At 41.6% G+C, this 72089-nt stretch overlaps 1 long non-coding RNA gene across 1 annotated transcript; it reads right to left on the reverse strand.

The window, feature by feature from the left end:
* Positions 1 to 25683: 25683 nt before the first annotated feature.
* Positions 25684 to 37607, reverse strand: LOC126067976 (uncharacterized). The gene is made up of 5 exons (XR_007515507.1): positions 37537 to 37607; positions 27836 to 27968; positions 26917 to 27062; positions 26527 to 26624; positions 25684 to 25848 (listed from the first exon to the last, which is right to left on the reverse strand). It is a non-coding gene; the product is annotated as an uncharacterized LOC126067976 (long non-coding RNA).
* Between the last annotated feature and the right edge of the window lie 34482 nt (positions 37608 to 72089).

Below are 72089 nucleotides of genomic sequence, written 5' to 3' on the forward strand. Positions count from 1 at the left end.
TGGCTTTTTCATGCATATGAGGTGATTGAAAATACCGTGATTTTGGTCAGACACACATTAGCCCTCAAGGTGACATCTTTGTCACCTTTGAAAAATACCCACTGGTATATTTTCCTTTGGAGCCCTGGTAGCACAGTGGTTAAGAGCTCAGCTGCTAACCAAAAGGTCCGCAGTTTGAATCTACCAGCCACTCCTTGGAAACCCCTTTGGGGCAATTCTACTCTGTCCTATAGGGTCCTTGTTTATTCATTCACCTAGCTCCTAAATTCTAAGACCTGGGAACCATTACCAATGTCAATGGGAGCTTAAATTAGTGACAAATTATCCATATAAGTGTACATATTTTCTCTCCCCTCCCCCAATATTTCCCCTACATTTTTGTTTTCCGTTAGTGTGCTAATTGTAGAGTAGCTATGTTCACAATCACCTTGCTCATGTACGTATTTGACAGTCCTAGTGGGAACACCGGGCACTAATAATGACACTGAACCAATAATATGTGAAACTGCGCGCTAAAAATTCCTTTTTATTGTCCACCTTTCATCCTCGGCCTACTTTCCTTTCTAACTGACCCTACTCACCCAACCCAAACTTCAGAAGATGAGCTCTTGTGAAGCCCAGAATTTCTAAATTTCCCCTTGCATTCACTTCCACCAATTGGTTTTTATTAAAACTCCTAACATAAGCTTGCTTATGTTGACATGAGCTCTTTGTTTGTGAAAATCACTTTAGGAATTGAAATTACTTCTCCTGCTGCACTTGCAGCACGCTCATGGTGTCACGCCCAAGCTGACTCAGTCTCGGGGGGATGACGGAAAGTTTCTGAAGAGAGTCGTCTCTGAGCTGGGGGCGTCCGTGGGAGCACATGCTCCAATTTTGAGGCGACTGCCCCAGTTTTAACATGCTGTCTCCCTGGCGTTCCCGAGAGCAAATCTAATGTTCTCTTTCTCCAGGTCCCTGTTGATTCCTGAACTGTGATAGTGCTGCCTGAAATGACAAGGGAAAGGGGGCAGAACTGGAGTTAGCCAACTCAAAACATGTTGGATGAGACCCACAATCCAATAACAGACACTCCATGGGGCCTCTCAGGAGGGACGTCAGGTTTCCAGCAAAACATTTGTTGGTGACTTAGCATACTCTCTTCTCCTCACTTAAAAGCTTTAAATCAGGAAGCTTTGCTCGATTTTACTAAGACGCCTAGAAAATGAATTCCTTTTACCCTCAATCCATCTGATGAGGGGAGAGCTTTCTCTTTAATCAACGTTCCTCCCGTACTAGAAGAAAGCGTTGCTTCCTGAATGATGGCATCTGTCTTGCTTATTAAAGTGTCCCTAGAATCATTTCATGTAGCTACTGTTTCTTTTGGGTTTTTTAATGGAGAGATGCCAGAGACAGGTCTTTTGTTTTTGTTTTAATTTTTGATGACTCTCTAAGATGCAACATTTTGGATATGAGGCATCTAAGGAAAAGACAAAAATATCAGGAGGGTCTTTGCTTAAAGTTACGTTGGTTTTTAAATGGGCTTAGAAAAGACACTATTCAAAACAGGATTAACATCTCTCTGGTTCATCTTCCGCAAACACAATTTGGTTGGGCTGTGGCACGCAGTAAGAAAAAAATGTTAGGTGTCGAATTTATCAAAAATGATATGCTCTGAAAACAGCAATGCTTCCAATTGTTGTAGATTGAATTGTGTTCCCCAAAAATGCATGTCACGATTTCCAGTGTTGTATGGTTGTCCTCCATTTTGTGATCTGATGTGATTATCCTACCTGTTTTAAATCCTAACCTCTATGGTGTCAATGAAGCAGGATTAAAGGCAGTTGTGTTAATGAGGCAGGACTCAATCTACAGGATTAGATTGTATTCTGAGTCAATCTCTTTCGAGATACAAAATGGCAAAGCAAGCAGAGAAAAGAGGGGACCTCATACCACCAAGAAAGAAGCACTGGGAGTGGAGCACATCCTTTGGGCCTGGGGTCCCTGAGCTGAGAAGCTCCTAGACTGGGGGAAGATTGATGACAAGTACCTTCCCCCAGAGCCAAAAGAGACAGCCTTTCCCTGGAGCTGGTGCACTGAATTCAGACTTCTAGCCTCATAAACCGTGAGAAAATAAATCTGTTTTTTAAAGCCATCCACTTCTGGTATTTCTGTTATGGCAGCACTAAATAACTAAGACACTAATAATATATTCTTAGTAATAGAAACAAAGCGATTGAGTAACGTTACTCCGATGGCTTTCCTCCACCAGCTAGCACACCTGCTCCGGTATTGTTTTCATTCAGGTTTGTTTTCTTTGCTTGGCAAAGCTACTTATTGTGTGAACAACCTACACAAAGTTATCTACCAAGGTGACTGAACTGTCTTGTGTTAGGCTGTCAAACTGCCCCACGCCGGAAACCAAATGAGACTCGAATACTCCACCTAGGTATGGGAGTGAACACACAATGTGACACACTGAGAATTGTTCACATCTTCACTATACCTGCTCCTAGCAAGGGGCCTACATTGCATTTGAGGAATTCTCATTTTTTTTTCACCAAGGCCTGATGGTCATCGTATGCATTACCTTTCCCAGTTTTACAGTGAGCAGCTCAGACTGGAATATGGGTAGAAGACTCTTAGGCAGCCCTTTCTCTCTCTGCTTCTCATGATTGATACAAAGAAGTTTCCTGTCATTCTTCCTGCTCTGAATTATCTTTTGAATTATGGCAAATATCACCCGTTTCTGGGACCCCATGTACATTTATCACACGGGAACAGGTTCTCTTCCCTTGTCATAAGGACCAAATGTAGGCCAACGATATAAATATTGTTGAAAAAATTATAAGTGCATGTTGATCAATATTAATAGATATGTTTGTATTATTTGATAAACATCATTATTACTAAGCATATAAGTAAATAGAGTTAAGTATTAGTAAGTATGCAAGGGTTGGAAGCTGGAAACACAGTCTGTGTGCTAGATTTACCCTAATTTTTATGCCATAATCATAGGCAGCTATCTTGGTGCCATACATCCTTGAAGCACTGACATCTGGTATTCTAAAAACAGCCATTCTGAATGTTTCTCTGTTACAGGACCTGAAATTCTGTTCCCTAGTGGATGCAGTGGATAAGCGCTCAGCTGCTAACCAAAAGGTCGGCATTTTGAAACCACCAGCCGCTCCTTGGAAACCCTATGCGGCAGTTCTACTGTGTCCTATAGCGTTGCTATGAGTTGGCAACAACTTGATGGCAATGGGCTTGTTTTTTTTGTTTGCTTGTTTGTTTGTTTTCGGGTTTTAATGGCCGCATAGGATTTCTCAAAGAGTAGAAAAAAATAACACACATTTTCACTTTTGCATGTCTTTAAAGCCAAGATCTAGGGATGATTGCATCAAGTCAATTTCGACTCTCAGCTGCCCTGGTGGCGTCATGTTAGAAGGATTCTTTCCAATCTGCCCATCCTTCTCATCACCAGTGCCACTGACTGGATTCATAGGACACTGGGTTTATATGTAGCCTAAATTGTGACAGTATCTTCATTGCTAATATATCTTGATTGGTAAATCAAGTGTCCATTTGGAGGCAAGACCTGAACCCTGTATTTATTTTGTGTCCTATAATTCGAGTTCTGCTGTCTCAGTGGTTAAGAGCTACGGCTGCTAACCACAATGTCAGAAATTTGAATCTACCAGCCACTCCCTGGAAACCCTATGAGGCAGTTGTCCAATAGGGTCTATGAGTCAGAATTGACTCAATGGCAACCAGTATCACTGTCATAAGAAAAAATAAGTCCCAGTCACTATCCCTTTAGTCTAAGACCCAGAATAAACAGAGATGTCCCAGTTACCCCATAACCTGAAGCAGAGCCACCCTAGCTGACCCCTGAATGCTGAAATTCTTCTGAAAAACAAACACTTGTTGTATGATATTGAATTTGAAAGTGATTCCATGTATATCATTTTTGTGGCAATGGCTAACTGACAATGTAAGCATAAATTATTACTTCCCTTTAGTTTGTGACACACCCAAACCTCTAGAGAGCAAATAATGTACAAGTTACTTACTTACACGTTCTTGTGAAACTGTTCACCGCAGATTAGCAAGTAAACACAAGTAAGCCGGTGTACTAGCAGTGATGTGGAACAAGAACCAGGGAGACACGCCAGAACTGTTTTGAGCCCAGTAAAATATGATGAAAAGCTCAATTAGAACTGTGGGTGTAGAGACAGAGGATGGAAGACAAAGTTGAGGGAGTTATAGGATGCAGAATTAACAAGAAGTAGTGACGAGTTAGATGTAGGTTCTGAAAGAAAGAGAGACAGGTTTTCCTTCCTACCCTTCACGTAGCTTTATTGGCATCTCAGCACAGGGTTTTGCTGAGAGTGTTATGTGCTTTATGCCATATTTTAAAAAACTCCATAGCTATAAAGACTGCCTATGGATAGTGTAGAAATGCACCACTCACTCTTGCTTTCAGAAAAAAAAAAATGTTTATTCCATCTCTCATAAAACAGCTTAGGTTGACAAGTTAGACAAAAGTGAAACTATGAAGATGTATGTCAGAACTTCACTCTTTCATCAATGATGTGAGCAATTTCTCCGCTGGATGGATAATAGTTTTCAAATACTGGAAGAATATTTTCTCAACTTTTTGTGTTATTTACAGTGTAATAGCCGCAGACCTGACAAACCTTTGATCTGCATTAACATTTTATCCTTTACTATCAAGTTTAGAAAATCAACAAAGCAATTAGCTAAGCTCTGATTTATAACATATGCTGATTTCCATGGTGTAAATACTCTCACGATGGCTGAGTTTAAGCTACCAATGAGACAGACACCACTGAACACAGGGTCGGGGAGAGATGTGCAGTATCACTCCATCCTGTGGTATTTCTACCACCGAGGTACAACACACCTAAGTGGCCTCAAGAACAGAGACGACTGCAGTAAAATCATCAAGAAGAGATCATTGTTGAGTATGTATTGCCTTTATTTGCATTATAATTTATTTAATTTCGAGTTTATCTTATTAAATGTTGTATTAATTTAATGGGTTGTAAGCTATGTGGCGTAGTGGTTAAGTGCTATGGCTGCTAACCAAAGGGTCGGCAGTTCGAATTCACCAGGCGCTCCTTGGAAACTCTGTGGGGCAGTTCTACTCTGTCCTATAGGGTTGCTATGAGTCGGAATCGACTCGACGGCACTGGGTCAAGGAAGAACTTTGTCAGGGCAGTCACTCCAAGAGCCAGGATAAAGAGGCTCCACCCTTGTAGCTGCACCACCTGGCTCTCTTCAAAGTCACTACAGATGAATGGAGAAATGGAACAGTCAAGTGACTTGAACAGGAAGTGGTGTGTTATTTCTCCTTAAAATCTCATTTTCTAGAACTTGGTCACATGATCCCAGTTAACTACAAGGGATGTTAGGATTTTTTTCTTTTCTTCCTGTACCCAGGAATTGGATACATTGAGTTAATCCATAGCATTGTCTCCGCCATGGTCACACAACAAATATTCTATCAGGAATCCAGAAATCTTAATCTTTTTCCCCAAACATGTTCTTTCCCTGGTCTTTCCATCAGTAAATAGAACCACATTCAACCAGTTACTCATGTTTGACATTGTGGAGATACGCTCCCTCCAGCTCTTCAAATTTAGAAATCACCAGATAAGGTCAACTCTTCCTCCAAATATGATTGAATTTCTCCATTCCTTTCCATCCCCACTGCGAGGCCTCTGCTCCAAGCCTATATCGTCTCTCAGTAGAACTACGTGAAGAGCCCAATTGGTGCCTTCTTTTCCACCATTCTTCACTTCAATCCACTTTCCACACAGCACCCAAAATAAACTTTTAAGAATGTAGATCAGGTCATGCCATTCTACTGCTTAAATTTTTCTCTGATTTTCAATTAAGCTTAGAATAAACACCAAACTTTTTGACCTGGCTGATAAGGCCCTGTGGGCTCTGGTCCTGCCCAGTTCTCCAGCTATATCTTATTTCATTTTCCCCCTTTCTATGCATTTCAATTATATGAGTGGAGCCCTGGTGATGCAGTGGTTAAGTGCTTGGCTACTAACCAAAAGGCTGGTAGTTCAAATCCACCAGCCGCTCCCTGGAAACTTTGTGGGGTAGCTCTACTCTGTCCTGTGGAGCCGTTATGAGTCGGAATTGAGTTGACCGCAAGAGGTAAACATGCCAGGTGTTTGTGTAAGTCATTACCTCTACCTGGAAGCCCTATCTTTTTCTATGTCTATAGTGTCTCTATGAGCCGGAACTGACACCATGGTGATGGGTTGGATACTCCCCTTAGCGTTCTCAGCTCAAATGTCTATTCCTCAGAAAGATTTCTCTGACTGCCGAATTTCAATTAGGTCCTCCTTAATTCTCTCTCATAGCACAAATACTACTGACTGTGATTTAAATCATGAGTCGATCTGTGCCCTTGTTCATCTCTCCTGCTCTACTGCCAGCTCATGAGTGCAGGGATTATGTTTATTTTGTTTAGCGTTGCATACCGAGTTGTTGTTAGCTGTGGTTGAGACAGTCCGTGACTCATAGCAACCCCATATACTACAGAACGATAAGCTGCCTGATCCTGCACCAAGCCCATTATCAGTTGTAGATCAGACAGTTGTAACCACACGGTTTTCATTGGCTGATTTTTGGAAGTAGATTGCTAGGCCTTTCTTCCTAATTGCGTACCGAGTACCAATATAATGCCTGGCAGATAATAAGTCCTCAATAAATAGTTATTGAATGATAGAGAAAGAAAGAAAACAATAGAGAAAAAGAGGGGAGCAGGGAGAGAGGAAAGAAGGAAAAAGACAGTCTAAAACATTTTTATTTTTACTCATTTAGCCACTGATAATCTGTGTGACTTGAATAAGCATTGTAACCTCTCCATGTCATTTTTTCTACCTACACAGCATTTCTGCTTTATGGGGAATGGAAGAAGATTTCCCCTGATGCAAGACTACAATCTCCTACCCTCAAAAACAGAGGTGGTTTTCTGCATTTGGGGAGAGTAGGAAAGTTGGAGGAGAAGGGATGAGACTCCAGAAAAGGGAAGGTTCTACTTTGGAGCTGGGTCTCTGGGAAGGGAGGGTGGGGTGACATAAAAAAAAAAAAAAAGTCACTTTTTTTTTTTTTTTACATAATCCCAGATAATTCTGTTTTCTGAGAAGAAGGAAGGCCCATAGCTGTCCCCCCAGTAGAACTCCGGGAAGATGGCAAGTCTATCGAGAAGATGATCCAGTCCACGTAGATGGATGATTTCATGGACTTCCACACACCAAGCATTGCAGAGACACCATCTTTTTCCAGGGAAGGAGAGGAGCATAGAAAAAGGCAGAGGGAGACTGGTATGCCTCACAGGGAAGAACAGAGAGTGCCAACCTAGGTCAGCCACCAGCTACCTCCATTACCTTGGTACCACTGAAGGCTACAGAAGTGAGAGACAACCTCAGGGATTTGAAGGGAGGAAGACGAAGTGACTGAGATTCCATTTCTGCCCCCTGCAGAATGAGACCTTGAAATAGAAGAAGAATAAGTTACACAAGAATAGTTGCATTTTCTTGCACACCTGAATTTGTGGATTGAAGTCTAAACCCATCATGTTACAATTTTGATTAATTTTCTGTGTCTTCCACCTCATTGACCAAGTGCTCTTTGTTCCTCTCATCTCTCACTCTTGTCTGGTTCTCTGTCTCCATCTATCTTCTCCCCACTTCTTCCATTTATCCTTCTTCTGCCTTTCGTACTCCAGACTTCTTTTTTTTTTTTTTTTTTGTACCCCACACTACCTTCCAGCCCCCAATATCTACAGCAAGATAAGCTGAACCTTGAAATCAGGTTCAGTCTTGGCCTTTATTGTGGACTTTGGGGAAAGCCTAAAAATCTTTTAGTCTCTCTGGTTTCAAGTCCTCTAACGGCTCCTTCACAGCCTGCTTTTCTTTTCTGTACTTGTTCCTAGGACTTCTCTGTGGTTGTACTAATAAAATCATTTCCATTAAGCAAAACGCCTTAAATATAGATAGAGAGAGAGGCTTTCTGTGCCTATGACATGAAGACCAAAATCATTCACTAGACTTTCAATGCCTCTTCAGAGTAGAATACTCTACACCGTCAGTGCTCCCACTGGTCTCCCAGGGAAGCCTTTCTGTCAAGCTCAGCCTGAATTTTTACTGAACTTGCACAACTCTTGCTTTTTCTCAATTCACTCCTCTTTCTCATACTGTTCTCCTGCCTAAAGTCACCTCTGTCCTCCTCACCACCTGTGCTGGTACCATCATGTTTCAAGACCTTCTTGAACCCTTCCATCCACCCAGCTCACACAATGACTGTAGCCATTCCAACTCTTATGGCCTTTCTCCCTCCCTTATACCTTAATCTTGCACTATCACGTAGAGTTATTTATCTTTTTAAACATGTACTTTCCAACCCCAATGAGATTATCAGCTCTTTATAGTCAGGGGCTGTGATGTGACGGACCACTTTTGTGTGGCCTTCCTAGCCACGGTCTTGTAATTGGGCAGAACTGAGCAAATATGGTAATTGTGGCCCACTAATGGGATTGGTTAGTTTTGCCATTCCACTGGGCTTGAAATAAGGCACTCCAGAGTCAGGAAAGAGAAGAGCCCACCATCACCAAGGAAAGAGAGACTGACAGGAGAGGACTGCAACAAGAGATGGTGTGGTGGTCTTCCCAGCCCATGGAGAGAGAAAACCATGGGTCTTCCCAGCCCACTGGGCAGAGGCTTAGGGCCAGGGAGAGGTGTGTTTGGGAGCATGGCTGGGAAGAGGTTGTCCTGATGGAAGAACTGTATCCTTGAGTGTTTCTGAGCCTGAATTGTAACCTGTTACTTCCCTAATAAACTCATTAATCATGAGTATGATCTGTGAGCTCTGTGTGGCCGTTGCAATGAATTACCAAACCCAGCAGAGAAGTAGAGAGTGCGGTCAGAGGGACGGTAGGTGTCAGCATTGGCAACGATGGCGGAGAGGGGAGGCATGTCTGACCACCTCCTCACAGAAATCATCCTTCAGCTGCTGATCTTGAGTCTCCCTCCCCTTGTGAAGTTAAAGGAGGTCAGACACCGCCCTCATGCCATTTTTACAGGGCCCTATGGTTTCAATGACATTTTTAACCACGAAGACAGTATTATGTACATGGTAGTTTCCTCCTTAAAGATGCATTGAATAAACTGTTTATTGAATGAACCAATAGCTTCAACTTAATACATGTTTACTAATTGAATAATGGTAGAGGGTCACCAGAAAAGAGGAAGATCCTCAAAGAGATGGATTGACATAATGGCTGCAACAATGGGCTCAAACATAAGAGCAATTGTGGGGATAGATCCGGACCAGGGTGTTTCATTCTGTTGTACGTAGGGTCCCTATGAGTTGGAACTGACTCAACGGCACCTAACAACAACAATTGAATAATGAGGTATGGAAGGAACAAATAAGTGAATGCCTGAAATCAAGCTAACAGACCTCCCAGATGTTCTTACCCATGGGGAAAGTTCTGTCATGCCAAGTCACAGCTGGATGATATTTACAAGGCTTAATACCATCTTTACTGACTTATCTCAAGTTTTCACTGATGTCAGAAATAAATGCTTTTGTCATGCAGCCTAATTTATAATTCTTGGCATATATGAGCATTTTATTCATGATATGACTATTTATAATCATTTGTTCTGTTTTAATCCAATTTAATTTAGAGTTACAATATACAGGCCATTAGATTTGTTTGATGGCCAAGTAAAGGCAATCATTTTTCAGAACCAAATCTGGACCTCTAAAGGTTCTTGCTTTATCATTGGAGACATGGAGATCCAGAGAGTTTAAACGATATGCCCTGAGGACACACAGCAAATTAGTGAAAAGATTTGGTCTAGAATACAGATATTCTTTTCTATACCCTTCTGCCTTTATGAGTGAATGAAATGAAAGGAAAATCTGCACTATGTCCATTTCTCCCCCTCCCCCACCCCCGGCAAAAAAAATTCACAGCCACTACCTCACTATCCTATTATGAGTAGGAGAAACTCAATTTCCAGCACCTTGAGCAAGTCCCTCTGGATACAAATGGGTGCAAACACATGAACCAGGACCCTCCAGCCGCAAGACACTCAGGTTGAGCTGACCTCAACCATGCAAGTTCAAGAGCGACCAAATTGAAATGGATCACAACCACCCCACATTCATTTTAGGATTTGATATCCTCAAGTAGCCACCATTCTTAGTCAAGAGCTTTTGCTCACTCCATCCAACACACCTTCAATTCAACCCATTCTAAACTCACTTGATAAGCTCATCTAAGGTCTATGCTAAGAGAAGGACTAATGGGCTGGCCCTCCAGTGTAATGTAACCAGCTGTCGAGTGAATTCCAACTCGTGGTGACCTCATATACTTCAGGTAGAACTGTGCTCCATAGGATTTTCATGGCTATGACCTTTTGTATCTGTCAGTTTGTCCTACTGTAGGGGCTTCTGTGTTGCTGTGATGCTGGAAGCTATGCCACCGGTATTCAGATACCAGCAGGGTCACCCATGGAGGACAGGTTTCAGCTGAGCTTCCACACTAAGACAGACTAGGAAGAAGGACCCGGCAGTCTACTTCTGAAAAGCATTAGCCAGTGAAAACCTTATGAATAGCAGTGGAACATTGTCTGATATAGTGCTGGAAGATAAGCCCTCCAGGTTGGAAGTCACTCAAAAGATGACTGGGGAAGAGCTGCCTCCTCAAAGTGAGTCGACCTTAATGACGTGGATGGAGTAAAGCTTTCAGGACCTTCATTTTCTGATGTGGCACAACTCAAAATGAGAAGAAACAGCTGCAAACATCCATTAATAATCAGAACCTGGAATGTACGAAGTATGAATCTAGGAAAATTGGAAATCGTCAAAAATGAAATGGCATTAGTGAGCTGAAATGGACTGGTATTGGCTATTTTGAATAGGACAATCATATAGTCTACTACGCTGGGAATGACAACTCAAAGAGGAATGGTGTTGCGTTCATCATCAAAAAGAACGTTTCAAGATCTATCCTGAAGTACAACGCTGTCAGTGAAAGGAAAATATCCATACACCTACAAGGAAGACCAGTTAGTACGACTATTATTCAAATTTACACAGCAACCACTGGGGCCAAAGATGAAAAAATAGAAGATATTTATCAGCTGTTACAGTCTGAAATTGACCAAACATGCAATTGAGATCCATTGATAATTACTGGCCATTGGAATGCAAAAGTTGGAAACAAAGAAGACGGATCAGTAGTTGGAAAATATGGCCTTGGTGATAGAAACAATGTTGGAGATCAAATGATAAAATTTTGCGAGACCAACAACTTCTTCATTGCAAATACCTTCTTTCACCAACATAAACAGGGACCTCACCAGATGGCACACACAGGAATCAAATTGACTACATCTGTGGAAAGAGATGATGGAAAAGCTCAATATCATCACTCAGAACAAGGCCAGGGGCCGACTGTGGGAGAGACCATCAATTGCTCATATGCAAGTTCAAGCTGAAACTGAAGAAAACCAGAGCAAGTCCATGAGAGCCAAAATTGAGTGTATCCCACCTGAATTTAGAGACCATCTGAAGAATAGATTTTATGCATTGAACACTAGTGACCACAGACCAGACAAATTGTGGAATGACATCAAGGACATCATCCATGAAGAAAGCAAGAGGTCACTGAAAAGACAGGAAAGAAAGGAAAGACCAAGATGGATGTCAGAGGAGACTCTGAAACTTGCTCTTGAGCATCAAGCAGCTAAAGCCAAAGGAAAAATTGATGAAGTAAAAGAACTGAACAGAAGATTTCAAAGGACCTCTCGAGAAGACAAAGTAAAGTATTATAATGACATGTGCAAAGAGCTGGAGATGGAAAACCAAAAGGGAAGAACACACTCGGCGTTTCTCAAGCTGAAAGAACTGAAGAAAAAATTCAAGCCTCGAGTTGCAATAGTGAAGGATTCCATGGGGAAAACATTAAACGATGCAGGAAGCATCAAAAGAAGATGGAAGGAATACACAGAGTCATTATACCAAAAAGAATTAGTCGATATTCAACCATTTCAAGAGGTGGCATATGATCAGGAACCAATGGTGCTGAAGGAAGAAGTCCAAGCTGCTCTGAAAAAAAAAAAAAATTTTTTTTTTTTTTTTGAAGGCATTGGCGAAAAACAAGGCTCCAGGAATTGATGGAATATCAATTGAGATGTTTCAACAAACAGATGCAGCACTGGAGGTGCTCACTCGTCTACACCAAGAAATATGGAAGAAAGCTTCCTGGCCAACTGACTGGGAGAGATCCATATTTACGCCTATTCCCAAGAAAGGTGATCCAACCAAATATGGAAATTATAGAACAATTTCATTAATATCACGTGCAAGCAAAATTTTGCTGAAGATCTTTCAAAAACAGCTGCAGCAGTATATCGACAGGGAACTGCCAGAAATTCAGGCTGGTTTCAGAAGAGGACGTGGAACCAGGGATATCATTGCTGATGTCAGATGGATCCTGGATGAAAGCAGAGAATACCAGAAGGATGTTTACCTGTGTTTTATTGACTATGCAAAGGCATTCGACTGTGTGGATCATAACAAACTATGGATAACATTGAGAAGAATGGGAATTCCAGAACACTTAATTGTGCTCATGAGGAACCTTTACATAGATCTAAAGGCAGTTGTTCAGACAGAAACGGGGGATACTGATTGGTTTAAAGTCAGGAAAGGTATGCGTCAGGGTTGTATTCTTTCACCATACCTATTTAATCTGTATGCTGAACAAATATGAGAAGCTGGACTACATGAAGAAGAACAGGGCATCAGGATTGGAGGAAGGCTCATTAACAACCTGTGTTATGCAGATGACACAACCTTGTTTGCTGAAAGTGAAGAGGAATTGAAGCACTTACTAATGAAGGTAAAAGACCACAGCCTTCAGTATGGATTACACCTTAACATAAAGAAAAAAATCCTCACAACTGGACCAAGGAGCACCATCATGATAAACGGAGAAAAGATTGAAGTTGTCAAGGATTTCATTTTACTTGGATCCACAATCAACAGCCATGGAAGCAGCAGTCAAGAAATCAAAAGACACATTGCATTGGGTAAATCTGCTGCAAAGGACCTCTTCAAAGTGTTGAAGAGCAAGGACATCACCCTGAAGACTAAGGTGCGCCTGAACCAAGCCATGGTTTTTTCAATCACATCATATGAATGTGAAAGCTGGAGAATGCATAAGGAAGACCGACAAAGAGTTGACGCCTTTGAATTGTGGTGTTGGTGAAGAATATTGAATATACCATGAACTGCCAAAAGAACGAACAAATCTGTCTTGGAAGAGGTGCAGCCAGAATGTTCCTTAGAGGCAAGGATGGCGAGACTGCATCTTACATACTTTGGACATGTTGTCGGGAGGGATCAGTCCCTGGAGAAGGACATCATGCTTGGCAGAGTACAGGGTCAGCGGAAAAGAGGAAGACCCTCAATGAGGTGGATTGACACAGTGGCTGCAACAATGAGCTCAAGCATAACAACGATTGTAAGGATGGCGCAGGACTGGGCAGTGTTTCGTTCTGTCGTGCATAGGGTCGCTATGAGTTGGAACTGACTCAAGGGCACCTAACAACAGCAACAACAACATGACCTTTCAGGAGCAGATCACCAGGCCTTTCTTCCAAGGTGCCTCTCAGTTGATTTGAATGGCCAAACTTTCAGTTAGCAGCTGAGTACTTAACCCTTTGTGCCACCCAGGGGTTCCTCTAGTATGACACAGGTATCTATTAACAGTGGTTTTCTGGGGACGGGGAATTAATCCATCAGCAGAATTAGACAATATACAAAAAAAGCTTGGCTAACTAATTAAAAGACTGGATTCCAGAAAGTGTTCTATATCCTACTTTGGTGAGTAGAGTCTGGGGTCTTAAAAGCTTGTGAGTAGCCATCTAAGATATTCCACCGATCCCACCCTGTCTGGAGCAAGGAAGAATGAAGAAAACCAAATACACAATGGAAAGATTAGTCCTAATGGGCCACAACTATCACAGCTTCCAACAGACTGAGTCCAGTACAACTAGATGGTGCCCAGGTACCACTACTGACTGCTCTGACAAAGATCATAATAGAGGGCCCCAGACAGAGCTGGAGAAAAATGTGGAACAAAATTGAAATTCTCAAAAAAAAAGACCAGACTTACTAGTCTGACAAACTGGAGAAACCCAGAGTATGGCCCTCAGAAACACCCTTTTAACTCAGTACTGAAGTCACTCTAAAACTCACCCTTTAGCCAAAGATTAGACAGGCCCATAAAACAATAAAAAAAGAAAAGATTGGATTCCAGGAACAACTATCCTATTAGCTAACTGCGTGGATTTGAGATTATGCATGCAGTATACATTTGTTTATCAAAAAGGGGTTGGACTAGGGAAATCTTTTCCATGTAGCGCTCCCAGAAGGTGCCTCCACACGTTTATGCACTGTTTTATCCAGTTAGGCATCCACGCCTCTCAACCCAACTTCAACCAGCGCTGTTCTGTTTCAGAACACTTTATACGCCAGTATCCCGGATAATGCTTAACTTGGGGAAAAAAGTAATAATAATTCTGCTTTAAAAGAAATAACAATAAAAATAAACAAATCAATAATGTTGGAAATCCACTGGGGTAGCTATTTTCTGAGGTGCCTGTCAGTTCTTTTAACGTATGAGCTATCTCAAGCAGGCTGGGCCTTATGGTGCCTTTTAAATCACATCAGATAGACCTGACTCTGCCTGGGATCCGCCTGTTTTTTTGAAAGCATCCTGCCCCTGTTGGAGGGCTTGCAAGGCCATAAGCAATCCAGGATCCTAGAGCCATTCAGAAGGGCATAGACCAAATGAATTCCTTGCAACTTTTCCCTGTGATAGCCTGCAGTGGGAAATCCTGGGATCTGACGGGTGTTCAACAAGTTCTGTTTCATCCAAGAGATATTCATTGAGCACCAATTATACACTGGGTGCTAGCTTGGTCGAGTCAGGTTTTCTGGCTGAGATTTGTCATTATCGGTGGTGGTGTTTGTTTTGCTTTTTATTAGCTTTCCATTTTTAACCCCAAAACTGCAGTTTCTACACCTCCACAGAGGAAGAAAACTCAGAGGTAGGTGCCCTTTTTTCCCTTACATGCTTCTATTTAATTCTTCCAATCAGTATTTAGTACCTACTGAGTGCCCAGTACTAAGCTGGGTGCAGGGACACAGAGAAGAAAAAAGTAAAAGATATGGTCACTGTCTTCATGGATTTTGTGTATCTGGGAAAAAAAAAAAAAAAGCCTTCCGCACACCATACCAGTGGGAAAAAAGAAAGAGTGCTCAATTTGCTGCAACTACCTGCCAAAGGTATGGCAGACACTGAATTTGTTTGGCAGTCCACAAAGGGTGAGATCGGTGCAAGGCAGGGTTTTCAGCAATTTGACCCGGGAATTGAAGGACTAAAAGGATTCTGACACAAAGAGAGAATGACTCATTGTGGGAAGAGGGGAGGAAGTGAAATTGAAGTTCCGAGGGGCAGTGAGGAGGCCAGCCTGTTTGGAGCAGAAGGTTACTCTGTCTGAGAGCCCACAGACACCCTGCCTCTGGCACCACCTTGGTAGAGGTTGCTGGCCAAGTGACCTAGGTGTTCTGAATCTCAAACCATCATTTTTCAGTGTAAACTAGCTGTTCTCCTATTTATCTCAAAGACACATCTCCATTGAAACGCATTTACTGCTTGCAAGGTGCTTAGTGCTCACTACCTGCGAGAGGCCCACAAGATTATTACCGTAATCATCATTTACCACCTGCTTGCCACACTTGAACCCATTACTCACGCCGTCCCTCTCCCAGGAGAGGCCCTGTGCCATCTCCGAGGTCCATATACCTGCTCTTTGGAAGATGAATTGATTACATCCTAAATTTTAAAGTGACCACTTCCCAAACGCTAGGGAAAATTTGGGAGGGAAATTGGTATTGGATTTGGATTCCTCGATTACCACGCTTGCTTTTCCGAAGTGACGAGCAGTTGGGTAGTAAAAGAAAACAGCCTACCCAGTGACCTAGGGAACAGAGGAGCTAAGATATCTCCCAAGGTAGGGCTGCCCACATGCGAACAATCTTCCCCACTTCCCTGGTTCTCCCAGGATGTCTTTTTCCTAAACTAGCACTGATAATCTGGGAATAAGCGCACATTTTGTGAGGAAGAAACACTGCCAGGCTTGTTAATCTCATGCAGATGTGATGTTACGTTTACTACATTGTTATATGGCTTCTTAAAAACAAGTTGAAAGGAGGGGTGAAAAAAAAGAGCCCCCAAAACAACCAGTATTCACCAACCCATATGGTCAGTAATTGCTGTTTAATAGTCCTCCTATTACAAACCTAAGAGGCAGCAGTCTGAATTGCCAGTAGAGTATTAATAAACAGGAATGAGTTAATAGTGCGGAAAGACCTTCTAGTGGAACAGTGGGGGAGTTGAATATTCTTTTCTTCAGTCAGCTGTAAGTAATTACTGCATGGTGTGGTTCTGACTATTACCATAACAGAGCAATTGGACGTGAAGAATGGATAATAGTAAGACTTGGAGGTATTTTTAGAATATCAGCAGTGAAGCAGGTAACTGGTCTACTCTAGTAAAAAAAAAACAAAACTCTAGTAGAACCCTTTAAATAAGTTTAGAAGACTTTTTTTTCCTTGTGACATTTCGCCAGGGTAGAATTTTTAAAAGATCAATCTAATAAATTATTTAAAATAATTTTACAAAGAGGATGCCTGTGATATGTAAATAAGAAGGCTAGAAAGGAGGAAGGAAAAACCTAAGAAGCCCAGGCGGATGCGCCGTAACTGCATAATCGCAGGTTCCTTCCAGCTCCTCGGCGAGGGAGCGCAGCCTTCGTCTGCCCGGACGCAGAGCCTGCCCCTCCGGCTCCCACTGGCTGCTCAGGTAAAGGGGAAAACATTCAAATCAGAGCTGTAACTAGGACTGCTGGAGCTGTGGGTTTTCTACAACTGAGTTAGCTATCCGCCGTGATTTAATGATGCATATCAGTTATTTTAAAATGTCATTACAGGGCGCTGGCTGAGCTGTGGCGTCCTCTGGGCGGGACTGCCCATTCTGCGACTTGGAGGCGTTTGTCAGGGGTGGTGGCCGGCCCAGAGATTGTCTCAAGGCACAACACATGTTCTCAGCTGAAAACAGCTTGAGACTTTGATGCAGAAAGTGGTGATTTTGCAGATGCACACAAATAGCATTTATGGAATATTCTGAATATGTTTATGTATGTATATATTTTTTTAATTCAGGCCATAGGTCCGTCTCCTGCCTCTTGGCTGCACTGGGCCGATACTGATTTTTCAATTTGCAGGTTTGTTAAGCATCATGCAATGTTTTGGTTTTCAATCAAGAATATTCTTCCCAAGTGGCTCCAAAGTCCTACACTTGAAAATAAACGCGTATCCTCTTTGTCTTCTAGCAGCGTGTGTTTCAACGCACAACAGCAGCTCAGGATGGAGCGAGGCTATACCTTGGACTGAAGCTCCCTACAGGTTTTTAACCTGCCCCACTCACGGGCTGCACGCTTTCCTCACATGGGGCACCACACTCTTTGCTCTGGGCAGCGCTAGCTGCTGGAGTCCACTTGGGGTGGTTAGGAGCCAGGCCCTGGGTCTTCACCCCGGCGGGACTCCTGTCCTACACTGTGGCTGCCCCAGTGCCGATGACCTCAGAGTCCCACCTGAAAAGAAGGGGTGCTGCTTATGGGACAGGTGACGTGCTTAACCTGTCTCTGCCCACCGCTTTGCAGTCCTCTGACAAACAAATGTGTGTGCAGTAAACATTGTTTCATTTATTTTTCCTGAAAAAACACATTATTGCATCTGCGCTCCTTCAGCCAGCTTATCCCGATTCATCTGGACACAGCCCCTTTCTTGCTAAAAGAAGCTGCAATGTAAATTTGCCGTCGTCTATTTCACCTGTTTGGCTGGTGATTCATAAAAGAAGTCAGGGGCGCACCTTCACAGGTGTTACTGTGTCTCAGGGACAGCGGCAGCTTCTCCATGTTGCTGGCTTTGATTTACTTTTTTTTTTTTTTCTCCCGTGTTTGAAAACGTTCTCTGTTCCTTGATTCTACAGAAGGACGAGGACAAGAGCATTTGACTAATAAAATGCCAGTTTTTAACAGAACTTTGTGCATTGGTCAAGGCAAGATTTAATTCTAGGGAATGTTCAAGACCTCGTGGTTTAAGGCATTTCAGTGTTTATCGTCTTTGTGTTTCTGATTCAGTGAGACTTTGAGATACTGCTTATAACTGGCTGTGCACATGGCTGCACTCTTTGTGGTCACAAGTGTGCCCCCGTAGGTTTACTCTGCACCCCCTGTCAATCATGGACTTCCCGTGGACTGTACGTCATGGTTTTACACTCAGAGTTGCAGCCCTGTCCAAAGGACCAGAACCTGGGCTCCCCTGGGAAAGGATACCACCAGCGATCAGAGCTGTTACTGTTTTCGATCTTGAAAACCCTCTGGGGAGCAAAAGAATAAGAGGTTTCCCCAGGAGTGAGACTTAGGAAGGAAAAGGGGACTCCAACTCCTTTATACTTCCGTTAGCTCTAAGAAGTCCAGGGGGAGAGGGGTATCTGGAATTATCATGAAGCCAAGTGGTTTCAGAAGCTACCATTTTCCCTCAGTGTTTTAGCTGATAACTCTCTACTCAAGAATTCTCAGTATTTCTAGGTGTTCCCATTGAAACAACTTAGCAGGTCAACAGTCCAAGAAGACAGAGTGAAAACGTGAACTGTTTAGAATCTATATACAATTCAACTTGTGTAACACTTCCTGGAATGGTTGAATTCAGCTACCCAGTTCATGAGTCACATGTCCCTGGGTGGTGCAGTTAAGCACATGGCTGGTAACTGAAAGTTTGGCAGTTCAAATCCACCCAGAGGCACCTCAGGCCTGGTGACCCGCTTCTGAAGCGTCCCAGCCGTGAAAACCCTCTGGAGCGCAGTTCTACCCTGACACACACAGGGTTGCCCTAAGTCTCAGCTGACTTGATGGCAACTGGTTTGAGTTTTGGGTTTTTTTTTTTTTTTTGGTTGGTTGGTTGGTCAGTTCGTGGATAATGACAACAAAGAGTAGGACCCATAATTTTTTTTTTTTTTTAGCTTCTGGTAAATAATCCTCTGAATGTCTGGTTATATGATAGTGTACACAACCCTAATGATAACAACAGCAGTCTAAATAATCTAGTCCCTATGTACTTCATTAATTTCATCTCCTATCATCCTCCTCGAAGGCTTATTTCAGCTCCTCCCGCACCCTGAGCTTCTCCCTGCATCTGGGTCTTTGCTTGGTCAGTCCCCTCAGCCTGGAATCCATTCAGCCTCAGCTTAAGTGTCGTCTTCTCCACGACATGATTCTTACTAGCTTTTCAGGCATTCTCTAAACATTGCCCTTCTTTATTGTCTTCACAGGGTTTGCACTACTTGACTTTTTCTTCTTTGCATGCGTGCTGGCTCAAACTGTTCTCAGTTCTCGACTTCCCCCCTGTTAAAATATCAGTGCTTTGTGACATGTAACTAGGACTTGCAAACATTGCCCACCACATTCCTATCAGGTTTAGCCATGCGACTTGCACCGGGTAATTAAGTACTGGAAGACGTGATGAGAGTGCAGGCTTCAAATATGCCCGTGTGTCTACCTACCATCCCCTATAAGACAAATGTGCCCCAGGTAGCTGCTTTTCCAAGAAGAATGAAGGGACTCTTCAAAAAAAAATCAGAGGCCTAGAGCCAAGTCCACCCATGACCTGAAGTAGGACTGCTTCAGCTGACCCATGGGGTCACTAACAAGAAAATAAAGACATGCTGGTTGTGCCACTGAGTTTTTGGTTTGGGTGTGAGATTTGTCATGCATTGTCTTTGTGGAAACTGCTAATTAATATGTAAATTATATCAGAAATGGGCTTCTTCTCTCTAAAAAAAAAAACATTAAACTGTGTCATTTGATTTGGGGTCAGGTAGTAAGCAGAGAGGAAACTGAAAAAAAAATGGTAATAGAGATCTGAAAAAATGACAGCCTATATTATACAGTGGCACCACATTTGATAAAATTGTTGGCTACAAATCAGAAGGGAAATGTATAAAATATACTTATGGCATTGGGCTGAGACATTTTTGAGGCAGAATGTTCATAGTGTGAGTAGGCTGCTTGCTGTTAACTACATTGGATAAATTGCTACAAAAAAGAGATGAGCTTGGAAAAGAATTGGCTGGTGTCTTAGTCATCTAGTGCTGCTGTAACAAAAATACCACAAGTGGATGGTTTTAACTAAGAGAAAATTGTTCTTTTACAGTGTAGGAGGCTAGAAGTCCAAATTCAGGGTACCAGCTCCAGGTGCTTTTTCTCTCTGTCAGCTCTGGGAGAAGGTCCTTGTCATCAATCTTCCCCTAGTCCAGGAGCTTCTCAGCACAGGGACCCGGGGTCCAAAGAACATGCTCTGCTCCCAGCTCTACTATCTTAGTGATAGGAGGTCCCTTCTCTCTGCTCACTTCTCTCTCCTTTTATCTCTTGTAAGATAAAAGGTGATGCAGGCCACACTGCAGGGAAACTCCCTTTATATCAGATCAGGGCTGTGACTTGTAATCCTCTTTAATGTAGCCTAATCTTGCCTCATGAACCACAGGCAGAGATTAGAATTTACACCAGGAAAATCACATCGGATCACAAAACGGTGAACCACCACACAATACCGGGAATCATGGCCTAGCCAAGTTGATACATATTTTGGGGGACACAATTCAATCCATGACAGCTGGCTTGCAAATGAGATTGAGGGGAATTGGGAGAATCCAGAAATTCTAGGACTTGTAAATTGTATATCATTTCTCTCTATATAAAGGTGGCCACTAAAACATTTCCATCAAGTAAAGACAAATCAGGAAAAATTAGGGAGACTGAGTATGTCTCCCTGATGACTACCACCCAAGAACTGCCAATACTTGTATCTAAAAAAGAAGGAAGCACGTCTCTAAAAGAATTGTAAGCAAGGTGTTTGGCACATATAGTTGGAATCAAATATAGAAAACCCAACAAGTTTTTCAGAGGGCTGTGCTGGGAAAATTGTAGCCTGAATTTTAAAAGACAGTGTCTGTTTGAGATACATCAGGATCTCTGGAACCCCACAGTTTGGCTGCTCAACTGCCCAGAAGGGCATATCCTTCAGGACTGGTCTGAAAAGCCAAAGATGAAAAAGGAAGGAGTTCCAAGAGCAAAGCGAAGAGTCATGTAGAATAATAAATTTGTGATCGACTTCAGATGCAGAACCAGGGCATAACCAAAGTATACCCCAGCTACTGGGCAGGGCAACCTGGCAAAATTTGCCCAGCATATTGCAAAGTGGAGGGTCAGAGAAAAAGAGGGAGATCCTCAATGGATGGATTGACACAGTAGCTATGACAATGGGCCCAAACATAGCAAAGATTGTGAGGATGGTTCAAAACTGGGCAGTGTTTCCTTCCGTTGTACATAGGTCACTGTGAGTCGGAGCCGACTGGACATCACCTAAGGGAACAACATTGGAAAGTTGCAATCGACCAGTGACGTCTATATGTGTCCTATTATCTCCTTATTGAATGCAGCTGTTTAACTCAGTTATCCGTCCCTATTCCACAATTGCATGGTGCACGTGTAGGAGCAGATAGCTTCCTTTTTCAGTTCATAGATGTCCAGATCAAGAACAGTTTCATCCAGACCTGCCATGGTTCATGAGATCTGGGACTTTGAACCCAATGCCATAATTAGATGAGATGTTGTGGTCTCTTTGGATGGTAGTGAGTGTATTTCATATGCAGGAAGAATTGTGACAAAGACGGAAAACTATAGTAGATAAATTATTATTTTTAATTCTTCATTCTTCCCAATCATAAAATTATACATTCACAATTTTTTCCATGTAACTTTGCAGTTCTTCCCACTATGAGTGAAAAATAATTCCTTGACCCATTTATGTTGAGCTTGGCATGTGATTGGTCTTGGTTAATTACATGTTAGTAAATGTGTTGCAAGCAGAGCTGGCATGGTTGGCTTGTTCTCTTGTATCCCTGTCGTTCCCCAGGAGAAGGATAGGTCCCAGGTAGCTGCTGGATCAGCAACTCTGAACAAAGGGAGCAGACATCATCCCAACTCACAGTCTAGACCTAAGATCAGCTACACCCTACTAAGATCAGTCCATCCTAGTTAACCCAGAGACCCATTAATGAGATGAATGAATACTGTGTTTCCAATTCATTGAGATTTTTGGAGTTGTTTGTTATACAGCAGTATTGGAGGATAAGAGCTGACTGATATAGTTTATATATTTGTTTCTTCTCTGCCTCCTCACGGGTTTGTCTTTATAAAAATAAGAATCTTTCCTATTTTGTTCATCTGTGTATTACAGTCCACAGAAATATTCTAGATAAATAGTCATTGCATAATAAATAATTTTAAATGAGAAATAAAATGTATAGTAAGAAACCACCAATTCAGCATAAATTAATCATTAGAACCCTACTTGAGTATACTACTGTCTTAGTCATCTAGTGCTGCTATAACAGAAATACCACAAGTAGATGGCTTTAATGAAGAAAAATTTATTCTTCCCAGTAAAATAGGCTAAAAGTCCAAATTCAGGGTGTCAGCTCCAGGGGAAGGCTTTCTCTCTCTGTTGGCCTTCTCATCAATCTTCCCTTGGACTAGGAGCTTCTCTTCACAGGAACCCCAGGTCCAAAGGACGCACTCTGCTCCTGGTGTCTCTTTCTTGGTGGTATGAGGCCCCACTGTGTCTCTGCTCACTTCTCTCTTTTATATCTCAAGAGATTGCCTCAAGAAACAATCCAATCTTGTAGGTTCAGTCCCACCTCACTAACACAACTGCCACCCATCCTCCCTCATTAACATCATAAAGGCAGGATTTACAACATATAGGAAAATCAGACAATACCAGGAATCATGGCCCTTAATACACACATTTTGGGGGGAACATAATTCAATCCATGACAATTATTTACTAAAAACTTAAGTTTATTCACAATGGTTAACAAAGGACAGTATCCCTGTAAGAAAAGAAGCCATTTGGGGCTCTTCACAAGAAAATTTTCAATATCTCCCTGAGTGATGTTACGGATGGCTGGTATAGAGACATGTGAAGATATTGACATGGTTGATTCACCTGAGAAAAGACCAAGAGAGTATTATTATTGAGACAGCATCCAGGTTGTCTTCATATCTCCAGCTCTGTCACAAAGAGAGCTCTAGATATATGTATGTTGAAAATAATTGGCTTTCAGAGCTCATAGAAGCTATTATACCCTATTTGGCCTTTAGTCATGACAGACTAAAGATGACTATTAAGATGACATCAGCAATGCAAGCTTACATCTAATCCTTCACTCTGAAAAACCCTCTGATTGGAGAGGGAGAGTTGAAGAGCTTGGCTATGCCTTTGCGGTTGACCTTGGAGAACAAGGAACTCTGCTCTCTCTCCATGGAGGAAAAGGCAGGAACTCTACAGAAATTCCTAACAGAACTTGTTCTCTTAACCTTTTCTGGCACCCAACAACAACATTCTTCCTTAGCTCTCCTTTCCTTTACCCCAAATATCATACACTGCCTATGATGAAAGACAGTAATTCCACTGGAAAGTTTATTTTCTATCTACTGTTACCCAGTCCCTGTTGTTGTGTTGTGAGATGCCGTTGAGTCGATTCTGATTCATAGCAACCCAATGTGACGGTGTAGAAATGCCCCATAGGGTTTCCTAGGCTTTAGACTATAGGAGCTGATCACCAGGTCTCTTCTCCTGCAGAGCTACTGGATGGGTTCAAACTGCCAACCTTTCAGTTAGCAGCCAAGTGCTTAACCATTGTGCCACATGGGCTTCTTACCTAGCCCCTCCTATGTACTCAATATTATGTTGATTCCTGGGAATATAAAGTTTGGCTAAGACATAGTTCCTGCCACAAAGGTATCTATTGGAAAAGACAAATAATCTGATTATGTTGTTTTAAAATAAGTGCTACTTTGAATAATACATCTTGAGAACACACAAACCCCTTGCTGTCGAGTTGATTCTGACTCACAGCGACACTAGAGGACTGAGCAGAACATCTTCACAGGGTTTCCTAGGAGCAGCTGGTGGATTCAGACGGCCAACCTTTTGGTTAGCAGCTGTAGCTCTTAACCACTGAGGCACAAGTGGAGCACTAAATATACTGAGGACCAGCCAGGAATGAGATTTGAAGTAAATATAGTTGGTAAAGAATAATGAGGCAAGAGAAATTACTCCACACAATTTTGTGTTTATGCTTACAGAAAAGGTGGCTCCGTGATAATAAAATACTGTATCCCTGAAAGAAAATGACACAGATGACCGGATATACACTCTAGTACTAATAGAAAAGGTAGCAGAAGAGTTTGCAGGGTTCCCAAAGATTTTCTCCTGGAATTTGACACATACATCTTACCCAACAGTCTCAAGAGAAGAGAAGAAAAGGCAAGGAAGCAGAAAACAACAATTATTCTGGGAAAGAAAGCAAAGAAGAATCCATTGATTGAAGGAGCTTGTCCCCTTGTTGAAAGACTTTTTTTTTTTTTCTTCCCTGAAAGGCACTTAGAGTTAGTAAAGAGATTTAAAAATCAAGTGAAGAAAAGATGGGAATGTAAAAACAAGACCAAGTTGTATAATAAAGGAGAAAACAGGATGGAATTTGGCCTGACCAAAGAGGGTGTGAAGGGACAAAGGATCATCAGAGCTTGGAGCACTTTATAGAAATTAAAAAAAAAAAAAAATTCTGTGGGTCGATTGATTAGACAAGATAAGAGGCCCTGAGACCGAGGGTTCAAGAGTTTCTGCATTCAATTTTAAAAGTCTTCTGACCTTGCAGACAATGTTTCTTAAGGTAGCTGGAAAATGTGTGGTTAATTAAATTCGTGAAGTAAATGTATGTTCCCCAAAGTGTTTATTTTTATGTCTGCTTTTTTTTTTTTTTTACTTTTAATCTCTTATATTTGTTGGAACTGAATGGTGCTAATGACATAAAAAAAAAGTCATTCTTAATACTTACCTCCCCCTCTCTATTTTTCAGTCCATCCCAAAGGCCCTGCTACCATCCTGGAAACTAAAAGGGCTATGCAAATTCAGGTTTCCAATGAAAATCTTGTTTGGTATTTCCTGAGAAGAACTTGTGTCTCCTGTACGTGTATGTTATCTGCCTTTTTCCTAAGGAGACAATTTTAGGAGTGAGCATGTAATCCTCCAGACTTTTCTTTCAAAGAACACATTAATAGGAACTCTGCCACATTTCTTTATTAACTAAGATAAAAACCATAAAAAAAAAAAAAAAAAAACCTCTCCCAACCACAAATACCAATACACAAACTATTTATAAATAACTTTATGAGTCTTTGGACAGAAACCAAAGGCAAATTAAAGAAAGGTAAAAATAGGTAGATGTCATGATTATACACTTTTCTCATTTTTTAAATTTTTTGTAATCATCATTGCATTTCATAACTGTTGTTTTTGCTTTGCCTCCCTTTAAATCTTTTTGTTGACAGTGCAAAGAAATAGAATTTAATGAAAATGAATAAAAAGGAAAACATACCTGGAAAACACTTTGCTTAGTTGAGAATAGCTTATATCTTTACATAGATGGTTATGTTTGATCTTCATCACAAATGTGGTGAGTAGGAAAACGGGGTAGCCAGCCAGAGCAGATAAGAGCCATAGATGCCTTTCAGCCATAGATGCCTGGATTAGAATCTTACTTATTAGCTGTAGGAACCAGGACCTGTTAGTTAATATCTTGAGGCTTAGTTTCCATCATTTGTAAAATGGGTATAATAACGCTAACCTCACAGGTGGGGCTAAATGAGGTAACGAAACACGTTGAAATCAGAACTAAATAAATAAATCAATAAACAGCTGCTCTAATTTTTTTTTTTTTTCTAATTAGTATTAAGGTGCCTGGGTAGCGCAAAGGGTTTGTGCTGAACTACTAGGTGAAAGATGGGTGGTTTGAACCCACCCAAAGGTGCCACGAAAGACGGGCCTGACAATCTGCTCCCGAAAGCTCACAGCCTGGAAAACCCTATGGAGCAGTTCTACTCTGCACACGTGGAGTTGCCATGAGTTGGAATTTAACTTGTTTCAATTGACTGGACTACAACGAACAACAACTAGCCTGAAAGTTGGCGGTTCAAACCCACCCAGGGACTCCTGGCAGAAAGGCCCAGTGATCTGCTTCTGTATAGATTAAAGCCAAGAAGACCCTGTACAGCACTGTTCTGCTCTGCAAAACACGGGGTCACCATAAGTCAGAACGGACTCAACAGCAAAGGGTTAGGTTTGGTTTGGGTTTGTGATTAGTATTGCAAAGGTGTTATTTTAGTTTTTTTCTCATGTGTCGCATGAGGATACCGAGTTAGAGACAGAGAAAGTGAGCGGACATACCTGTCCAGAGAGTGCTGACCATACTGCTGACCACACAGAGCACCCTTTTTCCCTTTAACGTTAACATTCAGAGGCAGCCTCATTCGTGTTTAGCACTTCTAACAAGACAAAACAAAAATCCACTAGAAAATTTTGCACTGATGCCATTTTAACTAGATTATTAAACATCTATTTAATAAATGTATCAACCCAGTTACAATCTTTCAAAAATCCGGAGAGTTAGAGTCTTGGCATTGGCAGAACCCTGAAAGGTGAGGTGCCATCTACAGGGTGAGGCGCCATCTACAGGGTGAGGCGCCATCTACAGGGTGAGGCGCCATCTACAGGGTGAGGCGCCATCTACAGGGTGACCCACTGCAGCCCCCTCCCCTCCTGCTGGCCAGCTCTTACCGTAATGACATAATTAAATGGCTATAAAGTGCCATAACTCTTGCTCCTCTGATTAACTGAAGGAAAACCTCTTATCTTCTCAGCGTTGGAGATTCTGATGCTTCGTTTTGGGTAGGTTTCAAAAGACTGTTGTTCAAACTTCAAAACTATTGCAAAAGACGGTTATTTTAAAAAATAAATAAATAAGTGATAATATGAGTCCATCCGTTATGTAAAGCCTCAGCTAAAATTGGCGCTGTGTACCTTGCTGTTGAATTTTACCACAGTTATCCTAGACAGCAAACACAAATTGAGAAGAAGCCAACGTCACCAAATCACGGGATTCCCTTGAAAATTCTTCTAGGCTCAGAAGGCTCAAGTTCTTGATGAAGAAAAAGGGTGAACTTGAGAAGGACACAGAATGTATATTTGTGAACTTTACCAACATTTCTTTAAACCTATTACATTGTTTCTTTGACCGTGCATTAATTTAACAGTCCTAATTTAGGCAGGTCAAGTTTCTGGGTGGCGCAATGGGTTAACGGCCCCTGCTGCTAACAGAAGGGTTGGAGGTTCCAGTCTACTCGGAGGAGACTTGGAAGAAACGGCTGGTGATCTAGTTCTGAAAAATCAGTCATTGAAAACCCTGTGGAGCACAGCTCTGCTCTGACACAAACAGGGCCACCATGAGTCAGATTTGACTCAGCGGCAACTGATTTTACTGGTTAATTCAGGCAGAAGTTGAAATTATCTCAATTAGATACATTCCAAAGGGTGGCCCCACAGAAGAAGCCCAGTGATGCACCCAGCTAGGCAGAGAAGGTGCAAAATCTACATCCAGTCACCTGATCTAAGTCCCCATGTGGCATGGGCAAAATTCAGAAATTACTTCACGGCCCCCAAAAAGGGGACTAGGAGGGGTTGAGTAAGGACGAGGTACCTTCTCTGCAGACACCGCAGAGGAATTCCCAGGACAGGGGCTGGCTGTACTACAGGGCGGAGACTCAGAGAACATCAGCAAACACTGCGATGGGTCCAGGCCAGCTGGGGATTGTCTGAGATGGCTGACAAAGCTGTAAGAGAACAGGTCCCGAGTCTGACCTACCGCAGACGCCTGCAGCTAAACAACAACCAAGCAGGGGAGCAAGCTTGCTACAGGGATTCACCCGTTGCCATCGAGTCGAGTCCAACTCATACTCTCTCGGACAGAGGGTTTCCAAGGCTGCAATCTTTACGGAAGCTGCTGCTGGATGCGAACCACCAATCCTTTCGCTAGTTGCTGAGTGCTTAACCACAGAGCTGGAGACCCACAGAGCCCGAGAATAGCACAAGAATCCAAGCATTCGTTTCCTCTGCCTCCACGGGGACAGGTAAGACCCTCAGCAGGAGCATGGCTTAGGGTGGGGTGAGTGGCGCGCACACAAATGTGCCAGCCAAGATGTTGCCCTGACTTGCCAAGCCATGTGCTCTGGTGCTCCCCGTGGGAAGGCAAAGCTTTTTTTTCTTTTGCCTTTTTGTAATCTATTCTAACCATAAGTGAGGCTGGGTGGTGTGAGCAGTTTGCAATCAGCTGCTAACCTAAAGGTTGGCAGTTCAAACCTACCCAGTGGCTTTGTAGAAGAAAGAGCTGGCGATCAGATTCTGCAAAGAGTACAGACAAGAAAACCCGATGGAGCAGTTCAACTCTGTAACACACGGGCTCTCCATGAGCGGAATTCAGTCATTGGTGGCTAATAACGTCTAAGTGTAAGTGTGTGTTAGCTACTGTTCTATGTCTCACACACATGGACATCATCTGGGGGAAAAGACAGGGTGGGCAGGGGTAATGAGGGAGGCCATATGAAAGACTGAACATTGCCCTAAAGAGAGTAAGTCTTTGCAAGATGACTTTATAAAACCATCGTAACTCTGAAAAGCCTGAATGTTTAAACTGAAAGGAGATTCACAAACCAGCAGAGACTGAAATATCACAAATGGATAAGTTGGCCTCGACATTCAGTAAAGTGGAAGTGACAAGGGTTTTTAGAAATTGTAGGGCAGCATTTATTTTCCGCATATCTGAGTGTCGTGTGCACAAATGTGTGCAATATAACACAGCATACAACATACTTATGTAACATAAGACTAGAGGATTTACTCTATAATCATTGTTTTTCTGCAAAGAGAGATTATGGATAGTTCTTATTCTTCTAAGGAGCCCTAGTGGCACAGTGCGTAAAGCTTTTAGCTACTAATCTAAGGTTGGCGGTTCTAACCCACCAGCCACTCCACCAAAGAAAGATGTGGCCATCTGCTTCTGTAAGATTTACAGCCTTGGAAACCCTAAGGGGCAGTTCTACTATGTCCTATAGGGTAACTATGAGTCAGAATCAACTTGACAGCAATGAGTGGGATAGTCTTTTATTTTTATAGGTGGTTTCTATTTTTGATTTTTTACTCTTTACATCCTTCAGTTTTCCTACAATGAGCACATATTGGCTTTATAAATCAAACATGGAGAAAAGTTATTTTTAAATAATTGGTTTATATCCTACCGTTGTTTTTGTCTAAATTCCAACTGTTTTTAAAAACATGGTAGAGTATTTCGTCAGTCAGTCCTTTTCTAGGTCAACTCTAAAATGTTACAGGTTTTTTTTTTTTTTAACTCAAAAACCTTTCTAATTTTGCTCTGTTTTAATCCCTTTATTTCAAAGATCGCGTTGTATCTCCTTTTTTTCTATTAAAGTTTCAAAATGGCCTTTGGCCAAATGCAATAAAATTTTGACCTGACCTAACATAAAGAATGAAGTATCTGCATAAAAGCACTTTGAAAACTTTGAAGGACTTTAAAAATGCAGGGTGGTACTGGTGGCGTGAAGGGAGGCAGAGAGAGTAAGAGACGGAACTATGTTGTATCTTCTTGTAGCAGGCGTCTCCAAGGTCCTTCCCGAATGAATTTGCAAATAGAAGCATATGGAGTCATCATGTGACATTCCTGGAAGCTCACAATTTTATAAAGTTAATCCCACACCTGTGGCAACATGGCGCACTCCTTGGGGTTGACGTTTGTCTGTGTCATCGGCTGCTGCTCAGGGCAATGAGCTTCCTTCAGTTGGGATAAAAGTACTTCAGAGCTGTTGGTCATTGCACTGTGAAGCCTAGGACAATCTCCTGGACCTACACTGTTAACAGCTGTCCAAGTGGACAAAAGCCCTTTAAATCGGGAAACTGGTTGTAGAGGTTTTGTTGTTGCTGTTGTTTATTTGTTTGTTAAGGGCAGGATCTGGGGTTCCAGGAGAGGGAGAAATTCCAGAAATGCTCTCCAAACTTGGATCTTCTTTGAAGGGCCCTTGGGGCTAAAAGGTATAGAGTATGTTAGTGATGGGTTCAACCTCACTTTCCAGGCTCACCAGTGTAAATCTAGATCCAATTAAGTTCAGAAAAATGGTTAAAGGTACTTAATCTGGAGCCAGACCACCAGGGTTCAAACCCCAGTTCTATCACTTGGTACTTGTATGATCTTGGGTAAATCACTTGCCCTCACTTAATTGCTCATGACAGAATGGGGATTATAATGGTACCTACTTCATAGGGCTTGTGAGAGATTTCAATGAGTTAATATATGTGAAGTGTGTAGAACAACTTCTGGCACATACTAAAAATAACCATTGCCATCAATTCGATCCTGACTCATAGTGACATAGCAGAACCGCCTCATAGGGTTTCCCAGGAACGGCTGGTGGATTTGAACTGCTGACCTTTTGGTTAGCAGTCAAACTCTTAACCACTACACTACCAGGACTCCATGGCACATACTAAGTGTTCCATAAATGCTAATTAATGTTATTACAAAGAAGAGGCTCCTCGGGTATATCTAGAGCCCCACAAGCATCTGACCCACACCCTGTCACTCTCAGGTGGGTAATATGAGCAGGCCTGGTAACTCTGAGAAAGCCATACTTTCTGTAGCTCTCCACAGCTTAAGTGTGTGTGCTGAGGACCTATTTTGCGTGGCCAGGTGCCTACCAAGCCTTCTGGATTGGCGTTGGCAGCAGTGGGATGGAGTTTGTGTTGCATTGTCCACACTTTCTGGCCCAGCGTGCTCTGGCATGACCCCATGAGCCTGAGTGTGGTTCTGTCACACACCCACCTGGTGGTGGTTTTTGCTAGGTGCCGGCGGGTCGATTCTGACTCATAGTGGCCCCAGGTGACAAAGTAGAATTGCCCCATAAGATTTTCTTGACCGTAATCTTTATGGAAGCAGATCACCAGGTCTTTCTCCCTGGGTGTATGCTGATGTTTCTCAAAAACAAAAACATTATTTCTAGGGTGCCCTCACTATATCCTGGAAGGGCACTGCTTGCATGATTCCTGATGTTTGTGGCATCTAGTCAGATCTTCCACCACCCATTTGTCTGTTTGTTGCACTGCGGTGACTTGTGTGTTGCTGTGATGCTGGACGCTATGCCACAGGTTTTTCACCAAATACCAGCAGGGTCACCCATGGTGGACAGGTTTCAGAGGAGCTTCCAGAATAAGACAGACGAGGAAGAAAGGCTTAGTAAGCTACTTCAGAAAACCTTGCAGATCACAAAAGAACCTTTTCTGACTTGCTTACTTTATTTTACTTTATACATGCCATCAGGAAGGATAGGTCACTAGAGGAAGACATCATATTTGGTGGAGGAGCAAGCCAGCGAGGACGAGGGAGATCCTTGGTAAGATGGATTGGCACAACAGTCACAACGATGGACTAGAACATGCTGGCAATTGAGAGGATGATGCAGGGCTGGGTAACACTTCATTCTGCTGTGAATTGGGTCAACTTGGTGGCAGCCATCTATCCACCTATCTAGTCAGATCTTTGGCATGCATAGTAAATTAACATCCAATGCAATTATTAATAAAAAACATGAAAATTCCTGGATGGTATTAAAAATTGGTCAGCCAGCCGAAGACCATACCTGATTTAGTCCTAAGCCACCCCTGCTCCATTTTAACTCGTTCATCAAACAAGTAGTTCCAGGTGTTATTCTTCTCTCTCTGTTCTTTCCTCTCCCCACATCTTCCATTTGCTTTTTCGTCTCCCACAACATCAATTTACTAAAATATGTGCATTAACAGGTCGATAGAAAATAAAACTATTTCAGGGTTGTTTTGAGCAGTAGGGTTCAGCCAGCAAGGACGAGGGAGGCCCTTGGTGAGACAGACTGGCACAACAGTCGCAATGATGGACCTGGAGTACAGCTCAGTCCTCCACCCACACACACATTTTCTCCCACTCCTGAGACTGCGTTTCATCTTCCATTCATTCAGCTAAGGAGAGCAGAGGCTAATTTAGGAGCCTCTTTATACCTCTACATATTCAGCCAGAGGGGTCATTGTTGATTGATGCAAGACACTCCGTCCTCCAAGAGCTCACCAAGTCCCTGCTGGTCCAGAGAGTAGCGACCGACAGTAACTCACCCTTTAGTGCCTGTGCGTTTCTGCGCCTCCAGCTAGAAACAGTCAATAAACACCAGAGGCAAGTGATGTTGCCTTAGATCACTAATAAACGCCTCACACCACAACCTCGGAGCCCTCTCACGGAAATGTATTTCTGTACAGAGAGGTGGCAAGCCCTAGCAGCCAATTACTACAGCGACGCCTCAAAGGCTTAAAGGAGGAGGCAGGGAGAGAGAAAGGGCTCTTTCCAAGGCAAGAGCTATGTGCTTCCTCCTAATAAAATTTCTTCCCATTTGTGGAGTGCTTCCTCTGAGCCAGACACTGGGATGTAGCTTCAGCCACAGTATGGTGTTCATTCCTCACAACTCTGAGACTCTGCTAGCTGTGGCACATTTTACAGGTGAAGACACGGAAGCTCCTAGAACTTGAGAAAGTGCTACTTGCTGCCTGTCCACCTGCCCTCCACAGGAAGGTTTGTGGACATATGTTGTAAAAGTTGCTGGGACGTTCCACCGGGTACCATGCAGGTCACATGGCTCTCTGGACCTCAGAAGGCTGCCACTCCTCTTAGACCCAAAAGAGATAAAAGGGTCCGTTTACTTTTTTTTTTTTTTTTATAAGCGGCCAGAAACATATTCATTGTATTCCAGACATCCTCTGGAATGTAGTCAGCACTTCCAGAAACTCCCACTTTATTTTAAAGGTGGTCATGACATATTCCGGCAAGTTTCTTTTGGCACCAAAAAGCATGGTGCATTCCCTTTGGTTTAAGAGAGTCGAGTGTTATTAAATAAATAAACTAAAATTAGTTACTGTCACAGTGCTTCAAAATTATTTTCATCCAACAGTTAGCTAGGTCCTGGGTTAAGTGCTAGGGATAAAAAGGAGAATAAATGTGTTGGGGCCATAGGCTGTATTATTCTTTTTCATTCTGTCTCTGCTTCTACCTCCATTTCCTAAGGACTCTCATTATCTCTCCTTCCACACATTAAGTCTTTGGCAGACCAGGTGGCAGTCTGAAGCTCCTGCACTGACCAAAAATCCATTTGGCTACTAACTACCAAAAGGTAATGTCTCCACTTTCACAAAAATATCATTGTAGCTGGACACCGAGTAGGGTCTAATAGGCCAGAGCCGACAGACTACGCTTCCCTCTGGCAGGAGCTGAACCACACACTATCAGAAACTTTTTTTTTTTTTTTTTTTCTTTTTAATCAATAAAAAAACCCTCTCCCACCCTCCCTCCCTCCCCCCCTCGTAACCACAAAAGTATGTGTTCTTCTCAGGTTTACTATTTCTCAAGATCTTATAATAGTGGTCTTATACAATATTTGTCCTTTTGCCTCTGACTCATTTCGCTCAGCATAATGCCTTCCAGGTTCCTCCATGTTATGAAATGTTTCAGAGATTCGTCACTGTTCTTTATCGATGCGTAGTATTCCATTGTGTGAATATACCACAATTTATTTACCCATTCATCCGTTGATGGACACCTTGGTTGCTTCCAACTTTTTGCTATTGTAAACAGAGCTGCAATAAACATGGGTGTGCATATATCTGTTTGTATGAAGGCTCTTGTATCTCTAGGGTATATTCCGAGGAGTGGGATTTCTGGGTTGTATGGTAGTTCTATTTCTAACTGTTTAAGATAACGCCAGATAGATTTCCAAAGTGGTTGTACCATTTTACATTCCCACCAGCAGTGTATGAGAGTTCCAATCTCTCCGCAGCCTCTCCAACATTTATTATTTTGTGTTTTTTGGATTAATGCCAGCCTTGCTGGTGTGAGATGGAATCTCATCGTAGTTTTAATTTGCATTTCTCTAATGGCTAATGATCGAGAGCATTTTCTCATGTATCTGTTGGCTGCCTGAATATCTTCTTTAGAGAAATGTGTGTTCATATCCTTTGCCCACTTCTTGATTGGGTTGTTTGTCTTTTTGTGGTTGAGTTTTGACAGAATCATGTTGATTTTAGAGATCAGGCGCTGGTCGGAGATGTCATAGCTGAAAATTCTTTCCCAATCTGTAGGTGGTCTTTTTACTCTTTTGGTGAAGTCTTTAGATGAGCATAGGTGTTTGATTTTTAGGAGCTCCCAGTTATCGGGTTTCTCTTCATCATTTTTGGTAATGTTTTGTATTCTGTTTATACCTTGTATTAGGGCTCCTAGGGTTGTCCCAATTTTTTCTTCCATGATCTTTATCGTTTTAGTCTTTATGTTTAGGTCTTTGATCCACTTGGAGTTAGTTTTTGTGCATGGTGTGAGGTATGGGTCCTGTTTCATTTTTTTGCAAATGGATATCCAGTTATGCCAGCACCATTTGTTAAAAAGGCTGTCTTTTCCCCAGTTAATTGACACTGGTCCTTTGTCAAATATCAGCTGCTCATACGTGGATGGATCTATGTCTGGGTTCTCAATTCTGTTCCATTGGTCTATGTGTCTGTTGTTGTACCAATATATCAGAAACTTTTGACTTCTTCTCAACCAACCTTGAAGACGTCCAACACATGAACTTTAAATACCCAGGGACACTGCTTCTGTGTAATATCTGCAACATGAATGACCCAGGGATGCTGTGTACATGGCCCGTGAGCTGTCCCGCAGTACATCTGCGAAGTGAAGGGGCAGACGAGAGCTGTCTCCTCTCCCGAAGAGCGTGGAAGGAGCTCCGAGTGCCCTAGATCTAGGTTTGAATTTTTGAACAAGAATTACTAACTTTTTTTTTTTCACCGTGGAGAAATATAATGTAATACCTTAACGATAATATATCCTTCAGAACCTCCCACTTTATTTTAAGGGTGGTTGTGACATATTCTGGCAAGTTTCCTTTGGTACCACAAAGTATCCTGTGTGCACTTTGGTTTAGGAGAGTGGAATGCCCACAAAAAAACAACCATCCTCGAGGCAACTCCAACTCATGGCGACTCCACGTGTGTCAGAGTAGAAATGTCTTCCACAGGGTTTTCAGTGGCTAATTTCTTGGAAGTAGGTTGCTAGGCTTTTCTTCCGAGGCATCTCTGGGTGGACTGGAACTGTCAACATTTTGGTTAGTAGCCAAGTGCGTTAAACATTAGCATCCCACAGGTACTCCAGATAGAGGACAGAAAATAATTATAATAAGAATACCGAATCCTTTTATTTTCCCTGCGTTTTCCCATTTCTCAAGCACTTCACATCTGTGGTTTCGTCTGAACTTCACATCAGCATAAATTCTTTTATTTTTTTCCTCAGTGATATCACATCTCTGTAATCAGAAAAGGCAATATTAGCCACAGTTTGCTAATAAGGAAACTGAGGTTTAGAGGGAGTCCTTTTCTAAAGCTGTGAAGCAGGAGTTCAAACCCAGGTGATCCTTTGCAAAGTCCAGTGCTCATTCCTTTCCAGTGACCTTCATCAGGAACACAGGAGAACGGGGCCTTCGCTGGGGAATCACCGCATGTGCTCGAGAAGCCCGCGTCCCATCGGCAGGACAGAAATCACTGCGGTGGGTATATGGCTGCGGCCAAGGAGACCTTGGCGGGACAGAAATCACTGCGGTAGGTATATGGCTACGGCCAAGGAAACCTCGCCTGAAGCCTTTGAATGGACTGCAAACCCAATCCACTTCCAAAAGCTAGGCTCCGAGACAAGGGGTTTCTGTTGACACCTTCTCTGCATGTTTTGTTCTGCTTGTTTTTGTCGGCCTAGAGAACCAGCAGCCAGGGACAGCGGATGTCTTTGAGCCAAGGGGCGGTCTGTTCACACCCAAGGGATGGGGTGTTTCACCAAGTTAGCCACCGCTTGAAAGGACAGCCGCCGTACAGTCTTGCTCTCTCAGTTTTGTTATCCCAGAGATAATAAATAAAGGCCCATTCTGTTGTGTCCAAAAGACACTTTTCAGGAGACCTGCTCTTGCTGCAATTCTCCCGAGCCCTTTACCTGATTACAGTCAGATGCTGGGCATTTCAAATTAAATTAGAACAAATAACAAAAATGAAAGCGGGTGGAAAGGAGAAGGTACAAACCCACGAAAATATTATTCATTGCAAGTAGCCAATGAGAAACATGCAGCCTGAAAAACTCAGCTAATACTGGCAGAGATTGACGTTTGTCATCTTGTCAGGCTAAACAGAGCCACACATGAGCATTGGGCGGCGCAACGGCTCCAGGACAATTCCTTCTGGAATATTCTGATGTAGATGTGGACAGGATACACAGTAAGGTGTTCTGAACCTAGACCTAAAGTTTGACGGCTCTCAGGCTGTGATGCCATCTGTGTCTGGTTCAGCAATGGTATTGCAGGACCTGAGGTGTGTGTTTTGGAAGGTAGTAAGAATATCTGTTCCATGGCACCATTTTTTTCTCTACCAAGCCCTGCCAAGGACAAAGTGTCATCTGAACTCAAATTTCTGCCAGAAATGTATCTGGAGGCCCACCGGAGTGTGAACAGCGGGAGAGCAGAGACAAAACTTTGCCATACCTGCTCTCAGTATGCTCCAACGTCAGCAAGCTAGTTTAAAATTAAGTGGAGTGATGGAATATTACTCAGCCATAAAGAGGACTGAATCCCACAACATGAAAGAACCTTGAAAACATCGTGCTGAGCTAAATAAGTCAGTCACAAAAGGACCAAGAGTGTATCAGCTCACTTACATAGACTGAGCAAATATATAGAAACCAAAGATCAATCATTACCAGGGGTGGGAGGGGGAAACCCTGGTGGCGTAGTGGTTAAGTACTCTGGCTGCTAACCAAAACATCAGCAGTTCAAATCCACCAGGCGCTTCTTGGAAGCTCTGTGGGGTGGTTCTACTCTGTCCTATAGGGTTGTTCTGAGTTGGAATCGACTTGACAGCAATGGGTTTGGTTTTTGTTTGTTTGGAGGGTGGGAGGGAGGGAGAAAGGACAATTTTTGCTTAGGGGGCATTGAGTTTTTGTTACTGGTGGTGGAATGACTTGGAAAAGGATAGCAACAATGGTTGCACAACATGGAAAACTAATCCATATCACTGAATCACGCATGTAGAAATTGTTGAATTGGCGAATGTTTTCTGATGTGTATTTTCACCATAATAAAATCAAAAAGTTAAGTCTAAAGATTCATGGATCAAGATTACATTATGTCCATTAGCAGGGTGATTTCAAGTACAATCCTTATGGCTCCATTACCGACAGCTTGAAATCAACCACTCAAACAAAGCCCCAGAATCACTCCAGCCTGCCTGAGGCCCCCTTACCTTCGGTGAGGCCTTCATCACATTTTCCTGACGCTTGCCTGTCACCTATTTCTGCTGCGCTCAGTATTGCTGGATCCTAGAATAGCATTAAAGTATTTGATAAGACAATCTAACTTCACCATCCAGATGCAAAAGGACATTTACATTTAATGTGCTTTTCAATCCTATTAGGCAAAGTAATATATTGTACAGTAAAATATATTGTCTTATTACAGTACTCTCATCATGAAGAAACAATGAGCACACAGGAATACAATTCATATTATATTGTCTGTCACTGCAGGAAGGCTCTTCAACAAACTCAAACCCAATTTGGATAAAATAAGCCATGAGATGCTAGAGCGTTAACTTATTTTGCCCCCAAAACTAGTTGTGTTTACATCTTGAAGGCCATTAACAACTATGCAAGAAAACGTAACGGTGATTACCTGGTAAGAGACATTCTCACCTACAGTATTAAAAATACAATTCTGTCTTGGGGCTGTCCCCTGAAATCACTATTTTACTATCTACTTTCCAGGCCTAAGTAAAAACTTCCAAGTCTCAAAAGGAGTTGGTGTGACTGGGTATTTTCTCAAAAATATGACAACCCCTTTATTAAAAAAATATATATATATTAAGCGTTGAGAAGTGATCAGGGAAAACGTCCCTTAAGACCATTATTTTTAGCTGAGTGTCGTTGTGACCGTTTCCATGGCTAAACCACGAGCAGGTTTTCTGCGCAAGTCCGGTCAGCTAGTAGCCTTAATTAACTTTCAAATGGAGAGTGCTGCGGTTTACCACTTATTAAATATCTAAGTTACAATTTTACCCTTCCACACCTCCCTTAGTCAAGATACCTCGAAGAACCCACAATGCTGAATAACTGGTGATTTAGAACCATGTACCACATGTAATTATCAGGCTGCACACCCAGGCCAGGAGGGAAGTTCACGAAAATCTGGGCAGCTCTCATTTCCAAATGGAAAGATACAAAAAAAAGAAAAACCAAACCCATGCTGTCAAGGTGATTCCAACTCATAGCGACCCTATAGGACAGAGTAGAACTGCCCCCATAAGATTTCCATGGAGCAGCTGGTGGATTCGAACTGCAGACCTTTTGGTTAGAAGACAAGCTTTTTTTTTTTTTTTTTTTAATAAGTTTTATTAAGCTTCAAGTGAACGTTTACAAATCCAATCAGTCTGTCACATATAAGTTTACATACATCTCACTCCCTACTCCCACTTGCTCTCCCCCTCTTGAGTCAGCCCTTTCAGTCTCTCCTTTCTTGACAATTTTGCCGGCTTCCCTCTCTCTCTATCCTCCCATCCCCCCTCCAGACAAGAGTTGCCAACACAATCTCAAGTGTCCACCTGATATAATTAGCTCACTCTTCATCAGTGTCTCTCTCCCACCCGCTGACCAGTCCCTTTCATTTCTGATGAGTTGTCTTCGGGGATGGTTCCTGTCCTGTGTCAACTGAAGGTCTGGGGAGCATGGCCGCCGGGATTCCTCCAGTCTCAGTCAGACCATTAAGTTTGGTCTTTTTGTGAGAATTTGGGGTCTGTATCCCACTGATGTCCTGCTCCCTCAGGGGTCCTCTGCTGTGCTCCCTGTCAGGGCAGTCATCGATTGTGGCCGGGCACCAACTAGTTCTTCTGGTCTCAGGGTGATGTAGGTCTCTGGTTCATGTGGCCCTTTCTGTCTCTTGGGCTCTTAGTTGTCGTGTGGCCTTGGTGTTCTTCATTTTCCTTTGCTCCAGGTGGGTTGAGACCAATTGCTGCATCTTAGATGGCCGCTTGTTAGCATTTAAGACAACAGACGCCACATTTCAAAGTGGGATGCAGAATGATTTCATAATAGAATTATTTTGCCAATTGACTTAGAAGTCCCCGCAAACCATGTTCCCCAGACCCCTGCACTTGCTCCCCTGACCTTTGAAGCATTCATTTTATCCCGGAAACTTCTTTGCTTTTGGTCCAGTCCAATTGAGCTGACCTTCCATGTATTGAGTGTTGTCTTTCCCTTCACCTAAAGCAGTTCTTATCTACTGATTAATCAATAAAAAACCCTCTCCCACCCTCCCTCCCTCCCCGCCTCGTAACCACAAAAGTATGTGTTCTTCTCAGGTTTACTATTTCTCAAGATCTTATAATAGTGGTCTTATACAATATTTGTCCTTTTGCCTCTGACTCATTTCGCTCAGCATAATGCCTTCCAGGTTCCTCCATGTTATGAAATGTTTCAGAGATTTGTCACTGTTCTTTATCGAAGCGTAGTATTCCATTGTGTGAATATACCACAATTTATTTACCCATTCATCCGTTGATGGACACCTTGGTTGCTTCCAGCTTTTTGCTATTGTAAACAGAGCTGCAATAAACATGGGTGTGCATGTATCTGTTTGTATGAAGGCTCTTGTATCTCTAGGGTATATTCCTAGGAGTGGGATTTCTGGGTTGTATGGTAGTTCTATTTCTAACTGTTTAAGAAAACGCCAGATAGATTTCCAAAGTGGTTGTACCATTTTACAATCCCACCAGCAGTGTATGAGAGTTCCAATCTCTCCGCAGCCTCTCCAACATTTATTATTTTCTGTTTTTTGGATTAATGCCAGCCTTGCTGGTGTGAGATGGAATCTCATCGTAGTTTTAATTTGCATTTCTCTAATGGCTAATGATCGAGAGCATTTTCTCATGTATCTGTTGGCTGCCTGAATATCTTCTTTAGTGAAATGTGTGTTCATATCCTTTGCCCACTTCTTGATTGGGTTGTTTGTCTTTTTGTGGTTGAGTTTTGACAGAATCATGTAGATTTTAGAGATCAGGCGCTGGTCGGAGATGTCATAGCTGAAAATTCTTTCCCAGTCTGTAGGTGGTCTTTTTACTCTTTTAGAGAAGTCTTTAGATGAGCATAGGTGTTTGATTTTTAGGAGCTCCCAGTTATCGGGTTTCTCTTCATCATTTTTGGTAATGTTTTGTATTCTGTTTATACCTTGTATTAGGGCTCCTAGGGTTGTCCCAATTTTTTCTTCCATGATCTTTATCGTTTTAGTCTTTATGTTTAGGTCTTTGATCCACTTGGAGTTAGTTTTTGTGCATGGTGTGAGGTATGGGTCCTGTTTCATTTTTTTGCAAAGGGATATCCAGTTATGCCAGCACCATTTGTTAAAAAGGCTATCTTTTCCCCAGTTAATTGACACTGGTCTTTTGTCAAATATCAGCTGCTCGTACGTGGATGGATCTATGTCTGGGTTCTCAATTCTGTTCCATTGGTCTATGTGTCTGTTGTTGTACCAATACCAGGCTGTTTTGACTACTGTGGCTGTATAATAGGTTCTGAAGTCAGGTAAGGTGAGGCCTCCCACTTTCTTCTTCTTTTTCAGTAGTGCTTTGCTTATCCGGGGGTTCTTTCCCTTCCATATGAAATTGGTGATTTGTGTCTCTATCCCCTTAAAATATGACATTGGAATTTGGATCGGAAGTGCGTTAAATGTATAGATGGCTTTTGGTAGAATAGACATTTTTACTATGTTAAGTCTTCCTATCCATGAGCAGGGTATGTTTTTCCACTTAAGTATGTCCTTTTGAATTTCTTGTAGTAGAGCTTTGTAGTTTTCTTTGTATAGGTCTTTTACATCCTTGGTAAGATTTATTCCTAAGTATTTTATCTTCTTGGGGGCTACTGTGAATGGTATTGATTTGGTTATTTCCTCTTCGGTGTTCTTTTTGTTGATGTAGAGGAATCCAAGTGATTTTTGTATGTTTATTTTATAACCTGAGACTCTGCCAAACTCTTCTATTAGTTTCAGTAGTTTTCTGGAGGATTCCTTAGGGTTTTCTGTGTATATAATCATGTCATCTGCAAATAGTGATAACTTTACTTCTTCCTTGCCAATCCGGATACCTTTTATTTCTTTGTCTAGCCTAATTGCCCTGGCTAAGACTTCCAACACGATGTTGAATAAGAGCGGTGATAAAGGGCATCCTTGTCTGGTTCCCGTTCTCAAGGGAAATGCTTTCAGGTTCTCTCCATTTAGAGTGATTTTGGCTGTTGGCTTTGCATAGATGCCCTTTATTATGTTGAGGAATTTTCCTTCAATTCCTATTTTGGTAAGAGTTTTTATCATAAATGGGTGTTGGACTTTGTCAAATGCCTTTTCTGCATCAATTGATAAGATCATGTGGTTTTTGTCTTTTGTTTTATTTATGTGATGGATTACATTAATGGTTTTTCTGATATTAAACCAGCCTTGCATACCTGGTATAAATCCCACTTGATCAGGGTGAATTATTTTTTTGACGTGTTGTTGGATTCTATTGGCTAGAATTTTGTTGAGGATTTTTGCATCAATGTTCATGAGGGATATAGGTCTATAATTTTCTTTTTTTGTAATGTCTTTACCTGGTTTTGGTATCAGGGAGATGGTGGCTTCATAGAATGAGTTGGGTAGTATTCCGTCATTTTCTATGCTTTGGAATACCTTTAGTAGTAGTGCTGTTAACTCTTCTCTGAAAGTTTGGTAGAACTCTGCAGTGAAGCCGTCCGGGCCAGGGCTTTTTTTTGTTGGGAGTTTTTTGATTACTGTTTCAATCTCTTTTTTTGTTATGGGTCTATTTAGTTGTTCTACTTCTGAATGTGTTAGTTTAGGTAGGTAGTGTTTTTCCAGGAATTCATCCATTTCTTCTAGGTTTTCAAATTTGTTAGAGTACAATTTTTCATAATAATCTGAAATGATTCTTTTAATTTCATTTGGTTCTGTTGTGATGTGGTCCTTCTCATTTCTTATTCGGGTTATTTGTTTCCTTTCCTGTATTTCTTTAGTCAGTCTAGCCAATGGTTTATCAATTTTGTTAATTTTTTCAAAGAACCAGCTTTTGGCTTTGTTAATTCTTTCAATTGTTTTTCTGTTCTCTAATTCATTTAGTTCAGCTCTAATTTTTATTATTTGTTTTCTTCTGGTGCCTGATGGATTCTTTTGTTGCTCACTTTCTATTTGTTCAAGTTGTAGGGACAGTTCTCTGATTTTGGCTCTTTCTTCTTTTTGTATGTGTGCATTTATTGATATAAATTGGCCTCTGAGCACTGCTTTTGCTGTGTCCCAGAGGTTTTGATAGGAAGTATTTTCATTCTCGTTGTTTTCTATGAATTTCCTTATTCCCTCCTTGATGTCTTCTATAACCCAGTCTTTTTTCAGGAGGGTATTGTTCATTTTCCAAGTATTTGATTTCTTTTCCCTAGTTTTTCTGTTATTGATCTCTAGTTTTATTGCCTTGTGGTCTGAGAAGATGCTTTGTAATATTTCGATGTTTTGGACTCTGCAAAGGTTTGTTTTATGACCTAATATGTGGTCTATTCTAGAGAATGTTCCATGTGCGCTAGAAAAAAAAAGTATATTTTGCAGCAGTTGGGTGGAGAGTTCTGTATAAGTCAATGAGGTCAAGTTGGTTGATTGTTGTAATTAGATCTTCCGTGTCTCTGTTGAGCTTCTTACTGGATGTCCTGTCCTTCTCCGAAAGGGGTGTGTTGAAGTCTCCTACTATAATTGTGGAGGTATCTATCTCGCTTTTCAATTCTGTTGAAATTTGATTTATGTATCTTGCAGCCCTGTCATTGGGTGCGTAAATATTTAATATGATTGTGTCTTCCTGATCAATTGTCCCTTTTATCATTATATAGTGTCCTTCTTTATCCTTTGTGGTGGATTTAAGTCTAAAGTCTATTTTGTCAGAAATTAATATTGCTACTCCTCTTCTTTTTTGCTTATTGTTTGCTTGATATACTTTTTTCCATCCTTTGAGTTTTAGTTTGTTTGTGTCTCTAAGTCTAAGGTGTGTCTCTTGTAGGCAGCATATAGATGGATCATGTTTCTTTATCCAGTCTGTGACTCTCTGTCTCTTTATTGGTGCATTTAGTCCATTTACATTCAGGGTAATTATAGATAAATAAGTTTTTAGTGCTGTCATTTTGATGCCTTTTTATGTGTGTTGTTGACAATTTCATTTTTCCACATACTTTTTTGTGCTGAGGCGTTTTTCTTAGTAAATTGTGAGATCCTCATTTTCATAGTGCTTGACTTTATGTTAGTTGAGTCGTTACATTTTTCTTGGTTTTTATCTTGAGTTATAGAGTTGTTAAACCTTTTTGTGGTTACCTTATTATTTACCTCTATTTTTCTAAGTAAAAACCTAACTTGTATTGTTCTATATCTCCTTGTATCACTCTCCATATGGCAGTTCAATGCCTCCTGTATTTAGTCCCTCTTTTTGATTATTGTGATCTTTTACCTATTGACTTCCATGATTCCCTGTTATGTGTATTTTTTTTTTAATTAATCTTAATTTGTTTTTGTGATTTCCCTATTTGAGTTGATATCAGGACGTTCTGTTTTGTGACCTTGTGTTGTGCTGATATCTGATCTTATTGGTTCTCTGACCAAACAATATCCTTTAGTATTTCTTATAGCTTTGGTTTGGTTTTTGCAAATTCTCTAAACTTGTGTTTGTCTCTAAATATCTTAATTTCGCCTTCATATTTCAGAGAGAGTTTTGCTGGATATATGATCCTTGGCTGGCAGTTTTTCTCCTTCAGTGTTCTGTATATGTCGTCCCATTCCCTTCTTGCCTGCATGGTTTCTGCTGAGTAGTCAGAACATATTCTTATTGATTCTCCCTTGAAGGAAACCTTTCTTTTCTCCCTGGCTGCTTTTAAAATTTTCTGTTTATCTTTGGTTTTGGTGAGTTTGATGATAATATGTCTTGGTGTTTTTCTTTTTGTATCAATCTTAAATGGGGTTCGATGAGCATCTTGGATAGATATCCTTTCGTCTTTCATGATGTCAGGGAAGTTTTCTGTCAGGAGTTCTTCAACTATTTTCTCTGTGTTTTCTGTCCCCCCTCCCTGTTCTGGGACTCCAATCACCCGCAGGTTATCCTTCTTGATAGAGTCCCACATAATTCTTAGGGTTTCTTCATTTTTTTTAATTCTTTTATCTGATTTTTTTTCAGCTATGTTGGTGTCGATTCCCTGGTCCTCCAGATGTCCCAGTCTGCATTCTAATTGCTCGAGTCTGCTCCTCTGACTTCCTAGTGCGTTGTCTAATTCTGTTATTTTATTGTTAATCTTTTGGATTTCTACATGTTGTCTCTCTATGGATTCTTGCAACTTATTAATTTTTCCAGTATGTTCTTGAATAATCTTTTTGAGTTCTTCAACAGTTTTATCAGTGTGTTCCTTGGCTTTTTCTGCAGTTATCCTAATTTCATTTGTGATATCATTAAGCATTCTGTAAATTAGTTTTTTATATTCTGTACCTGATAATTCCAAGATTGTATCTTCATTTGGGAAAGATTTTGATTCTTTTGTTTGGGGGGTTGGAGAAGCTGTCACGGTCTGCTTCTTTAAGTGGTTTGATATGGATTGTTGTCTCCGAGCCATCACTGGGAAACTAGTTTTTCCAGAAAATCCGCTAAAAAAAAAATGCAGTCAGATCCCTATTAGAGTTCTCCCTCTGGCTCAGGCTATTCAGATGTTAATGAAGCCACCTGGGGAGGGTGGGGGAGGGAACAGAGAGATAGGAGAGTAGCACCTCAGAATATAGCCAGAGTTGCTTGTCTTGCTTGGAATGACTATTATATGTGAGACTCCCGCGGGGCGCGTCGCCTATGTGTGCTGGCTGTGTGGAGATTGCCCCCGGGGGGTCTGGCCCGCTGGAGTCACGGTCAGATCCTCCGCTTCCAGCCCCACGCCCAGCGTCAAGGCTCCCCTACTGGGACGGTGCACTCTCGACTCCAAAATCAGTCACTGCCTCCCGAGGACTTCTCGTCCCTCCAGCCGCGTGGCCGTGCCGCCTCCGAGAACCAGTTGGGCCTCCTCCCAGGGTTAGTTCAGATGGGTGGAGCAGGTCCCCGTGCTTGTGCCGTGACCGAGTGTCCCGGCTGGGACGCTGTTCTCCCCGCTCCAATACCAGTCGCTGCCTCCCAGGGACTTCTCCTACCGGCTGCGTCCCACGCCGCCCGCGCGACCCGGCTGGTCCCCTTCCCGGGGTTAGTTCAGGGGGTGGAGCAACTCTCCATGTTTATGCCGTACCTGCGTCCAGTCCAAATCCCTGCTGGATGGTTCCCCGGTTCGGACGCTGCTCTTTCTGCTCCAAGACCAGTCACTGCCTCCCAGGGACTTCTCCTACTGGCTGCATCCCACGCCGCCCGTGGAACCGGCTGGTCCCCCTCCCGGGGTTAGTTCAGGGGGGTGGAGCCGCTCTCTGTGCTTGTGCCGTACCTGACTGGTACGCTGGCTCCAGGCTCTGGAAACAATCGCTGCTTCCCCGTATTAGTTCGTTCTCCATCTCTAAATCTGTGTTTGTTGTTCAGGGTTTGTAGATTGTTATGTATGTGATCGATTCACTTGTTTTTCCATGTCTTTGTTGTAAGAGGGATCCGAGGTACGTCTGCCTAGTCCACCATCTTGGCTCCGCCTAACCAGAAGACAAGCTTTTAACCAGTGCACGGCCAAGGCTCCAAATGGAATGATACGATTTGTAAACGGAGGCTACAGGACGAGTCACTCCGAAGAGTAGCATGAGTTTTCTTACTCTGTGCATAGGGATTCAACAAATACTTAAGTACTTGCTCTGTGTTCTGGATGCTGAGTATTGTTTAGGATTCCTCAAGTCCAGGAATGGCAGGAGGTGGTTATAAGGAGGAGTTTGGGATGTGGGGAGAAAGGAAGAGGGCTAGCATGGAGTCCCAGCACCCAAGATTTTAAACAGTGCGCCTCCTAGAGAAGAAACCAAGCATAAAATTACTCTGAAGGCTAACCCACTCTTAACACAACACACAAGCAGACAAGCCAGGCTCGTTTCACCCAGCATTTTATTCATGAGGGAAATGATGCAGCTTGAGATTCAGTGGAGGCAGAATTAGCTTTTGTGATTAGTTAGGCTGAGTGGCTAAGGTATGGTAATAATGATATCATTATTCTTTTTTTTCTCTCTGTCTCTCATACTACACTCAGAGGCACATTCATACACACACACACACACACCCTCACACATATCTGCATGGACTTGCCTTGTGAATCTTCAACTAACTGCCTATGTTCCAACTGGTGTACTCCCAGAAAAAAAAAAAAAAAAGTGAATTCACCTCTTCTTGAAATTCCACTGTGCATAAAATGGTCTCGGAATTTGAGGGAGGAAAAAAAAAATCCTTCTACAAAGAGAACATGTGAAAAGGCCAAGGGAGAGTATAACCGAAAAAAAAAAAAATACATAAAAATGCAAATTTTCCTGAACTTCAGCTTTGGATGGACTGAAGCATAAGTGAGAACTTCAACAAAGCAATAGAAAAAGATGACAGCTCGGAGTTTCAGAAATTTCAGACAGCAGCAGGATTAGACACTTTGGGTTGTCTTCGCACACATTTCTTAGGGGAGTTAATTCCATTTGACATGCAAGACCAAAGCAAGATTACAGAGGCATAGCCCCATGGCGGGGTGTATGCTGTAGCTAAAAGCTAGGATTTGAATAATTGTGCAGGCTTACTCCAAGAATCAGGCGAGAACAGAATGAATGGATTATTACAAGGAACTTTGTACATTTTTAACTGCTGGACTTAATAAAATCCCCTCTATGTGAGAGCTGTGTTAGGGTCTTCTGCACTCACTCTAGCTGAAGTTTATGGTAGGATCTATCAAAGATGAGGGAAAACAGAAGCTGTTTTTAAAAAAGAAAGAAAAAAAAAAAAAGAATGTGTAACGAATGACTGGGCTGCGTCATGCCTGGAATATTTACGGAGGAACGAAAAATTTGGAGAACTTGAAATCAATATATTCGAGCCCTCCTCATCACCCCAAAGTGAGAAGAAATTCATTCCCTCTGCAAGGAAGTTTGAGAAAACCAGAGAGCAGAGTTCAAGGAAAATGGGCCACAAAAAGGTAGATTTTTATTTCATGATTTCAGCTCGTTAGAGAGGTCATTTGTTACTGAGAAAAATTACTAACCCACACATCATTTTATATATATGTATAAACGTGACCTCTGTCCTTGGAATCTGTGCAAGCACTTGTCTGTAAAAGGCAGAAAGAGTAACAGGTCTAAAGACTTCTCACTGCATAATTAACTGTCCAGTGAGAATTATTAAATTTCTTTATATAATTCTTATTTAGCGCTCATTAAAGTGAAAGACAAATGCTGGACAATGCAAGGTTCAGAGAAGCTTTCAGAAAGGAAAGTTAGTCCTGTAATAGCTGAGAATTATGAAAACCTACCCATTAACGGTAGCCAAGTAGACCTTTCATTTTAAAAGTCACTGATTCAGAGCTGAAGTGATTTGATTTGATTTTCTCCCTTACATTGTTCTTCTTCTCTTCCCTCAGTGAGAGGCCATTTCTGGCTCCTTCTGCGGTCCTAACCCCGGAAGAGGAGGAAACCTCTCCCGGGCCAGGGCCCTGGGTCACAGTGCCCTCTGCTGGGACACCCGTCTGCAGAGCAAAACCAAAACCGAAGCCAACGAAACCAAACCTGTTGCTGTCGAGCTGACGTGGAGGCACAGCGACCCTGTACGACAGAGCAGAACGCCCCATAGGGTTTCCAAGGAGCGGTGGGTGGATTCAAACTGTCGACCTTTTGGCTAGCAGCTGTAGCTGTTAACTACTGTGCCACCAGGGCTCCAGCTTGGGAAAGTCTCCCCCAAAGCGACCTGCTCCTACCACAACTAAAAAGAGACGGGCTTGTTTTCCCAGAGAGAAAACCTCTAACTCGAGCCAGCAGCAAGCGGGCGAGACGTCTCTCTCTCAGGCTGGAAGTGGAGATCAGAGGCGGGACAGGGGAGGACTGGAGTGCTCCATTGAACCAGAACTCCAGAGCAGCTCTCCTCACAGAACACGTCTGACAACTTCAGCCTGCCATGTAAAACGGCCACAGGAATGATGAACGCATTACAAATTTGTAGACCCTAAAATTAAACTCCACCTCATTTATTTTCATATTTCATCAGGGGCTGGGGCTGCCTGACAATAGAGGCACAGGTCTTTACGGACAAGCTCGGTGGTTTCCTTCTTAGAAAAGGGATTTGTGCTGGGCGTGGACGCACTCTGGCTTCTTGCAGCCCCAATTCTTCTTGCGGTAGCTAGGAAATAAGAGTCATGGTGCAGCGCTCTGCAGAGGGGGTTCAAGAAGCAAAGCGTGGCCCTGGGAGGGAAGGAAATGGATCTGTTAGCACACGAAGGTGCAGAGGTAGTTCCTTCCCCCGGCCTCCGCGCGTCAAGTAGATCCTTGCTACTAGAAGTGAGGTCTACAGACCAGCAGCTTCAGCATCGCCTGGGAGCATGTAGGAAACGCAAGGCCCCAGGCCCCACCCCTAACCTACTGACTCAGAACCTGCATTTTAGCAAGATCCCAGTAACTCATGTTGTTAGGTGCCATCAAGTCAGTTCCAACTCACTTAGCGACCCTGGTCCTGCACCATCCTGGCAACCGTAGTTATGCTTGAGCCCATTGTTGCAGCCACTGTGTCCATCCATCTCGTAAGTAACTCACAAGTGAGTTAAAGCTTGAGACACACAATTGCCCACAATTGAAGAGCTCAATAACAAGCGAAATTAGAGCCTTAAGCTTTGCAAGTGGAAAGAAATTTAGCCACCTCTTGCCCCCTTGGATAAAGAAACCAAAGCCAGAGAAGAACGGGACTCCCCATGTATCTGAGAAGGGAGGGCCGACATTTCATTTGCTCTGGAATCTGGAACCCAGCCATCATAGGTTTTGGAGGTCAGACTCATCAGATCCCATGAAATCAGCACAATGTGGCACCAGAATTACAAGTGATATCAGGGCTAATTCCCATGTGGGAAGGACCCTGTCTTCTTCTAATCGGCTCTGCACTACCTAAATTACTTGTCTAAATTCTGCAGGAATTGACATAGAAATGAGATTCTGATATTCCTTCTATCCGCGTAATGATTGATGAAACACATGGGAAAAATAAATTGAATTATGTTACAATCTCCCAGGGAAACATAATTAAGTTCTAAAGCATTCCCATGAAATCCTAAAAGCCTTCTATCATCTAGACAGTGACTTCTATTACAGGATCAATAATTATATTAATTAAAGATAATTATTTTGATAGGATGGTGTGACTTTGGGGTCCCACTTATTCTTGATCTGATGTATTGATCCAATATTGAAGTCTTGGTTCAAGCCAGAACTAGATGTAAAGAATTCTTTTGGGGCCCCCAAAAGTTTTTTGATATTGATGCTAATTTGTACAATTCCTGGCCACCAATTTGATGCTAGTCACACAGTCCGGAAATATTTGTTCAAGATTACCAGAAGCCTCCTATTCACTATTCTCAACTCTGTAAGAACCAAAAAGGAAGCTATCTTCAGCAAGCAACTGTTGTTCTTGTTAGCTGTCATCAAGTTGGCTCTGACTATGGCAACAAGTGATATATAATATATAAAACATAAAACCCAATGTCCCTGAAACTTCCAAATGCCCAGCACATCCAATTCACCTTTTGTCTACGTACACAGGGCTCTCAAGTACATTCACTGCAAGTCTGGGGAATTGATGGGAGAATCTGACCCAAAGTTAACATAGCTCAGAAATACAGGTGTGAGCCTGGGTCCTTGCACATAGAAGTGTCCATCTTTGAAAGCACGTAATTGTGAAAATTATCCCAGATATATGAGCCTGGTAGTGCATATTTCAAGCACAGGCAAAAACGGAGACTTTTTGTTGATTCTCTCTCTGCACTTTCCAGAGATAGATTCAATGATGTGTACCTGCTTATCTTCATAAAGTATCAGTGAGCATCAACAAAAAGTAGAGTGAGATATAAATGTAAACAAAAAGGTAACAAAGCAAAGAATCATGTAGCAAACATGCCAAAATCAGAAATTAAAAATAACAACATCAACAACAACAACAAAAAAACACTGTTAACATCCCTGCATTCTCTACATTATTCAATGTCTTATTGGGTTGTTTAAACGTTAATGGATGATATCGTTCAAAGAATCACAAGTAAGCTATTAGAAATAAAACCAGTTACAATTAAATAGTATTGCATCAGAATATCCACGACATATCTGTAAAAGATCCTGTTGTTGGCATGATGATCATGATACCAAAGGTTGTAGATTTTCTCTCAACAAGGCAGAGAAGAGCTACAGTAAAAAGCCAAGGCTTTGGAGCCAATGGCACCTGGTTCCAATCCTGGATCTGCCACTCACCCCTATATGGCTTGACCAAGTTACTTAACTTCTGTGTGCCTCATTTTCCACATCTGTAAAATTAGGATACTAATAGTACATGCCTAGTAGAACTGTTGTAAGGATTCACGGAGTTAGTAATCATAAAGCAACTGGAACATGCATGTTGTTGTTAGGTGCCATTGAGTCAGTTCCAACTCATAGCACCCAATGTACAACAGAACGAAACACTGCCCGGTCCTGTGCGATGCCCACAATCATTGTTATGCTTGAGCCCATTGTTGCAACCACTGTGTCAATCCGTCTCATTGAGTTTCTTCCTGTTTTTTGTTGACCCTCTACTTTACCAAGCATGATGTCCTTCTCCAGGGACTGACCTCTCCTGACAACACGTCCAAAGTATATAAGATGTAGAACGTGCATGAGATACACTAAACACACAATTTAAAGTGGTTATTTTAAATATTACCCATATATTTTATGTAGGTTGACTTATTTATGGGGTCATATTACAAATTATTAAACAATACAGTAGCCCCTTCCCTTATCTGCAGGGATACTAACGCCCTGAAACTACAAATGGTACTGAACCCTACATATACTATGTTTTTTCCTATATATACATACCTATGATAAAGTTTAATTTGTGAATTAGGTACTGTAAGAGATTAACATAATAACAATAAAATAGAACAATTATAACAACATACTGTAATAAACTCCCACATATCTGTCAGTTTGTTGTACTGTAGGGGCTTGCGTGTTGCTGTGATGTTGGAAGCTATGTCACTGGTATTCAAATACCTGCAGGGTCACCCATGGTGGACAGGTTTCAGTTTAGCTTCCAGATTAAGACAGACTAGGAAGAAGGACCCAGTGGTCTGCTTCTGAAAAGAATTAGCCAGTGAAAACCTTTAGGAATAGCAGGGGAACATTGTCTGATACAATGCTGGAAGATGAGCCCCTCGGGTTGGAAGGCACTCAAAGGATGACCGGGGAAGAGCTGCCTCCTGAAAGCAGAGCCGACCATAATGAAGTGGATGGAGTCAACCTTTCGGGACCTTCGTTTACTGATGTGGCTCGATTCAAAATGAGAAGAAACAGCTGCAAAACATTCATTAATAATCGAAACGTGGAATGTTTTGGGAAAAGGGAGCTGGATTGACACAGTGGCTGCAACAATGGGCTCAAGCATAACAAGGATTGTGAGGATGGCACAGGACTGGGCAGTGTTTTGTTCTGTTAGACATAGGGTCACTATGAGTTGGAACTGACTCAATGGCACTTAACAACAACACTGTAATAAAAGTTATACGAATGTTGTCCCCGGGCAGGACAGAGCAGGATGGCGTGAGATTTCATCATGCTACTCATTTAACATTTTTGGACCACGGTTGACCCACGGTAGCTGAAACCACGGAAAGCAAAACCTCAGATGGGGGGGCGGCTACTGTAGTCTCCTTTAAGCCCACATTTCAGTGGATCTGAAAGCCTAGCTTTAGTCTCCACCTTAAAATATACTCTCTTAAAAGCAAAAGTAAAAAAAAAAAAAAAAAGAGAGATGGTATGCGTGGGGACTAGAAAATACAAGCTTAAGCACGGCACAATTTGGCAATACATACACACAGGCAAGGACACAGGACAGTAGCACCACATAGCCCAATGCCAGAAGTTCTTCCACAAGAGATTTGTCATAAAGGGAGCTAAATGTGACCCAATACTCTGGTGAGAAATCTAACCATTCAGAGCAGAATAACCTAAGAACAAAATAAGGCGGAAAGCAGCCCTGAGGTTCCTTTGTCTTTCCTCAGGTAAAATCAATTCTGTTATCATCCACAGTTGGGTGTGGAACAGCATATGAACAGCGTGGCTGCAGTCCTCTCTTCCTTTCAGAGAGTGGGCTGCAGGGATAATATTCCAGGCCCTGATTTACTCAGCATTGTCAAGAGAGAAAAGAGGAGATTCATCTTAGGTAGGGAAATTTATTCTCCGGAACTATTAAGACACTAGAAAAGACAAGAGGGAAGAAAAATCAAGGCAAATAAATGTAGAATGAAGTATCCTGGGCTGCTTCCACCCTTGGATATGGATTCCAAGGTGATTGGCTACGTGGCCAGCCCTAATATCTTTCTCTCTGCTCTTTCATGAGGGAATTGTTGAGCCATATTTCCTGTGCATGGGAGGGAAATGAACCACACACATGATGCTGCACATCAGAGCAAAATAGAAAAAACTTCCCAAAGAAAGCAAGCACACTCGTAAATGTGGCATTGTGGAACCCATAAAACAGACCAACAATGGCTGAATGCAAGAAAATGACTTGGTCTTTCTTAAAACTGCAACAATTAGGCAATCGAGCTAACGAATAGGATCCAAGAAGATGTAAATAAGTTTATTATTATTATTATTAACAAAGGGAATGAGGAGATAAATTTCAGACCAAATAAAAGAAGGTAAAGGATTCCTCCCCAAAGGCAGAGCCAAGATTTCTCAAAAGAGCTTCCTCCTCAAAGAGACGGAAGTAAAATACATGAAGTAAGATGGTATAATGTGCTTCTGCCTAAATGTAGGCGGTGATGGTATCCTATTCTACAAACCAAGCTGTGGGTAAATGAATGCAAGACAAAGCAAAAATATAGAAAGGGATATTCAGGAACAGAAGCATAACAACACAGTGTGCGTTAACAGTGCTGAAGAGGGGCAGCTGTGTAGAGCTGATTAACAAGGAGAGCTGTGAACAGAACAGAGTAGATTTGCAGAGGTTAGGCTGTAGCAATCTTTGTCCAGAGATTGTATAAAGTTCTTATTGGCCTTGCATCTGAAATAAGGTAACACCTACCGCCCATCATGAAGACACCTTGTGATCTTTTGGTATTATCTTAGCCAAGTGACTTATTTGTTCCCAAGGGTCATTAAAAAATGTAAAATGTCCAATACAATATTTGTATTCTCACATGCAAATCACCCCCTGAGGCACCTCTCCTTTCGGATGGGGCCGGAAAAGAGAGTGTGGGACCACATTTATGATATCATAGCATAACACAGACAAAACTACAACAAGAAGGGAAAAAAAGCAATTTCATCCATGACAGCTAAGCTCTGAGAAAACACAGAGCTTGATAAAGCCTGCAGGTCAGTTTTCTAGGTGAATGGGAATAAGAGTCAAAAATGTGAGACTGCCTGGTGGATATCAGGAACTTGGGCACTTGTATTTTCACGGTTTAAGAACTCTACACCAGAGCTTGTTCCATTGTGAAGGACAGTGTTACTTCCTCCAGGTCCTGGGCAACAGAAGGTAATTTTTTCTGAAGCAATGAAGAAAAGCAGGGTGGAGAGGAATCTGGCCTACTAGTGACCAGGGGTCCAAATCCAAAGCTCATGTTTAAGAAACATGTTGTTGTTGTTGTTGTTGTTGTTGTTGTTGTTGTTGTTGTTGTTGTTGTTAGCTGCCATCTAGTTGATTCCAACTCATAGTGACCCTAGAGGACAGAGTAGAACTGCCCCATAGGGTTTCCAAGGAGTGGCTGGTGGATTCGAACAGCTGACCTTTTGGTTAGCAGCTGTGCTCTTAACCACTTCGCCAAGCACAAAAAGAGACCAGATTTATTGGTCTGACAGAGACTGGAGAAACTCCGAGAGTATGGGCCCCGATACCTTTCTAACTCAGTACTCAAGTCAGTCCTGAGGTTCACACTTCAGCCAAAGATTAGACAGGCCCATAAAACAAAATGAGAGACTAAATGGGTGTACCAACCCAGTGGCAAGGACAAGAAGGCAGGAGGGGACAGGAAAGCTGGTCAAGAAGGGGAGAGTGTTGACATGTCATAGGGTTGACAACCAATGTCACAAAACAATACGTGTATTAATCACTTAATGAGAAACTAATTTGCTCTGTAAACCTTCATCTAAAGCACAATTTAAAAAAAAAAAAGAAGCATAGAAGTACAGACAACAATTGCTAATTGCTGTGGCCTGGGCAGGGAAAAGGGACTTTGGTGCTTGGACTTCTCTCTGACAGTCACAAGTGAAGACTAGGGATCATCACTAAAAAAGCAGTTAAGCGTGCAGCCCTTTGAGGCTCCCTGGGCTTCTCAGCCAAAGGCCGGTAGTCCCTTCTGTTGCTTTGATCTGAGAGTTCTGAAGCCACTTCTGCTACCCGTATTCTAATTTGTCCTGTGGGGAGTCTGGAGATCTTGATGTCAGGTGAGGTGTTTGCGTCTCTAGTGATGAAAAGGAGGACTGCCTCAGGAGGGGAAGTAAGAGTTCTTTGCCCTTCACCAAAGCAGACATCTACACCACCCATCCAGTGCAGAAGGTCTGGAGACACAAAGAACCCAAGGTACTCCCACAGCTGTGTCCACAGATCACCCCAGCTGGGCACTCCTGTGAGGAAACAAAGACTAATTAGGGAGAAAACACGGAGAAATAAATACATAGAAAGAGATGAAAGTATTCTTTTAGGAATGCAAATGAAAGCAAGAACACCGAAACTGGACAGCAGCCATTCTCAAGCCTTTCATTTGTTGCAAGAGGGAAGAAAGGAAGATTTCCAAGTGTCAGTCCAAACCAAACAAGTGGTAGAGTCGATTCCAACTCATAGCAACCCTATAGCACAGAGTAGAACTGTCCTATAGGGTTTCCAAGGAGCATCTGGTGGATTCGAACTACTGACCTTTTGGTTAGCAGCTGTAGCACTTAACCACTACGCCACCAGGGTTTCCTTGTCAGTTCAGAATGAGCAAATAAGGGAAGTAGTATGGGCATGGCTGTGGAGGAAAGTGCTCAGTGAGGCTGGCCTTTGCCAGGCTGTCATGCAAGTTGACTTCCTTGGTGAGTTTTTTCCCTGTCATGTTTAGGGGAATTAAAAAAAAAAAAAAAACAGTAAGCAAAATACATACATATATATGTTTATACCCACATATGTATGCATCTGCATGTTTATTATATTCTTTCCCTACAAACAGAAATAAAGGCAAAAAAAAAAAAGTCTTATTTGGAGCTGACTTTCCGGGCCTCAGCTCTTGCTCACCCATGAGTCCTCTTATACACAAAGCTGACTGGAGGGAGGGGTGGGATTGAATAACAAATGTATGCGATACAATCACATAATGGACCATATCCCAATTTGCAAAAGGCATAAAGTATCCTCATTAATACGATAAGTGCAGCAGTCAAATCAACGCTGTGATTTTATCAGGGTTTCTGACTGTATATGAATTAGAATGTAAAATGCATACAGAATTTTTAATGGGCAGACTTTAACATTCACTCAATGTATTCCTTACTGTCATTTGCATCACATTAAAGTGAAATTCTACATAAAAGGATAAAGAGAATATGTCCTAAATTACAGTTTTTCCACAGTTGTCATGTCCACACATAGAAAAATCTGATTCATAAGCTCGAACATGATCCTAAATCTGAAAAGGCTGCACTGGGTTCCTATTTGTTTGTGGGTTTTATGAGGCTGTCAGAGCTGGGAGAGCTCGGTAAGGTCAGATTGTCAGGACAAAGCCAATAAAGATCATCGCGTGAGGTGGGGGGGTGGCGGGGGGGTGACTGTGTTCACTGTCTCTACTCCGACATGTTGTGAAATACTGCGTCTGTATTTTTCATTCCACACCAGACTGCCAAAAAGTCACTCATGTTTCCTTAGAGGTGTTTTGTTGCTCCTTTAGAAAGCTTCTGTCTTTAGCTTAGTTCACTGCAATGAGTTTGAGGACCCAGACTTAGTGTTTTCTAAATCCAGTTCCGTGTCCTCCATGACGAATGACTAGGCACACATGGCTATATCCGTGTAGACAGTAAACACTTGCTTCGTATCAAGCACGGCCACGTGTTCTTGTATGTTGAAATATGACCCATACATCAGTAGTTAGTCCCAAGGTAATGGCAGTTGGGATAACTGTGCTTGGCTGCTTCTGTATACACTGAGGTAAAAAAGCAACCTGTCATTTCTCATTAACCTCACATTACACACAGGGAAGTTACTGATTGGTACATAGCAGTTGGCACAGAATCCTTGGAATCTGAGAAAAGGTAATTTTGACTTCACAGAAGAGGACAAGGTGGCAGCTGCCAAGCTAATACAATAGACTGGGGATTGGTGTGTGCCTGCTTGCACACATACCAACTACCTATCCACTAGCCAGAGCACCTGGGTCGTGCACAGGACATCTCACTCTGAATGGCAGAGCTCTGCTGCCCTTTTAAGGCCTGAACAATAATGACTCCCATACAACCAACAAAAATACATGAGTGGAACTTGGGGTGAAATAGTCTGAATTCACGCGAAACCGACTAATGTATTTTGTTAGAACACTTTATGTACACACATGGAATGGGCCTAGGTATAATGAATGGATCTCTGAATGGCCAGGCTTTCCATTTTAATGGTATTCATGATAAAGACCAAAGGCTGCACAGATGAGTATTCAGTCTCTATAGTCAAACGTTGCTGTCTAGTCTGGTTCACTCCCTGGAATATGCGAGGGTTTTGTACAGCTTATACCATGGTTAGGAAAACCCACAATGTCCTTCCAGATCTAGAAACAGTTTTAAAAACACTTATAATTGCCATAGGCTTTCCCGAGCTCCTTATCTTTTTTCTTCTTCTTCTTTCTTTCCTTCTTTTGTTTTTTCTTCATTACATTAAGAAAAACCAAAAAACTCATTGCAGTTGAGTTGATTCCAGCTCACATCGAACGTACTTCTCCCCCCAGACCCCCCCCAAAAGAAAAAAAAAAACACAAAGATGTATTCAGGTATCTAGTTCATTTTTTGTTTGTTTTTAAAGAGCCCTGGTGGTGCAGTGTCAGTAGTTAAGTAATCAGCTGCTAAACAAAAGGTTGGCAGTTCGAACAAACCAGCTGCTCTTGGAAACTCTATGGGGCACTTCTGCTCTGTCCCATAGGGTCTCTGTGAGTCAGAAACGAATTGACAGCAATGGGTTCCATTCTTTTTTTTTTTTTTTAAATAACATTTAACTTACTGACTTAGTATAAGCTTGAAATAGGAGGATGTCAGTCAAGTACCTAGAATAGTTGCTGGCAAAATGTAAACACACAGGTTCAACCCACCACTCGGGATGTCCTACTTTGCTTTTTGTCGAAAACTCAAGAGTCTCCATAGCTTTTATAAGATTCACATTAGATGCTACGAAACCCAATTTCCACGGTTAGACTGCATAAATTAGGTTAAGTGAGTCTTCTTTTCTCCTCCAATAAAATTGGAATAAGCATCTTTAATTTCCCTTCAAGCCCCTGTTGATGCCCTGGAGACTGACTGAATCGCAGAAATTGAGGGAGGTGTTTTAGACCAAAGGCTGTCTATGTGCTTTATTGCTTATCAGGAATCAGCAAACAAAATTTATTTAAAAATATTCTGTCTACCACACCTTGGGTTATTTTCCCAGTTTCATGAGGAACCATGGTTACTTGTTGATCATTGAGCTAGTATTTCTTTAACTTAAAAATAATAGTAATAATAAGCACCAGTTTTCTGGTTCTAATCCACCTCCAAAACAATACAAATACATTTTTACCTAATTTCTACAGAGAAAGAATGCACTTTTTCTGAGACAATATGCCTGAATAAATAAGAGCAAAACGGATGTCTAAGGCATTGCCTTCCACCTTCAGGTGGAACTAGTAACCTCTCTCACAGAATCAAATTTACGCCACCATCTTTCTTTTCCTTTTAAATGCGTGCTGTTTGGTTTACAGGGCCTCGTTACCCATGCGTCATCATTTTTTCGTTTTCTCCTCTTAACAATGGTTCTAGTATTTACAGTGTGTTGCTGCGGTAAAATTATCGGCAAATAATTTTTCTAAAACTGCTTGAACTTTATATTCACTTTCTTCCCTCCTGCCAGCCCATGCACGGTGTAACATTAGTCTTGAAATGAATACGCAGTTCAGATGGTTGATTAGCTTGTCGTGGTATTACGACCTTGAAGATGCTGGGAGCCTTAAATAATTCCTGATTCCATTCAAGTCATTGAGGCATGATAGCCCAACTTTTGCTCTTCATCGTTTCTTTGCTTGCTTTATTGGTAAGGAATTGCTAATTTGTGATATTTGTATTGTTTTCATCTAAGCTTGCTAAATGAGATGTCATTAATATTGCTTTCACATCCTTTGAGGCTTTGTCTACAAAAAGGTGGAGCAGGGAGATGGGGATAAGTTAGCTGTGGAACTAATTTAACTGAACTTGGATTTGTAGCTCCTCCTTACAGTTCAATTATTTGAGTTCAGTCTTTCCCCAATAATATCTATTTATATAATCAGACAAAGTCATAGATTTGATCATGGCAGAAATTAAGAATGATAGATTTCTATTAAACAGCTTAAAAAATAAACAAGACTGTACAGTGACTTCACTTACGTACACCTTTATTTCAACCTCTGTTTATATGACATCTTTGTATAATGATGAGTAATTTGGGTCCTCGCTGAGCTTCATCTTCTCTCAGAACTTTACTTTCTGTGACTTTTTTTTTAACCTTTGAATATACACTAGAAAGACTCTGAATATGCTTACCATCTTTCTTCCCCAAGGGTACCGATGGGTTCTTTTCCAACCTCCTAATCCATCAGTGGTTCTTGATCCATTTCCCTGGTTTACTTCAATGCCTCTTAGTTGCCCCTTGAGAAATTATTTTTCAATGGGAGACTTTCTGTTGTATACATTTGTTGTGTGTGACTGTCTTTCTCTCTTTAAGCATCTGATTTTTCACACACAATGCGTTATAATGGAGGCCCTGGGCTGTACAAAGGCTATCGATCTAGGCTGTAAACCAGAAGTTTGGAGGTTTGAGTGCACCCAGAGGTGCCTTGAAAGAAAAGCTTGGAGATCTACTTCCGAAAAAATCAGCCACTGAAAACCCTGCGGGGCACAGCTCTACTCTGACATACATGGGGTCGCCGTGAGTCGGAGTTGATTCCGTGGCAACTGGTTTTACATGTTACGATAGTAATCAGGCCCATTTGTGACTTGTCTTCAGGGTCCAGGGGACAAATACCAGCACGTTCTCTGCAGGTTCCTGAAGAAGGGGTAGGCCTTGGCTCACGCCTCCCCAGGGACTAGACGCCAAACTCGGCCTCTCACCTGAGGAAGTCCGGCGGGCACACTGTGGTGCCTTGACGACCAGGGAATTAAGCTGAATGCGTTGCCTTGGTAGAATTCTTTTCTTTCAAACAGCTTGAAAAGCCTTCACATAATGCTCACAGATGCTTTAATCGGAAAGAATTTTCTGGGCAGTATATAAAACGGCCTTTACAGATCCCACATGCCCTCCAGGCCTTGCACCCCCATTTTACAGATGTGGCTATTCCCCAGAGTACTAAGGTGCCGAGGGTCAGAACTTAAGCAAAACCTCAAGTTTTCTTTTTGTGCAGCCCCAATAAGCTTCCGCACCCTGCTGACTCTGTCAATCAGCCCCCATTTCGAAATGTGAAAAAGAGTAAGGAAGTTTGTCCTCCTTTGACTTCTCAGCTTCCCAGGTCATGAAACTGTCCTTGTCCTTATTGTAAGTAGATTTGTGTTTTGCTTTATTCCACACTCAACAATCTGTCTCGTATTTAAGGTACACCAGGAGGTACAATACCTTGAATGTGGTTATGTGAAAATGTGGTGTTTTCTTTCTTACGCTCCTACAAGAGGGTACGTGGGAGAGAACTGCTGCTGTTACTTATTTTTATTCCTCTTGCTTGCATCCAAAGAATTTCCAAACCACTCTAGTTGAGGAATATACGTCCTCACCAGATCGCTATGTTACCTTCTTCCTCTCAGTCAGTTCCTCCTTTATTCCAGGCACCAGTGCATTGACACCGACACAGTGCTGTTCTCCTTGTGAGAATTGGCCTATCACATCCATTTACATCCACTTAATTGCTGCTGCTATTGTTTAGTTTGTTAACCTCCAGCTAGGGTGCAATTCACGTGAACGCGGGGAAAGCACAACCATTCGATTAGCTCTGCAAAGCAGATTAAAATCTTCTGGCTAATTGGAGACTGTCCATACTGCTGCCTTCCCTCCAGCTCCTGGTTGAACAAATCTCACATCTTCCAGAGAAGACCCTCAGTTGGACTATGAAAGAGTTGACTGGACCCATTAGTGTTTTCTGAGCATGTCTGTGTACCAGGTACTGTGCCAGCAGTTTCACCAGTCTGGTCTCTGCCTGCAACCTGAAGCTAATCTTTTGATTGGTAGCTTGCCTTCTTCATTTTCATATGGAGTACATGCAGACTGGAAAATTCCAACTAGGTATATGGCTGAATCAGTGGTACCCCAAGTCCACAATTTTTTTTTTTTTAAACTCAATCACTTAGAAAAAAATCCATATTAAACACTTTGGCTAGTTTGGGAGAAAATGAGAATTAAGAATATGATAGTCTCAGTTGACCCAAACCATGTTTGGCATAGCTCGTTCATTCAGAACCTAGCACTGATGTGATAGCAAGCATGCTTTGGAAACGAAACTATTGAATGGTTGTAGACGATGAAGTCCCAGAGTTTTTGTTGCCCACATTTCATCACCATTCATGTCTTCAGATAGATGTGCTGAAATTCCAACACTTTTACCTGTAAACATGATACTGTTTGGAAACTGAGTTTTTCTTTCGTTACGTTAGTTAGATGGCTCTAATGCAGGATGGGTCTTAACTCTGATCACTTCTGAGTTATAAAAAGAGGAGAACGGAGATGGAGACACAGACAGAGAGAAAACACACACGGCAGATGCACCTCCAAGACCAGGAACGCCAAGGATTGCTGGCAGCTACTGGAAGCTGAAATAGACAGGAAGGACCTCCCCCTAGGGCCATGTCTGAATTTGGACCTGAACTGTGAAAAAATAAATTTCTCTTCCTTAAGGCCATCTACTTGTGGTATCTTGTGTTACAACAGCACTAGGTAACTAAAACCCCACGTGCATTAAGCTGGGGCATTTTCAGCTGTTTCATTAAGTTTTACCTAACAAGAAGTTTACATATCCACTCTATGAACTCTGAGAAATTGCTGGTCAGATTTCTTCATTTAAAATGCCTCTCCCAGGTCGACTTCAGCATGCCCCTGCAGCACGTTTTCTGACTGTACCCTAAAATCCAGCCACTCAAAACTCAGCCCTTCCTCAAATGCATTAGCTCTTTCATCCCTGGTCTCTTTATGTTGTTGTTCCTGCTATTTAGGGCTTGTTATAGGAATGATGGACACATATAGGAAAAAGCATTTGTGTTGACCCAGGGAGTCATCACAAGAGGCAATCTTGAAACAATGCCAGGCGCTTTACCTCAACTACACCATTACATCATCTCAACAGACTAATTTGGGAAATGCCATCTTATATCTGCTTACTGATAGACTGAGGCTCAGAAAAGTTAAGTGCAGGAGAAGATTAACCAGCAAGCAAGGTACGCACAGGCTTACAGTATGCAAGGTATGCACGGGCTTAATTGTGTTTACTTACCAGTCTCTAATGGGGTAAAAAACAGGTGAAATTGTGCACTACAGGTTAGTAAGGAAACACAGGTAAGTCCATGCATACCTTGCTTATTGGCTGATCTGTCCCTGGCTTAATGGCCTGTGTGAGGTTACATAATCAGTGAGTAACAAAACTGTGAATTGAAATCCAGCTCTACATGACTCCGACCTACTTCTTTTCTACCACATCAAGGCTGTGTACCTCAAGAAGAGATAAACCTAGAGCTGCAACTTGAAGGAGGTGTAAGTGCCCACAAGAAAGAAAAGAAGGATGTTAGCATATCTGGAGAAGTCCCCCCACTGTCTCACCAGTTGGTCAGTTGTCAGTGGTGAGTATAATATCAAAGGGAACAAGTACACTGCAAGGATGAGGCAATAGTGATAGAAGTCATTAGGACCACATGATGTCTCTGATGGACAAATTAAAAACTGGTGCCGAGGCAGCACCTGGAGAACTTCAACCAGTGTCTGCGAAGGAAATGAAAACACAGAGACTTACTTGGGACCCAGGGATTTTAGGACTTAAAGGCGATACTTCTGTTTCTCTCCTCTGAAGATGCCAAAGAAGAAAGCATCATGTTTTCCTGACATTGTCTGTGAAGGCTGCAGAAGTAGGAATTACACAGAAAATCAAAGGATTTGGCTAATTCATCAGTGCTTTGTCCTTCTGACCATTATTTTGTCATTCCATTGTATGTGAAGTAGGTAAGCAAGAAAGAGAAGAGAAAATCTATTTGGGATGAAGTTACAAAGTAAGGATTATCACTAATATTTGAAGGGCCTGGAGGAAGAGTATAAAGAGACACCTGCATAATATATTCTAAAATTATAAATCAATCTATCAAACTGTTGACTAACATATGTTCTTATCCACCCATCCCGATAAATACAACTGAATAACGTCCTTGAAGACCAGGTTTCAAGTTAGAAACTTTGGGTTCCCTGGAGTTTTATGTTGGAATTGGCAGAAGGTGGGAGCTTCCTCAGCCCCTGACTCACCTTCTATTCTTCCCATCCTTGTATTCCGAGAGGCCTCCTGCCCACACTTATGGATGCCTGTCCCCACACCTCCATAGTCAGTCCACACCACAGGGCTCACAGATGCACAGACCGTCGACAAGGTCCACCCTTAGATTGATGGTCCTGGGGAAGAGGTCTGCATGGACCCTGCAAGTGGGCTTGGGGCCATTCAGGCGAGGAATTTGGGGAATCTAGCATAACTGGAGCATGACATAAAAGGGGATGGAGACCAAGACACCTTTTGGAAAGTCTTTTGATCCTTTGGACTACTAACCCTTAAGGAGAAGTATGAACAGAAAGGAGACAAAGTAGGCCAAGCAGAGCAGAAGACTCAAGGCAGGAGCAGCTTTTCCTGAGTCTAAAAACTGTATTACCCAGAGTAGTATAAGCAATGCCTTCCTATAATCCACATATCTGGTCTGGTCACTGGTGCTCCTTTTTGATACTTCGCTAGTCCCCTTGCATTGCACAGCTTGAGACAACCCTGTTCATATCATAGAGCATGACAGCCCTGCATTGGCACCCTCACATTTACAATAACCATCCTTCAAAAACTGGCTGTGATTTTCAATGCGAATTAAAAAAAATTAAGGAGCTGTAGATACTTCAACTTCTTATGAGTCCACAGTGCCTACATCTTCCAGTTCATAAATGAGGATTCGAATTGCATAAAACAAAGAAAAAATTATGAGGCTCCATTTAATTTCTCCATTGCCTATGTGCACACGCACATGCACAAACACACACACATGCGCACACACAGTTCAACTAGTTATTCGACATTGTCTTAATTAAAAGTTGGACTCACCAGCAAATTGAACCTAAAAAGATAGTTTTCTGCCACAGCCTACTCATCTAGACATAAAAAAAACATAGAACTTGCTTAATCAGTAAATTCTAAATCAGTTAAAAATAGTTTTCCTCTGCAAACTCACCCTACAAATTGCATTTGATTACACATCACATCCAGCCTCATTCAACCCTAGTGGATAGAATAAGTGTCTCAGAGAGGATCACTTCTGTTGACCAAACTTTTCCTAGATCCCTAACACGATTTAACTGCATTTCTTGACGCGTTTGTGTGTAAAGGTCGCAGAATGTCAATTCTCTAGTGATCAGACGTAGAGAAAGGAATGAAACCTAGAGCTTTTATTCAGATGTGTGAGGAATCACCTTTATTACTAGATATTTTGTATAAAGAAATTATAGCTATTTACCATGTTTCTTTTATCCAAGGGTTTGACATAATTTCTTATTGTGTTGATAGCCGCTCCTAAAATTACATCAATGATAATCAGTAGCATTTATTGAGAGACAACGTGCTCAGTAGTTTTCAGGAGTTCTCTTCTAGCCTTATATTAACCTTATGAAATAGGTATTATTATTGCCCCTGCTCTTGTTTTTATTGATTTGTGAATATTGTTGTAAAGAGGAAAAAATTGAGGTTTAGAGAAGCTAAGTAGTTCTTCTAGAGTCACACAGCTAATAAGGGTTAGGCCCTGAGTCAAAACCAGACACTGTGACTCTGGAGACCTTGAACTTCATGGTACTAGTGTCTGATTGTAATTGTAAAGCAAGTATCTGGGAGTCACAAATAGGAAGCAAATATTTTTCTTCCTCTTAATAAGTCCTTAACCTGGAGAGAATTTAAAAAATGAGACAGCACCAACGTGAAGTAACAGAGATCATACTTACGCTCCCACCTGAAACAACTGCTTTTGAGTCAATGCCAACTCAGAGTAGGATTGTGCTGATTGTATACCTGCATTTAAATGTATATTATGTGTGTGTGTGTGTACATTATACCTTTATAACAGAACTGTGCCTCACGTTCAGGCGTAAGTCAAAAAGTATTGCTACTAGGGTTCCAGTTCCTACAAGCACCTGTTTATTCCAAACAAAATGTGTTTAAACATGTCTCTGCAATCAGTGGACAGCTGCAGACAAGTTCTCTCGGTAATACACTTGTCTAGGTCTTGGTAGGGTGCCTTCAAAAAAAAAGGGATACTTCTAGTGCCACAAAAAAAATGATTTTGAGATCAGGACTAATATCAAATTTTTAACAGAATTCAAGTGGACATCTTCCTAAATCATTGCAGCTTTGCAACAAGTTTATGGGAATGCTGCCCCACATAAAACAACAGTTTTTAGGTGGATCAAGCATTTTAAGGAAGGTCGGGAAGGCCTCAAAGATGAGCCAAGAGAGGAAAGATCACTCAGAAAGTTATGGCAACTGTTTTGGGGGACTCAAAAGGGATAATTTTGATCGATTTTCTCAGAGGACACAGGATGATCATGGGGCCTTATTACGAAGAAGGTTTAAGGAAATTGAAAACTGCATTGGAGAGAAAAGGGCCAGGAAATTTGCACCAAGGAATTTTTTTTTACATCATGAGAAAGTGCCTGCTCATTCTTCTAGGGTAGCAAGGGCTGTCCTATGAGAATTTTGTTGACAAACCTTACCCCATCCACCCTATGGTCCTGATCTTACCCCTTCAGACTTCTTTTTGTTCCTGAAACTCAAAGAACATTTAAAAGGAACAGGACTTGAGTCCCTCGAGGATGCCAAAACTGCCTTTTTGATGTGGTATAAATCAAAGAGGGCACAATTCTTCAGGGAAGGGCTAAAAACTGGAAATATCACCTTCAGAAGTGTATAGACCTAGATGGGGGATATGTCGAGAAACAGCAGCTTCACATTTTGATATTTTTGTTTAATAAAGGTTTCTATGATTTTGTCCTAATACTTTTTGACTTACCCTCATATATATAATATATATATGACATTATTTTCAGAGAACACAATCATTTATAAGATTATCCAATCTATAAAAAAAATTACTAGAACTATTCAATTAATTCAGGAAGGTTGCAGGATATAAGATCAATATAAGATCAACGGGAAATCAATTGTATTTCTATATACTGGCAATGATCAATCAGAATTCGACATTTTAAAAATCATCTACAATAATACAAAAAATAAATAGTTAGGGGTTAATGTGACAAAAAAATGCAAGTTCTGTACTCTGAAAAGTACAAAATATTGCTGACAACACTTTAAGAAGATATAAATATATGGAAAGATAGTCTGTTGGTCATAGATTGGAAGACTCCATCTTTTTAAGATGTCAATTCTCCCCAAATTGATCTATAGAATCAACACAATCATAAAATGACACAGAAATAATACCAAACATATACAAATGATCGATTTTTGGCAAAGGTGCCAAGACAATTCAACACAGAAAAGATAGTCTTTTCAACAAGTAGTGTTAGAACCATTGGATACCCATCGCAAAATAATGAATTTCATCAACATTAAAGGAGCCTGCTCTTAGAAAGTTACTGTTTAGACAATAAAAAGACAAGACACAGACTTGGAGAAAATACTTGTAAATCCCATATCTGAAAAAGGCTTGTGTTCAGAATATGTAATGAACTTTCAAAACTATACAAGAAAACAAATGACCTAATAAAAAATGGTCAAAAGATTTGAAAAAATAATTTATCAAGGAAGATATACGGATGACAAAGAAATACATGATACGATGCTCAACATCAGTAGTCATCGGTGAAATGCAAATTAAAACTACAATGGGACACTACTGCGTGTCTATTAGAATGTCACAAATTAAAAGGACTAACAATGCCAAGGGAAACCCTGGTGGTGTAGTAGTTAAGTGCTATGGCTGCTAACCAAAAGGACGGCAGTTCAAATCCGCCAGGTGCTCCTTGGAAACTCTATGGGGCAGTTCTGCTCTGTCCTATAGGGTCGCTATGAGTTGGAAGCAACTCGAAGGCACTGGGTTTTTTGGGAAACACTACCAAGTGTTAGTGAGGATTTGGAGAAACTGGATTCTTATATCCTACTGGTGTGAATAGGAATGACACAACCACCTTGGAAAAGAGTTTGGCAGTTTCTTAAAAAGCTAAACACACACTTATCATAGGAATCAGCCATTCCACTCCTAGGTATTTATTCAAGAGGAAAAAAGGCATATGTCAATACAACTTGTTTATGATATGATAGCTGCAGCTATATTTGTAATACAGCTTGTAATGTATCTAATGAAATGTGATATAGCCATACAATGGAATAGTATAATGGAATAGTAATTAAAAAAAAAAAAAAAAAACTATTGATATACTCAACAAATGGATGAATCTCAAAATAATTATACTGAGTAAAGCACATAAGGGAAAAAAAGAATATAAACTGTATGATTTATATTTTGCAAAAGGAAGAATTGATGAAGTAAAAGAACTGAACAGAAGATTTCAAAAGGTGGTTCAAGCAGACAAAGTAAAGTATTATAAGACATGTGCGAAGAGCTGGAGATGGAAAACCAAAAGGGAAGAACATGCTCAGCTTTTCTCAAGCTGAAAGAACTGAAGAAAAAATTCAAGCCTCGAGTTGCAATAGTGAAGGATTCCATGGGAACAATATGAAACGATGCAGGAAGCATCAAAAGAAGATGGAAGGAATACACAGAGTTATTATACCAAAAAGAATTAGTCGATGTTCAACCATTTCAAGAGGTGGCATGATCAGGAACAGATGGTACTGAAGGAAGAAGTCCAAGCTGCTCTGAAGGCATTGGCAAAAAACAGGCTCCAGGAATTGATGGAATATCAACTGAGACGTTTCAACAATCAGATGCAGTGCTGGAGGTGCTCACTTATCTATGCCAAGAAATTTGGAAGAAAGCTACCTGGCCAACTGACTGGAAGAGATCCATATTTATGCCTATTCCCAAGAAAGGTGATCCAACCAAATGTGGAAATTATAGAACAATGTCATTAATATCACATGCAAGCAAAATTTTGCTGAAGATCGTTCAAAAATGGCTGCAGCAGTATATTGACAGGGAACTGCCAGAAATTCAGGCCAGTTTCAGAAGAGGACATGGAACCAGGGATATCATTGCTGATGTCAGATGGATCCTGGCTGAAACCACAGAATACCAGAAGGATGTTTACCTGTGTTTTATTGACTATGCAAAGCCATTAGACTGTGTGGATCATAACAAATTATGGATAACATTGCAAAGAATGGGAATTCCAGAACACTTAATTGTGTTCATGAGGAACCTTTACATAGATCAAGAGGCAGTTGTTCGGACAGAACGAGGGGATACTGATTGGTTTAAAGTCAGGAAAGGTGTGTGTCAGGGTTGTATTCTTTCACTATACCTATTTAATCTGTATGCTGAACAAATAATCCGAGAGCTGGACTACATGAAGAAGAACAGGGCATCAGGGTTGGAGGAAGACTCAACAGCAACCTGCGTTATGCAGATGACACAACCTTGCTTGCTGAAAGTGAAGAGGACTTGAAGCACTTACTAATGAAGATCAAAGACCACAGCCTTCGGTATGGATTATGCCTCAATATAAAGAAAACAAAAATCCTCACAACTGGACCAATGAGCAACATCATGATAAACGGAGAAAAGATTGACGTTGTCAAGGATTTCATTTTACTTGGATCCACAATCAACAGCCATGGAAGCAGCAGTCAAGAAATCAAAAGACGCATTGCATTGGGTAAATCTGCTGCAAAGGACCTCTTCAAAGTGTTGAAGAGCAAAGATGTCACCTTGATGACTAAGGTGCGCCTGACCCAAGCCATGATACCTTCAATCACATCATATGCATGTGAAAGCTGGACAATGAATAAGGAAGGCCGAAGAAGAAGAATTGATGCCTTTGAATTGCGGTGTTGGTGAAGAAAATTGAATATACCATGGACTGCCAAAAGAACGAACAAATCTGTCTTGGAAGTACAGCCAGAATGCTCCTTAGAAGCAAGGATGGAGAGACTGCCTCTTACATACTTTGGACATGTTTTCAGGAATGATCAGTCCCTGGAGAAGGACATCATGCTTGGCAGAGTACAGGGTCAGTGGAAAAGAAGAAGACCCTCAAGGAGGTAGATTGACACGGTAGGTGCAACAATGAGCTCAAGCATAACAACAATTGTAAGGATGGCTCAGGACCAGGCAGTGTTTCGTTCTTTTGTGCATAGGGTCGCTATGAGTTGGAACTGACTTGATGGCACCTAACAACAACAACAAAAACATGATTTATATTCATGTAAAATTCTAGAAAATGCAAATGGATCTCAGTGGTTGCCTGGGCACAGGAGGGGATGATTCTCAAGAGGGGCAAGGAAATTTTGTAGGGTGATGGATGTCTGTTATCTTGATTGTGGCAATGGTTTCATAGGTGCATATATATCAAAACTTCAAAAATTTTACACTTTAAATATGTGTAGTTTATTTGGAATTTAATTATACCTCAATAAATCTTCTAAAAACAGTTTTAATTAACCAAATGAAAGGTTCCTAACTTATTTTTGTTGTTGTTGTTTTGTTTTATATATTTTTTTAAATTGTAGAATATAAGCTTCATAAGTGCAGAGGCCTGGTTTATTTTGCTCATTTTCAGTCTCTAGTACCTAAAATTGTGTGTTCCAGTTACTAATTCTTAAAAACAAATTACCCCAAAAGGTAGGGACATAAAACAACAACATACCATGCTCACGAATTCTGTGCCTCAGGAATTAGACAGGGAAGAGCAGGGATGGCTTCTTTCTGCTTCTTGGTGTCTTGGGTCTCTGTCAAACAGCTGGGACTGGAAGCTCTGAGCCTCTGCTTTATCACCATATAGTTTCTTCATGTAATTTCTCCAGCTTGAAGGCTCCAGGGTAGTGAGACTTCTTACCTGTAAGTCCAGGGTTCTCAAGACCTAGATGCCAAAGAAAGATTCAGGAGGAAGGTGCGTCACTTTTATATGATATAGCCTGAGAAGCCACAATGAGTCACTCCCATCCATCACATTATTTTTAGTTGAAGCAGTCTTATAGAAATGTCCAGGTTTAAAGACAGCACAACCAGAATGCTCCTTAGAAGCTGGAATGATGAAATTTTGGCTCACTTACTTTGGATGTATCATTAGGAATGACCAATTGCTAGACAAGGGCATCATGGTTTGTAAAGTAGAAGTCAACAAAAGCAAAACAGACCTCAGTGAGATGGACTGACACGATAGCCATAACAATGGACTCAAACATACCAGCCCTCATGAAGACGGTGCAGAACTGCGCAATGCTTCTTTTTCCTATACATAAAAAAACATAAGTTAACTATAAATGAGCCCTGGTGGCACAGTGATTAATACTTGGCTGCTAACTGACAGGTCAGCAGTTCAAAGCCACCAGTGGCTCCATGGGGGAAAAAAACTTGGCCATCTGCTCCCATAAAGATTTATAGCTTAGGAAACCCTATGAGGTAGTTCTACTCTGTCATATAGGATTGCTATGTGTCGGAATTGACTCAACAGCACACAACCACAATTTCTCTTGCAATATGAACTAATGTGGAAAAGATCCATTTCAAATGGTCAATAATTACTCTAAAGCAAAGATGAGAAGTTAGGGGGGCAGGAAGACCAGGTTATTGGAAACAGAACAACTAGAACGGGAATAATGAGAATGTGAAATATGTAACCCATGTCTTTAAACAATATGTGCATAAATTATTGAATGGGAACCTATTTTGCTGACTCGAGGGCAACTAATAACAAGAGGAAGAAGGAACATAGACCCCAATCTCAATGGAAGTTTGTCACCATATTTGTCAACATTTTAAGAAGAGCACATGGAACGGAATATATATTGGTGCAGCCATCTTTGAAAAATTCAGTCTGCTGCAGAGTGTGTCAAATGGATGAATACAGGAACATGAGTTAGTCATTGCAAGTTCCTTTGCAAGATTACATGCTACATAAAATTATGTTCGGGCATACATTTCACGTCTTAAATTGTGCTGGTTTTACACAATGTGGATTCAAAGAAGAATGGCATGTCCTACACCCTGAAGAGGCTCATATTTCAGCAAGACTTAAGAGAAAAAACAGATAATGGCAACTTGGCACAGAGATTCAAGTGCTGGGGACAGTGTGAAGTCTTTTAGGGGTTTTGAGAAGGCAGGGGCTACTAGCTGAAAAAAATTAACAAAGGCCTCACGAGGTACATGGTTTTAGAATGAGGACTTGAAAGATGAGTAGCATTTGTACAGAAGATGTTTGGGAGACAGGCACCGGAAGTGAAGACGTAAGCAGAAAAGTTTGATTCAAGGAATTGCCCCAGCCTAACACATCGTTCCAAACTCTAAGAACCCATTTCTTGTATTTATTTACTTAATTATTGATTGATTCTATACCCTACAGCCAAGATTTTCTGATCCATTACACCTAAGGCTTTGGAATTTGTATTTTTAAAATGCCTCAAGGAAATGTTGATGACCAGTCAGGCTTTGGAATCACTGGACTACAGATATGCCTAGATAAAAGCAGTTACAGATGCCAATAAAAAAGGTTGGGACCAAATCAGGGGAGCCTTTAAATATGAATCAAATGCTTTGCAGTAAGATTTGATGATTATTTTAATGCCTTTGTCACAGCACCACGCTTCCTAGCTAAGCCCTGCACAAAGCATATCATCATGAATCAGTAAATAATAAACAATTAAAAAAAAATTGCCATCGAGTTGATTCTGACTCACAGGGACCCTACAGGACAAGTAGAACTGCCCCATAGAGTTTCCAAGGATTGGCTGCTGGATTCGAACTGCTGACCTTTTGATTAGCAGCTGTAGCTCTTAGACACCACGGCACCAGCGTTTCCAATAAATAATAGCAGCATTAATTATTTGCCAATCATAGACAAGCCTGCAGCATAACTTCAATTTTTTAAAACACAGGATTTTATTTTTTTATTATTGTAAATATATACCTATCTAGATATAACACAACATTTGCCAACGCAACATTTTTTTCACGTGACATCATTCG

The sequence above is a fragment of the Elephas maximus genome, chromosome 26 (genome assembly GCF_024166365.1).
Source record: "Elephas maximus indicus isolate mEleMax1 chromosome 26, mEleMax1 primary haplotype, whole genome shotgun sequence".
Taxonomy (NCBI): domain Eukaryota; kingdom Metazoa; phylum Chordata; class Mammalia; order Proboscidea; family Elephantidae; genus Elephas; species Elephas maximus.